The following is a 72,089-nucleotide window of genomic DNA, read 5'->3' as shown; positions in this document are numbered from 1 at the left end:
GACGCTGGGGAGTGTGTGTGACGCTTGGGAGTGTGTGTGTGTGAGGCTTGGGAGTGTGTGTGTGACGCTGGGGAGTGTGTGTGTGAGGCTTGGGAGTGTGTGTGAGGCTTGGGAGTGTGTGTGTGAGGCTTGGGAGTGTGTGTGTGAGGCTTGGGAGTGTGTGTGAGGCTTGGGAGTGTGTGTGAGGCTTGGGAGTGTGTGTGAGGCTTGGGAGTGTGTGAGACGCTTGGGAGTGTGTGTGAGGCTTGGGAGTGTGTGTGTGAGGCTTGGGAGTGTGTGATGCTTGGGAGTGTGTGTGATGCTTGGGAGTGTGTGATGCTTGGGAGTGTGTGTGTGAGGCTTGGGAGTGTGTGAGGCTTGGGAGTGTGTGTGTGAGGCTTGGGAGTGTGTGTGTGAGGCTTGGGAGTGTGTGTGTGAGGCTTGGGAGTGTGTGTGTGAGGCTTGGGAGCGTGTGTGAGGCTTGGGAGCGTGTGTGAGGCTTGGGAGCGTGTGTGAGGCTTGGGAGCGTGTGTGAGGCTTGGGAGTGTGTGTGTGAGGCTTGGGAGTGTGTGTGTGAGGCTTGGGAGTGTGTGTGTGAGGCGTGGGAGTGTGTGTGTGAGGCGTGGGAGTGTGTGTGTGAGGCGTGGGAGTGTGTGTGTGAAGCTTGGGAGTGTGTGTGAGGCTTGGGAGTGTGTGTGAGGCTTGGGAGTGTGTGTGAGGCTTGGGAGTGTGTGTGAGAGGCTTGGGAGTGTGTGTGTGAGGCTTGGGAGCGTGTGTGAGGCTTGGGAGCGTGTGTGAGGCTTGGGAGCGTGTGTGAGGCTTGGGAGTGTGTGAGGCTGAGGTTCCTGGATTGAGGTGCCTGGGTTGAGGTTCCTGATTGGGGTTCCAGGGTTGAGGTGCCTGGTTGAGTGTGTTGTGTAAATGCCGATTTCAGATCGGGGTATGTTTAGTACAGGGTCAGAATAGGGTAAAGTTGTCCATATACATGGTGACCAGAAGGGGGAGCACATTGCCATGGAAGCCGTGTTACATGGAGAAGCCCGTTACCATAGGTGCTGCATGGGGAAGCCTGTTACATTGGGAAACTTGTCACTACCATAGAGGCTATGCTCCAAAGAGAGGCTTGCTACTACCATAGAGGATATGCTCCAAGGAGAAGTTTGTTACTACCTGGAGGCTATGCTCCAAGGAGAAGCTTGTTACTGCCATAGAGGCTATCCTCCAAGGAGAAGCTTGTTACTACCTGGAGGCTATGCTCCAAGGAGAAGTTTGTTACTACCTGGAGGCTATGCTCCAAGGAGAAGTTTGTTACTACCTGGAGGCTATGCTCCAAGGAGAAGCTTGTTACTGCCATAGTTGGCTATGCTCCAAGGAGAAGTTTGTTACTACCTGGAGGCTATGCTCCAAGGAGAAGCTTGTTACTGCCTAGAGGCTATGCTCCAAGGAGAAGCTTGTTACTGCCATAGAGGCTATCCTCCAAGGAGAAGATGGTCTTTAATTTGTAGTTTTCAGTTGTATTTGTAGTTCAGATCCCCAGCATGTGGCCCCGCCGGGGTTCCGTCTGAGGAGACGCGTTATAAATGAATTGTAAACGCACAGCACAGGGTGAAGAGCTTCTCTGGCCGATTCTGTGAGAAATTCGATTGCACAAGAGCGAGTGGAGCGCAGGGTGAGAGCCGCGTCCGGTCCTACTAACGCCGGACGTTTTATTTAAATGTTCTATTTATATTTCTATGTATCTATTTTTATAAGATCCGTATTCTGTACATCGTTCTCTATTGTATGTAAACCAATCGCAGAGCCAGCGGGGTGACGTCTTACCCGAGATCTCGGCTTCCTGCCCAATCTTTTTTTATACGTTTTTATGTTTTATATGACAGAATATATTAATTTATACTTTGTCTGGAGTCTTTCTTTTTTCCTTCAGATGTAGAATTTGTGAAGCCTTGCATTATATATATATATATTTTTTCTAACACCCTAGAGAATAAAATGGCGGTCATTGCAATACTTTTTGTCACACCGTATTTGCGCAGCGGTCTTACAAGCGCACTTTTTTTTGGAAAAAAATCACTTTTTTGAATTAAAAAATAACACAACAATAAATTTTGCCCAATTTTTTTACATATTGTGAAAGATAATGTTACGCCGAGTAAAATGATACCCAACATGTCACGCTTAAAAATTGCGCCCGCTCGTGGCATGGCGTCAAACTTTTACCCTTAAAAATCTCCATAGGCGACGTTTAAAAAATTCTACAGGTTGCATTTTTTGAGTTGCAGAGGAGGTTAGAGGCTAGAATTATTGCTCTCGCTCTAACGATCGCGGCGATACCTCACTTGTGTTGTTTGAACACCGTTTTCATATACGGGTGCTACTCGCGTATGCGTTCGCTTCTGTGCGCGAGCTCGTCGGGACGGGGCGCTTTAAAAAAATGTTTTTTGTTTTCTTATTTATTTTTATTTAGTTTTATAATTTTTTACACTGAAATAAAAAAAAAATGTATCACTTTTATTCCTATTACAAGGAATGTAAACATCCCTTGTAATAGAAAAAAGCATGACAGGTCCTCTTAAATATGAGATCTGGGGTCAAAAAGACCTCACGTCTCATAATTAGACTAGAATGCAAAAAAAAAAAAAAAATTTGAAACTGTCATTTTTTCAAATGACAAAAAAAAATTGTCTCTTTAAGAGGCTGGGCGGGACTGACGTTTTGACGTCACTTCCGCCCAGCAGAGCTATGGGGACGGGTGAAGGAGATTTTTCCTTCAGTCTCGTCCCCGCTCAGCTAGCGAACGGTCCCGATCGCCTCCGCCGCTACCGACAGCTCCGGTAAGCGGCGGAGAGCGTCGGGAGGGGGGGGCCCCTCTCCCGCCACCGATAACGGCGATCTCACGGCGAATCCGCCGAGGAGACCGCCGTTATCATGTACACCACCGCCCACTGAAGAGATGGATATCTCGGTTGTGGCAGCTGCTGCTGCCGTTACCGAGATATTCATCTTTAAAAACAGGATGTCTTTTAGACAAGGGGCGGTGGTCAAGAGGTTAAGAAGCCAGGAAAGTACAAATACCCCCCAAATGACCCCTTTTTGGAAAGAAAACATTCCAAGGTGTTTAGTAAGAGGCATGTGAGTTTTTTCAAGTTTAAATTTTTTCCCACAATTCTTTGGAAGATAAAAAAAAAAAATTGTCACGTTAAGGGCTCTTTCACACGGGAAGCCCGTTCAGTTTTTCGGGCGGACCTGAACGGGCGCTCTGTGCTTCTCTATGGAGCCGCGGATGTCGGCGGTGACATGCCCGCTGACATCCAACCCGCTCTGATCCGCCAAAGTGTGACGGAGGAAAAACCTACTTTTCCATCCGTCTGGCGGATCGGATCGGGTGAACACGGACAGACGGTCCGTGTTCATCCGATCCCCCCATAGGGGGAGAGCGGAGTTCTGACAGGGCGGTCCCTGCACAGTGTGCGGGGACCGCCCTGTCATCCGCCGGCTCAGCGGGGATCAACGGAGCGATCCCCGCTGAGCAAGCGGAAGTGCGCGGGGCGCATCATTACTGATCATTACTGATCCGCCCCATGTGAAAGGGGCCTTGCAGGTTATTTCTCATGCATGGCATAGGCAGGGCCGCCATCAGGAATTATGAGGCCCCTTACACAATTTCAGGCATGGGCCCCCTGGTGCAGAGAACCAGGGGGGGGGGGGGGGGTTCTCTGAAGAAGCAGGGGGTGCCGCCGCTAATTGAGAGGTGGGGGGGGCATGAATTGAGAAGGGGGGGGGACTTTGAGTGCTGACGATGAAAAGAAAAGACAGAAAAAAGGGGGGAGTAGCCATCCCACCCTTTTTAATAAAATATATATATATATAATAAAAAAAAGGGGGGTAGCCATCCGGGGGCCCTTTAATAAAAAAAAAAAAAAAAAGGGGGGGTTGCCATCCTGAGCTTTGGGGACCTCTGGACCCTTTTAATAAAATATATATAAATACAAATGTTATAAAAAAAAAAGGGGGGTTGCCATCCGGGGCCCTGGGGACCTCTGAGCCCTTTTAATAAAAAAAAATGTTTTAATTTAAAAGAAAATTTAAAAAAGGGGGGTTGCCATCCTGGGCCCTGGGGACCTCTGGACCCTTTTAATAAAAAACAAAATATATATATAAATATATATATATATATAAAAGGGGGGGCTGCCATCCGGGGCCATGGGGACCTCTGAGCCCTTTAATAAATTTTTTTTTAAAGAAAATTAAAAAGGGGGGGGGGGTTGCCATCCGGGCCCCTTACAGGTGTACTGTCTGTAACCCCCCCTGATGGCAGCCCTGGGCACAGGCACACATTCTGCGCCTCCTCCTCCTGAGTATGGTGATACCACATGTGTAAGACTTTTACACAGCCTGGCCACATACAGAGGACCAACATGCAGGGAGCACCTTCTAGATACAGAGGCCCAACATGCAGGGAGCACCTTCTAGATACAGAGGCCCAACATGCAGGGAGCACCTTCTAGATACAGAGGCCCAACATGCAGGGAGCACCTTCTAGATACAGAGGCCCAACATGCAGGGAGCACCTTCTAGATACAGAGGCCCAACATGCAGGGAGCACCTTCTAGGGACATAAATGACACATCCAATTTCCTAACGACCTATCACACTTTTTGAAGGCCCTGAAGCACCGGGACAATGGAAACGCCCACAAAATGACCCCATTTTGGAAAGCAAACGCCCCAACATACATTCTATAAGGCATAATGGTCCTTTTGAGCATGTCCTTTTTTCCCCACAAGTTTTCGGAAAAAGTGGAAAGAAAATGAAAATGTTTTTTTTTTTTTACAAGTGGATGAGCGAGTTTGGTGTGGAGGAACTTGACTGGCCTGCACAGAGTCCTGACCTCAACCTGATAGAACCTTTGGTATGAATAAGAGCGGAGACTATGAGTCTGACCTCACAAACGCTCTTCTGGAAGAACGGTCAAACATTCCCATAGACACCCTCCTAAACCTTGTGGACGGCCTTCCCAGAAGAGTTGAAGCCGTTATAGCTGCAAAAAGGGCGGAGCCAACTCAATATTGAACCCTACAGACTAAGACTGGGATGACATTATAGTTCATGTGTGTGTAAAGGCCGGTGATCTGACGTGCTGGTTCCAGGTATCATGGAAGTTCCAGCGCATGCACGAACTGATGCGCTGAGATGGTTCCAGCCATCGGGAAAGTTCCTTCAAGCACTGCGCAGGTGCAAACTTGCTGACGGAAATCCCCGAACGGCGGCCGGCATCCAGGGCGACGTGGATTTTGAGGTAAGTGGCCAGTCGGCCTCACGTCCTCGCTGCGCTCGGACGGCTCGCTCGGCCTCATGGCTCTTTTTTTTAACATCCTCCAATCCACGGGGATGTTAAAGAATGAGCCTGGATGCCGGGCGAGGTTCGGGGATTTCCGTCGGGAAGTTTGCGCCTGCGCAGTCAGTGGAGGAACTTCCCCCATAGGGGAACATTGAGGACAAGTCACCGGCGTCCCAATACTTTTGGTAATATAGTGTATGTATACACATACACTCCACACTCGCCAGGACACTGCAGCCAACAAAGTGACCATTAGGCCAAGATCTTCTCCTATGATTCTCCTAAGCCAGTGATGTTTTGGAACTACATTTCCCATGAGGCTCTTGCACTCTGTAGTGGAGCATCATGGGAAATGTAGTTCCTAAACATCTGGGGTGGCAATGTTCACCATCACTGTCCTAAGCGCTCTCAGTTTCCAGGATGGAGCGATCCAAAAAAATCAGCAGGAGGGGGGGTGAACTAGTGTAGTATATTTTATTTAGAGTTGAAATAAAATATACTACACTATATTCCCCCCCCCCTCCTGCTGCTTTTTTTGGGGGTGAAAGGGAATGCCAATACAGGTAACCAGCTTTTGTTTATATGCGATGATTGGCTGTGATTGGACACAGCTGATCACATGGTAAAGAGCCGCGTCATCAGCTCTTTACCCTGATTGGTGATGAGGTGTGTCCACCAATCACTGTGATGTGAAGGACGTCCCATCAGAACCGTGGAGGCCCCGCCCGTCCGTCATTCTGCTATTGGCCGGACAGGAAGGTGGTAACTGTTAGGACAGACGGGGTTCATATCAAGTTACAATAATGAAAATCTTCCGGCACGGTACAGAAACACCACAAAGAGAACTACCTGGGATTTTTCCTTGCTGGAGGGTCCAGAGTAGAACGTCCAAAAAAAGGTGAGCTGCAAATGTATTTATTTTTCTTCTTTCTTTTTCTAAGTTATGTGAAGGGATTAGGAACCTGCGGGAAATATCAAGGAGATGTCATCCCAGTTTGGCTGCAAAAATTTAAATGCAGAACTGATGGGCAAGTAATAGGCGGCACTGATGAGCACTGATAAGTGGTACTGATAGATGACATTGATGGGCAGCACTGATGGGTGACACTGGTAGGTGGCACTGATGGTTGACACTCATGGACACTGATAGGCAGCACTTATGGACACTGATAGGTGGACCTGATAGATGACACTCATGGACACTGATAGGCGGCACTGATGGACACTGATATGTGGACCTGATGGATGACACTGGAAAGTGGCACTGATGGGTGACACTCATGGACACTGATAGGTGGACCTGATAGATGACACTCATGGGCACTGGTAAGTGGTACTGATGGGTGACACTGATAGGCAGCACTGATAGGTGGCAATGATGGATGACACTCATGGACACTGATAGGCAGCACTGATGGACACTGATAGGTGGACCTGATAGATGACACTCATGGGCACTGGAAAGTGGCACTGATGGGTGACACTCATGGACACTGATAGGTGGACCGATAGATGACACTCATGGGCAATGGTAAGTGGTACTGATGGGTGACACTGATGGGCAGCACTGATAGGCGACACTGATAGATGACACTCATGGACACTGATAGGTGGCAATGATGGATGACACTCATGGACACTGATAGGTGGCACTGATGGACACTGATAGGTGGCACTGGTAAGTGGTACTGATGGATGACACTCATGAACACTGGCAGGTGGCACTGATGGATACTGATAGGTGGCACTGATGGATGACACTCATGGACACTGATAGGTGGCACTGATGGACACTGATAGGTGGCACTGGTAAGTGGTACTGATGGATGACACTCATGAACACTGATGGGCAGCACTGGTAGGTGGCACTGATGGGTGACACTCATGGACACTGATAGGCGGCACTGATGGATGACACCCATGGACACTGGTAGGTGGTGATACCCAACTGATCCCCCCGCCCCGGGCGGGTGGGGTGTGTTTAATAGTCCAAGGGGAGGTTCTGCATGGGCACAAGTCGTCTGATAAATCGTACCAAGAGCTTGATAAGAAACGGCAGCAAATCCGCCGCACAACCTGCGGCCCTCCAGCTGTTGCAGAACTACAAGTCCCATCATTCCTCTGCCTGTGGGAGTCATGCTTGTAATTGTCAGCCTAGAAATGCCTCATGGGACTTGTAGTTCTGCAACAGCTGGAGGGCCGTAGGCTGTGCGGCGGCCGCCAGGGGCCAACATGTTTCAGCAATAATGGCCTTATATATATATATATTGGGTATGAAGAAGGCCATTGGAGGGATTGCTGCACCTTTTATGGAGCTTTCTGATTTATTTATTATACATTTTTCAGACTTGTACTATACTATACTTGTATTATATTGTACCGGAGTTTGGAGCCCGGCACATGATCATTTTTATATCATAATGACAAGAGAAAATACCCGAATGACCCTGATCAAAACATCAGCAACCCACCTCCGTGTTTCACAGTAGGGATGGTGGACCTTTCATCAGCAATCCACCTCCGTGTTTCACAGTAGGGATGTGGACCTTTCATCGGTGACCCACCTCCGTGTTTCACAGTAGGGATGTGGACCTTTCATCGGTGACCCACCTCCGTGTTTCACAGTAGGGATGGTGGACCTTTCATCAGCAATCCACCTCCGTGTTTCACGGTAGGGATGTGGACCTTTCATCGGTGACCCACCTCCGTGTTTCGCAGTAGGGATGGTGGACATTTCATCAGCAATCCACCTCCGTGTTTCACAGTAGGGATGTGGACCTTTCATCGGTGACCCACCTCCGTGTTTCACAGTAGGGATGGTGGACCTTTCATCAGCAATCCACCTCCATGTTTCACAGTAGGGATGTGGACCTTTAATCGGTGACCCACCTCCGTGTTTCACAGTAGGGATGGTGGACCTTTCATCAGCGATCCACCGGCGTGTTTCACAGTAGGGATGGTGGACCTTTCATCATAGGCCTTGCTGTCTCCTCTCCGAATGTAGTGTTTATGGTTGTGACCACACACCTAAATTTTGGTCTCATCGCTCCAAATGACTTTGTGGCAGAAGGTTTGAGTCTTGTCTCTGTGCTGTTTGGTGTAATGTAAGCGGATACTTTATGACATTTGTGTAGTAATGACTTTTCTCTTCCGTTCATGGACGGACACAGCAGTAATTGACCTTGGGGTATTATCCTTCCTTCTAGGAGATTGACTAGGCAGAAATCAGCACTTTACGTCTTAAAACACTCCACACAGCACAGTACCTCCCATGGGGCGGATCCCCCGGGTACATCCCTCTCTTTGCCTCATGCAGCCCCAGTTTTTTCTGCCTAGTGTCAGGAGATGACATGGCTCTTCTGGGCCCATGTGCTCTAGAGGATTTTTTTGCGATTTTCTTTTCGCTTTTATTTTATTTTTTCCTGCATTTTTGGATCCTGGGATCTACAATCAACTGCCAACTGGGTGACAGGCTGGATCCTCGATCCTTGTAGTCCCCCCATGTTCGGCCATCGCGTGCCGGCCTTTAGCTACGCGCTGGGCCGTCCACGACATTCCCCGTTGCTCCATGGGTGGCCGATGAGCTATACGCTCCAGGGCACACATATGACCGGTCTCTATGGCCGTGTCACAGTGTGCCGGGCCGACAGCCATGCCGTAACTGCGCAGACAATGGTTCTGTCTGGAATGCCTCCCGCCCGTGGTCGCAGGACGGGTAAGTAGCATTCCCCTTGCCGTGGCATGGTGGTTTGGCTGGTGCATTCCTGGGGAGGTCGATCGGGAATCCGCCCTACTTTCCTCTCTCCCTTCCTCTCCCTCCTTCCCCACATTTTGGGTGGTCGGCCGTGTGGTGGGGGGTCCGCCTGGGGGGCTCTGTCCGGCGGCTGGGGGCTGCGGCTGCTGCTCGGGGGTGCTGTGTGCTTCTTTATTGCTGCCGTGTGTGCAGGGGGGGGGACCTACAGGGTGCTGCATGTTGGCTGTTTTTTACTGTGTTTGGCGCCGTTTGTGTTTTACAATGTGCTCGGCCGCCATTTTGCCGGTGACGGCTGCTTTTAAAAACGATCGGCGGACATTTTCTTGTAGCCTGCATGCTAATTTTTGCCTGTCGGTGGCCATTTTAGATGAGTTTTGCCTCTAGCGGCCAGAATAAGGGCACGAACGGCTGCAGCACACTTCCTTAGGGACGGCACAGCACGGACAGCGCTCTGGGCAGTCACAGCAGCATACAGGCCTGGTCGGGTGGTGAGTCCTCTGGGGGGTTCCCTGCTCTCTGTTGCGGTTCGGGAGGGTGACCTGTGGGTCTTGCCTTGCAGTACAAGGGCGGCAGTGGGTCAGCATGGCGTCCGAACCGGAGGCTTCTCCCCCAGACATGCCGGATTTAACCCTTAGTGCCCCTGTTCCTGCGGCCTCCATGGATGCTATGACGGCAGTCCTTGAGGCGTTGGTTGCCAGGATTGAAGCGGCGAGTGGCTAGAAGGGGGGTAAAAAGCGCCCCCTCCCTCCGCCTTCTTCTGGGGATGTCTCTGACACGGAATCGGGCCATGCTACTACGTCCGGCCCTGGTTCCGTTATGTTCCTCCGGAACACCGGGAGGCCCTGTCAGGGGCTGTGCAGCATCTGCTGGTCAGGGGAGTGAATGTGTCGGTTCCCTCAATGGAACGGTTTCAGGGGTTTTACTCCAATCTGTTTGTAGTCCCCAAGAAGGAAGGGGTCCGTCCAATCCTGGATCTCAAGGCCCTCAACTGTTTTGTCATGGTGCAAAAGTTCAAGATGGAGTCGGTTCGTTCTGTAGTGGTGGCGCTCCATCAGGGGGATTTTCTGGCGTCCTTGGATATCAAGGATGCGTACCTGCATATCCCCATATGCGCAAGACACCAAAGGTTTCTGCGCTTTGCGATCGGAGAGGACCACTTTCAATTTGTGGCCCTCCCTTTCCGCCTGGCCTCGGCACCACAGGTTTTCACCAAGGTGCTCGCCCCGATTCTAGCCCTGCTGAGGCAGCGCGGAATCGCTATTGTAGGATACCTGGACGACCTTCTTCTGAGAGCTTCCTCAAGCTCAGAATTAGAAGAGGATGTGTCCATCACCTGCCAGACCCTCCGGGAATTCGGTTGGCTACTGAATGTCCAGAAGTCGGTGTTTGTACCGTCTCAACGGCTGGAGTATCTGGGGTTGGTCCTGAATTCCTCGGAGGCGAGAGTTTTCCTCCCAATGGAAAAACTACAGACACTGCAATCTGCGGTGCAGCGGTTGGCCACCCAGAAGTGGTCGTCGCTTCCCTTTTGCATGAGGGTTCTGGGTCTGATGGTGGCCTCTTTCGAGGCGGTTCCGTATGCTTCAGGTCCTCCCTAGTGTGGTGGCTGACATCTCCGGTACTTCGGACCGGAAAATCGTTTCTGCCGTACCATTGGACTGTGGTCACGACGGATGCCTCTCCGGCTGGGGGGGGGGGGTGTCTGGGGTGTCCAGTCAGCCCAGGGGCGCTGGACTCAGGAGGAGTTCCGCCTATCAATCAATGTCCTGGAGCTCCGGGCGATCAAGCTGTGCCTCTCCAAGTGGTCTCTGGGTCTGCAGGACCGTCCGGTCAGGATCCAGTCCGACAACGCCACGGCCATGGCGTATGTCAATCATCATGGGGGCACACGGAGCTCGGCTGCAGCGACGGAAGTCGCGTACATCCTCCGGTGGGCCGAAAGGTACTTCCGGCTCTGTCGGCCATGTACATTCCGGGGGTGCAGAACTGGCAGGCCGACTACCTAAGTTGCCAAACGCTAGACCAAGGAGAATGGTCGCTACACCGGAAGTGTTTCAGAGTCTGTGCCAAAAATGGGGCACTCCGGACGTGGATCTTCTGGCGTCCCGTCTCAATCGGAAGGTGTCACGGTTCGTGACCAGGTCAAGAGACACGTGGGCGGACGCGTCAGACGCGCCATGGGGGTCACTATTGTCTAATCTATGCCTTCCCTCCTCTGAATCTTCTTCCCCGCCTGCTGCGCAGAGTGGAAGCCGTGGGGATACCAACAATCCTGATCTCCCCGGATTGACCGCGCCGTCCCTGGTACGCGGACCTGGTGCGTCTGGTGGCAGACGTCCCTTGGCGTCTACCCCTGAGAGAAGATCTTCTGTCCCGGTGTCCTATCTTTCACCCTGCTTTACAGTCGCTGGCTTTAACGGCGTGGCTGTTGAGAGCCAGGTGCTGAAGGACCGGGGCCTGTCGGACTCTCTGATTTCTACCATGCTGCGCGCACGGAAGTCTACTTCACGGAGGATTTACCATCGTATGTGGAAGGCTTACATCTCTATGTGTGAGGAGATGAATTGGCACCCCCGTACATACGTGATGTCCCGGATTCTGCTGTTCTTACAGCGTGGAGTGGATCAGGCTCTCGCCTTAAGTACAGTTAAGGGGCAGATTTCGGCCTTGGCTGTTTACTTTCAGTGACCATTGGCGGTACACTCCCTGGTGCGTACGTTTGTGCAGGGGGTTCGGCATGTGGCCCCTCCTGTGCGTCCTCCACTGCCTCCATGGGACTTGAACTTAGTCCTCTCGGTGCTTCAAGAGTCTCCGTTTGAGGACATTCGAAAGATTCCCTTGTTGACTCATGGTTTTTCTGGTGGCAATTTCTTCGGCCAGACGGGTTTCTGAACTGGCGGCCTTGTCTTGCAAGGCTCCTTTCTTGGTCATCCATGAGGATAAGGTGGTGCTGCGACCGCAACCGTCATTCCTTCCAAAGGTTGTTTCGGCTTTTCACATTAATGAGGACATTGTTTTGCCATCCTTATGTCCTCGGCCGAAGAACCCGAAAGAGGCCACGTTGCCTTCCTTGGACGTGGTTTGAGCCCTACGGGTGTACTTGTCTGCTACGTCTCAGTTTCGGAGGTCGGATTCACTGTTCGTGTCGGTGACTGGTCCTAAAAAAGGTCTGGCGGTCTCGTTGGTCACCATTTCTAGGTGGATCAGACAGGTCGTGCTCCAGGCCTATGCCCTAAAGGGTTGGGCTCCCCCCTTCCCGGTTACGGCGCATTCGACCAGGGCGATTGGTGCCTCTTGGGCTTTCCGCCATCAAGCGTCTGTTTTACAAGTGTGTAGGGCAGCGACCTGGTCGTCAATCCACACCTTCTCAAAGTTTTACAAGGTGGATGTGAGTGCATCTTCTGATGCCTCCTTAGGTTTTACAGGCGGCAGTTTAAGGTTGAAGTTCCTCCATTGAGGCACTCTGGTTTGTTTGGGGTGTAGCTTGGTTTGCTGTGTTTTTCCCACCCCTCGAAATTTTTTGACACTGCTTGGGGATGTCCCTAAGGTCAATGCTGCTGTGTCCATCCATGAATGGAAGAGAAAATAGGATTTTTGTACTCACCGTAAAATCCATTTCTCTGAGTTCATGGACGGACACAGCACCCTCCCCTCCTTTGTTTGTACTGCTTGTTACGAACTGGGGCTGCATGAGGCAGAGAGAGGGATGTACCCGGGGGATCCACCCCCTGGGAGGTACTGTACTGTGCGAAGTGTTTTAAGACTTAAAGTGCTGATTTCTGCCTAGTCCATCTCCTAGAAGGAAGGATATATAACCCTAAGGTCAATTGCTGCTGTGTCCGTCCATGAACTCAGAGAAATGGATTTTACGGTGAGTACAAAAATCCTATTTTTTCTGGAGACTCGACCATGCAGCCCGTCTTTCTTCAAGTGTCCCCTTATTGTGCATCTTGTACATCCACACCCCATGTTTTTAGAGAGTCCTGTATTTCACCTCAAGTTATTTGTGGGATTTTCTTTGCATCCCAAACAATTTTCCTGGCAGTTGTGGCTGAAATTTTAGTCGGTCTCCCTGACCGTTGTTTGGTTTCACCAGAACCCCTCATTTTCCACTTCTTGATTAGAGTTTGAACACTGCTGATTGGCTTCCCAATTCCTTGGATATCTTTTTATATCCCTTTCCTGTTTTATACACTTCAACTTCCTTTTCCCGCAGATCCTTTGACAATTATTTTTGCTTTCCCCCCCATGACTCAGAATCCAGAAACCTCAGCGCAGCACTGGATGAAAGATGCAAGGGTCTGTCAGGAGTCCAGAAACGTATTGACCTTTTATACACACAGATCACAGGTGAGGATGGTTACCTTTAATGGCCATTAAAACCCCTTTGTGTCACCTTGTATGCGTGTTATCAGGCCAAAGTCACCGGGGTATGTAAACTTTTGATTAGGGTCTTTTGGGTAGTTTCTGTTGTGATTATGATATAGAAAGAGTAAAAAGCAGGTGATTGATAATAAATGGCTTCAGCCAAACACTAACCATGAGTGAGAAAAAAGTTTTTGTGTTATCATTTATATTCTATGAAAAATGGCCAAGAAATCAAAAATTCAGCCCCAGGGTATGTAAACTTATGAGCACAACTGTACGTGTAAAAAAATCTAAATTTCTTTGATAGAATATTACTCAAAACCCTGGAAATAAATAATTAAATTATTTATTTATGTATTTATTTTTAAATAAAAAAAATATATTTTATTATATATATAAATACATTTTTATATATATATATATATATATATATATATATATATACATTTATATTTATATATATATATATATATATATATATATATATATATATATATATATATATATATATATAAATAAATTTTATATATATATATATATATATATATATATATATATATATATATATATATATATATATATATATATATATATATATATAACATTTATGTGTGTGTGTGTATATGTATATTTTTATATATATATTATATCATATTTTTTTTATATATATATATTTATTGTTTTGCCAGAGATCATAGAGAAAAAAAAATGGTGTGTGTTTTACGTCACACTGTATTTTTCCCGCCGTTTTTTCAAACGCAATTTTTATGTGAAAAAAAGCAAACAAAAAACAATATAATGCCCAATTTTTTGGTAATATATAAAAGATGATGCTACACCGAGTAAATAGATACCTAACACGTCATACTTTTAAAACTGCGCACGCTGGTGGAATGGCGACAAACTAAGGTAATTAAAAATCTCCATAGGCAAGGCTTTAAAAATATCTACAGGTTAACAGTTTCAAGTTCCAGAGGAGATCTGGCGCTAGAATTATTTCTCTCGCTCTGACGGTCGCAGCGATACCTCACGTGTGGTGTGATCACTGGGCCGGATTCAGGTAGAATTGCCCATTATTTAGGGAGGCGCAGGGCAACATTTTTGCCCTGCGCCCCCGCAAATTTGCTCTGCTGCCCTTGATTCACGGAGCAGAAGCTCCGTGAATTGCGCGGGCGCGCCGGCAAAATGCCCGGCGCTAGAGCACGCAATTTAAATGATCCCGTAGGGGGCGGGAATCATTTAAATTAGGCGCGTTCCCGCGCCGATTGTAGCGCGCATGTTCCGTCGGGAAACTTTCCCGACATGCATTGCGGCAAATGACGTCGCAAGGACGTCATTTGCTTCAAAGTGAACGTGAATGGCGTCCAGCGCCATTCACAATTCACTTACGCAAAGTACGTAAAATTCGAATTTCGCGACGCGGGAACAACGGGTATACGTAACATGGGCTGCCCCTGCTAATAGCAGGGGCAGCCTTGCGCGAAAACCGCCATACGTAAGCGACGTAAATTGCGTACGCAGGGCTCGCGCAACGTTGTGAATCGGTGTTAGTATGCAATTTGCATCCTATACACTGAGCACAACGTGAACGCCACCTATCGGCCATCGCAAGAATGCAGCCTAAGATATGCGGGCATAAGAGCCTTATGCCGCGCAGATCTTAGGCTGCAGTCGGCGTAACGAGGTTCCTGAATCAGGAGCACTCGTTACGCCGGGGCAAGTAAGCAACCTATGGTTACACAGCGCAATTGCGCTCTCTCTCTCACACACACACACTCTCTCTCTCTCACACACTCTCTCTCTCGCTCACTCTCTCTCTCTCACACACACACTCTCACATTTTCTCTCTCTCTCTCTCTCACACACTCTCTCTCTCGCTCACACTCTCTCTCTCGCTCACACTCTCTCTCGCTCACACTCTCTCTCTCGCTCACACTCTCTCTCTCGCTCACACTCTCTCCCTCGCTCACACTCTCTCTCGCACACTCTCTCTCTCTCTCGCTCACACTCTCTCTCGCTCACACTCTCTCTCTCTCTCTCTCTCACACACACACACACTCTCTCTCTCTCTCTCTCTCTCTCACACACACACACACATACTCTCTTGCTCGCTCACACTCTCGCGCTCTCTCATATTTTGATCACTTTTATTGCTGTCACCTGGAATATAAACATCCCATGACAGGTCCTCTTTTTATGGAGAGATCTGGGGTTTATAAGATCAAATACTTGGGGCTGGATTCACGTAGATCGGCGCATCCTTCCGGCGGCGTAGCGTATCTACGCTATGCCGCCGTAAGTGAGGCAAGTGCTGTATTCACCAAGCACTTGCCTCCTAAGATACGGCGGCGTAGCGTAAATCGGGCTGGCGTAAGCACGCCTAATTCAAATGAGGATGAAGGGGCGTGTTTTATGTAAATGGGTGGTGACCGGACGTGATTGACGTTTTTTACGAATGGCGCATGCGCCTTCCGTGGACATATCCCAGTGTGCATTGCTCCAATATACACCGCAAGGACGTATTGGTTTCGACGTGAACGTAAATTACGTCCAGCCCCATTCACGGACGACTTACGCAAACGACTTAAAATCTTAAAATTTCGACGCGGGAACGACGGCCATACTTAACATTGGCTACCGATACGCCGACGTAACTCTTTGTGAATCCAGCCCTTGATTTTCCTGCGCAATGTTTTAAGGTGATGACAGGGGCTCTTTAACCCCCTCAATACCGGGCACTTTTACTTCTTTCTTTTCAGCGCTGTCACACTTTGAATGACAATTGCGCGGTCATGCAACACTGTACCCATGTCACATTTTTTATCAATTTTTCCCACACATAGATTTCTTTTGGTGGTATTTCATCGCCACTGGGGGGTTTTTGCTAAACAGATGAGAAATGACCGAAATTTAAAAAAAATATATATATATATTTTCTGTTCTAAAATTGTGTAATTAAGTGCATTTTCTCCTATACTGACGGGCACTGATGAGGCTGTACGGACGGGCAATGAGGCTGCTCTGATGAGACTGCACCCGATGGGCACTAACAAGGTGGCACCAAATACATTTTTCATCAAAATTTGGCATATTCGTTCATTCGGAAGCATCTGAATTTTTTTTCAACTTTTTGTTTTCTAAAAGAACAAAAATCCGAAAGCACGAAAAACATTCAGATAATTTCGTAATTTAATATTATAATTTAATTAACGTTTTTTTAAAATTATTCATTAATAATAATAAAACACTATAATAATAGTTAAACTATTAAATTATAGGTATTGGAATTTCCTATCAAATTTGGCTGTTGGTGAACGTAACAAATAAATACGAATTCATCCGAAGTTACGCATTACTGTATATACGCGAGTATAAGCCGAGGCACCTAATTTTACCACAAAAAACTGGGAAAACATAGTGGCCCAGATTCAGGTACCACTTGCGCATTATTTGCGGAGGCACAGGGCAACGATTTTGCCCTACGCCCCCGCAAATAATTTGCGCTGCCCTCGATTCACGGAGCAGTAGCTCCGTAAATTGCGAGGGCGCGCCGGCAAAATTGCCCGGCGTAAGCGCGCGTAATGTAAATTATCCCGCCGGGGGCAGGAATCGTTTAAATTAGGCGCGCTCCCGCGCCGAGCGTACAGCGCATGCTCCGTCGGGAAACTTTCCCGACATGCATTGGGGCAAATGATGTCGTAAGGACGTCATTTGCTTCAAAGTGAACGTGAATGGCGTCCAGCTCCATTCACTTACGCAAACGACGTAAAATTCGAACGTCGCGACGCGGGAACGCCGGGTATCCTTTAGCATTGGCTGCCCCTGCTTTTAGCATGGGCAGCCTTACGCTAAAGATGCCGTACGCAACCGACGTAACTTGCGTACGCAGGGGGCGCGGAACATTGTGAATCGGCGTAAGTATGCAATTTGCATACTATACGCTGACCACAATGGGAGCGCCCCCTAGCGGTCAACGCAAGAATGCAGCCTAAAATCTGTGTGGCATAAGAGCCTTATGCCACGCAGATTTTAGGCTGCAGTCGGCGTAACAAGTTCTCTGAATCAGGAGAACTCGTTACGCCGGCGCAAGTCAGCAATTGCGCTGCGTAACTATGGTTACGCAGGCGCAATTGCTACCTGAAACTGGGCCAGTGACTCGAGTATAAGCCTAGGGTGTCCATGTGCATGCCTCACTGTGCCTCCCGCCTCCATGTGCCCATGCCTAGACTGACGTTTAACTTGGCGGTCTATGGAAGGGGTGCCTGGCTTTGAAAAATCAGTGCTTCCCGGCCGTAGGTCCCCCTAGGCAACAAACGTTGCACACTTATAGAGGAGAAATGGGGCTACATGTGTGCCAACTTCCGGGTCCAGAGGGCCTACGACCGGCCGGTACCGGGTCCGGAAAATCACTGGAGAAATTACCATTTAACATGGGAGTCTACGGAAGGGGTGCCCGGCTTTGAAAAATCGGTGCTCCCCGGCCGTAAGTCTCCCGGACAACAAACTTTGCACACTTGTAGAGGAAGAGAGTGGCTACATGTGTGCCAAGTTTGGGGCCCAGGGGATCTACAGCCGGCTGGTACCGGGTCCCCAAATTCCAAGAGATCAGGCGCAAAAAGGTGACTCGAGTATAAGCCGAGGGGGGCATTTTCACCACCAAAAAATCAGCTTATACTCGAGTATATACGGTACATTGAAATAATAAATACCACATCTATACAAATAAAATGTAACTAATTTGAAAGCATCCCATGTTACGAATTATCTGATGGAGCGTACAGACGGTCGGATTTTTCGCCAACAGCCTGTCATCACGCAATTTTCTTCGGAAATTCCGATCGTGTGTACGAGACTTAAAGGGGTTGTAAAGCCTCATGTTTTTTCACCTTAATGCACCTTGCAGTGTCTGCCCCCCCCCCCGTTTTACTTACCTGAGCCCCGAACTTCTGTGGGCGCAATCCCACGTCGTTCTCCCCACAGCTTCTCGGCTCTTCGATAGATAGAAGTGCAGCCATTGGCTCTCGCTGCTGTCAATCAAATCCAATGATGCGGCCGCCGGGGGCGGGGCCAAATTATATTCTCGGCGGCTATGGATGCCGAGTGTATGACACGGGAGCGCGCATGCAAGGTAACCCCCTCGGGAGAGAGCTTCCCAGAGGGGATTAACTATTGCGGGGAGGAGCCACAAGAGCCGCCGTAGGACCCCAGAAGTCGAGGATCGGGGGCCACTCTGTGCAAAACGAACTGCACAGTGGAGGTAAGTATGACATGTATGTTTTATTTAAACATGAAACTTTACTATCAATTACTTTTTAACTGTGAGGTAAAGGGGACTGACTAGGAGAGGAGACATATCGTTGTTCCTACTTAGTAGGAACAAACGATATGTCTCCTCTGCCCTGACAGAACAAGTCAGGGCAAATCCCCATGCTGGCGATCGTGCCCGCTGGCCACCCCCCCCCATTGGGTCCCCCCCGCCGTGCAGCAGGCGCGAGCCCTCTGGTGGCCATTAAAGGCAAGGACGTACCCGTAAGGGATTTCACCCAGGAGAGCCGTTCTGCCGCAGTTCATCTGCGTGAGCCGTTTGGGAACTGTTCTTTGCACAAATTCTATGGACTGGATGTATCCTTGAGTTTTTTATATATATTTAACCACTTAAGCCCCGGACCAATATGCTGCCTAAAGACCCAAGGGGTTTTTACAGTTCGGGACTGCGTCGCTTTAACAGACAATTGCGCGGTCGTGCGACGTGGCTCCAAAACAAAATTGGCGTCCTTTTTTCCCCACAAATAGAGCTTTCTTTTGGTGGTATTTGATCACCTCTGCGGTTTTAATTTTTTGCGCTATAAACAAAAATAGAGCGACAATTTTGAAAAAAATGCAATATTTTTTACTTTTTGCTATAATAAATATCCCCCAAAAATATATATACAATTTTTTTTTTCCCTCAGTTTAGGCCGATACGTATTCTTCTACCTATTTTTGGTAAAAAAAATCGCAATAATCGTTTATCGGTTGGTTTGCGCAAAATTTATAGCGTTTACAAAATAGGGGATAGTTTTATTGCATTTTTTTTTTTTTTTACTACTAATGGCGGCGATCAGCGATTTTTTCGTGACTGCGACATTATGGCGGACACATCGGACAATTTTGACACATTTTTGGGACCATTGTCATTTTCACAGCAAAAAATGCATTTAAATTGCATTGTTTATTGTGAAAATGACAGTTGCAGTTTGGGAGTTAACCACAGGGGGCGCTGTAGGGGTTAGTGTTCACTTAGTGTGTGTTTACAACTGTAGGGGGGTGTGGCTGTAGGACTGACGTCATCAATCGAGTCTCCCTATAAAAGGGATCACTCGATCGATGCACCGCCACAGTGAAGCACGGGGAAGCCGTGTTTACATACGGCTCTCCCCGTTCTTCAGCTCCGGGGAGCGATCGCGAGGGGGCGGCTAGAAACGAATAGCCGCGCCGTCGTCCCGGATCGCTCCCTGAGGCTTACAGACCGCCGCATGTACCGGGGGGGGGGGTCCCGATCGGACCCCCGACTAGCAGAGGACGTATAGGTACGTGCATGTGCCTGTCCGTGCCATTCTGCTGACGTATATCTACATGAGGCGGTCCTTAAGTGGATATATATATATATATAACCAGTCCTGAAGAAGGGCAATACCCTCGAAACGCGTTGTCACTACTTTTTTACACAATTCACCCAGTGAGACTTTTTTTTTGAACATGGGGCGCTCCTCACCCATTGCTATATAGCAGGGCACGTCTGCCATCATTATTGGCCGGGGGTCTAATTGACACCCCCCAGTGACATAGTTCCACTTGAGCGCCTGGTCCAAAAAAAAAAAAGCGCTAGATTTGTAAATAACCATAAAAAAAAAAAAAATAAACACACTGACTTCTCACCACAACTTTACACCATCAAGTTTGTTGGAGTTTATGGGATATAACAAGAGAGCATTTATGTAATAGCTTTGCCAATACAAGTGCCAGATAGTAACAATAATGTATTATTTCACAACAAGATCGGTAACGGCCGATCGGATCGGTACGCCAAAGAGACATCCAACGGTGAAACCCAACAACAACAAAAAAAAAAAACGAAAAAAAAAAAAAAAAAGGGTGAAAAGACGACGGACAATCCAGCTGGTCTGGTTAAGTGCTGTTCCTGGGATCTGCAGGTCCATTCAGAAGCTGGTGGGGGAGCCGCTGAGCGATCTCCAACCAAGGTGGCTGTTCTCATCCAATAACACTTTGTGCTGTGCAATAAGGTGTATGCTTTATAAATAATTTGTCCAGACCTTCCTCACCCTCCCCCCGGGAGCACCTCGCCCACCGTAAACGCCACAGTTCTTGGCACTGAGGGGGAGGCCCCGTTTTTCTTGTGGCACAGAGATCGCTGTCCACACGGACATCACAGTGGGAGAGGTTGAAATGACTGTGCATGGGAGGGGGGGAAGGGGGGTAGGGGGGTGCTTCTCTTCATTCATTCTTCCCTCCTCGACCATAGAGAGGGGCATTTTGTCCCTGATTGTCGGGCAAAGATATATAATCATATATATTTATTTATAGAATTATATATATATGTCTATACAGGTGGAGGGCTTGCAGTACCCCTCCTGGGTAAGCGGGGGCGGGGCGGAGGTTCTAAGCGATAGAGTCCCAGTCAAAGGTATCTTCGATTTCGTCAGTGTGCGGATGGCGCATTGTCGGACGGGGTGGCGGGTACAGAGTTCGCTGGGGGTGGCGACCTGCGAAGACAAAAAAACGCATTAACAAAGTTTTCACCTCGTCTCCTAAAAGTTACAGCGGGACAGATCGACACAGAAGAGAATAAAGTGTAACGGAGGCGACCGAGCGCTCCGATCCTTTCATATAGAACAGGGGCCTCCAAACTGCGGCCCTTTATCTGGCCCTTGGAGACTCCTCCCACAGATCTAAAACATTATTTCTCGCACTGATGCCCAATGACGGGGCACCCTTCCTTACAGATGCCCAATGACGAGGCACCCTTCCTCACAGACTCCCCATATGACGGGGCACACTTCCTCACAGACGCCCAATGACGGGGCACCCTTCCTCACAGACGCCCAATGACGAGGCACCCTTCCTCACAGACTCCCCATATGACGGGGCACACTTCCTCACAGACGCCCAATGACGAGGCACCCTTCCTCACAGACTCCCCATATGACGGGGCACACTTCCTCACAGACGCCCAATGACGGGGCACCCTTCCTTACAGATGCCCAATGACGGGGCACCCATCCTTACAGACGCCCAATGACGGGGCACCCATCCTCACAGACGCCCAATGACGGGGCACCCATCCTCACACACACCCAATGACGGGGCACCCTTCCTCACAGACTCCCCATATGACGGGGCACACTTCCTCACAGACGCCCAATGACGGGGCACCCTTCCTTACAGATGCCCAATGACGGGGCACCCATCCTTACAGACGCCCAATGACGGGGCACCCATCCTCACAGACGCCCAATGACGGGGCACCCATCCTCACACACACCCAATGACGGGGCACCCTTCCTCACAGACGCCCAATGACGGGGCACCCTTCCTTACAGATGCCCAATGACGGGGCACCCATCCTTACAGACGCCCAATGACGGGGCACCCATCCTCACAGACGCCCAATGACAGGGCACCCATCCTCACAGACACCCAATGACGGGGCACCCTTCCTCACAGACGCCCAATGATGGGGCACCCTTCCTCACAGACGCCCAATGACGGGGCACCCTTCCTCACAGACGCCCAATAACGGGGCACCCTTCCTCACAGACGCCCAATGACGGGGCACCCATCCTCACAGACGCCCAATGACGGGGCACCCATCCTCACAGACGCCCAATGACGGGGCACCCATCCTCACAGACGCCCAATGACGGGGCACCCATCCTCACAGACGCCCAATGACGGGGCACCCATCCTCACAGACGCCCAATGACGGGGCACCCATCCTCGCACTGACGCCTTTGGATTCCTCCCACAGGTCTAAAAAATGCCATTATTCCCACTTACACCCTTCCTTGCACTGATGCCAGACGACGGGGCTCCCTGTCTCCCGACGACGGGGCTCCCTGTCTCCCACTGTCGCCAGACAATGGGGCTCCCTGTCTCCCGCTGACGCCAAACGACGAGGCTCCCTGTCTCCCGACAACGGGGCTCCCTGTCTTTCGAACAACGGGGCTCCCTTTCTCCGGCTGACGCCAAACGACGGGGCTCCCTGTCTCCCATTGTTGCCCGATGACAGGGCTCCCTATCTTCCGACAACGGGGCCCCCTTTCTCCCGCTGACGCCCGGCGACGGGGGGCTCCCTTTCTCCCGCTGACCCCTGGCGACGGGGCTCCCTTTCTCCCGCTGACGCCCGGCGACGGGGCTCCCTTTCTCCCGCTGACGCCCCGCGACGGGGCTCCCTTTCTCCCGCTGACGCCCGGCGACGGGGCTCCTTTTCTCCCGCTGACGCCCCGCGACGGGGCTCCCTTTCTCCCGCTGACGCCCGGCGACGGGGCTCCCTTTCTCCCGCTGATGCCCGACGACTGGGCTCCCGCTGACGCCCAACGAAGGGGTTCCCTTTCTCCCGCTGATGCCTGGCGACGGGGCTCCCTTTCTCCCGCTGACGCCCGGCGACGAGGCTCCCTTCCTCTTGCTGATGCCCGATGACCGGGTACTATTCCTCCCACTGACACCGCCAGGACACTATTCCTATCACCAATAACCATTATGGTGCAGAATTCCTCCTCCTGACTGACCACACTCCGCCCCACTTTAAAGCGGAGGTCCACTCGATTATTTGATTTTATTTTTTTAAGTCAGCAGCTACAAATACGGCAGCTGCTGACTTTTAAAAAATGGACACTTATCTGTCCAGCAATCGCTCGGTCCCTGCTTCCGCCGCCATCCTCGGTGAGGGAATCAGGAAGTGAAGCCTTGCGGCTTCACTGCCCGATTCCCTACTGCGCATGCGCAAGTATCGCGGCGCGCCGTCACTGGTCCCCGCTCTCTCCTGGGAACAGTGTTTCCCAAAAGACGGGGGGGGGGCGGGCGGTTGACGTGAAGGGGCTGGACCCCCGTGGGAGTCAGAACCCGGAAGTGGCGCAAATACCTGTCTTAGTTTTATGCATTAGGAAAAAATGTGTCTGGTCCAGAAATGGTGCGTGTCAAGGTTAAAGAAGTTTCATCCATACACCAATCTTTAGGGTGAAAAATTAAGCATGGTTGCATTGCACAACCCGCCCCCAGGGCCATCTTTTCCATTGGGCACGCTGGGCAGTTGCCCGGGGGCCCCGCTTGCCTGGGGGGCCCCACCGGCTGCCCAGCAACCCCAGTAAAAAATTATGGAGAGTGACGGGTTAGAACTGCCCATGCTCAGTTTGTGGAAATCACAGAGAAGATCCGGTCCTCCACGAGTGCGGGGGGTTGCTGATGTAAGGGGGGAGTGAATGCAAAAATGTAAGGGGGCACTGATATAAAGGTTCCCCCTCCTATATTAGTGACCCCCCTTACCTTAGTGTATTTACTCTATGGAAGGTGGTCTCTGGTCACCAGAGTACCCCCCACATCAGAGTCTGCAAGATTCCCCCTTACAATGCAAGGGGGAACTCAGTCTGCGGACCCTGATGTAAGTGGGAAAAAGAAGTGGACTCTGATATAAGGTGGTCTCTGGTCACCAGAGCCCCCCTCCACATCAGAGTTCCCCCCTTAGATCATGATCTGCAGCGTTCCCCTTTACATAAGAGTTCCCTTTCACTGTAAGGGGGAATCCTGCAGACTCTGATGTAAGAGGAAACTCTGTGCTGGCTGAATTATAGTAACCTGACCTTCATGTCAATGAAGACATTTTTTTTTTTACTTTTGTTTAACTTAAACACATTTCTAATAGCACTAGCTATATGTTTATAGTTTAAATACTGACATTTGCATTGTTGGGCACTGAAAAATGTAATTTAGGCACTTTTTTTGCAGTGGCAGTAAAAAATGTGGTTCTGCCAGTAAATGTCATGATTTTTGTCAGTAAATTCTCGTGCGTGATTGTGTAGACAGGGCCCCAGTGCACTGTATTGCCCGGGGGCCTATAATGCTCTTAAGATGACACTGCCCGCCCGCCCCCCCCCCCCTCCGAATCCTAGGTTGTTCCTACACTCCACTCCCACGGCCGACATCTTTCCCGGAGTTACTTCCGGGTTCGCAGGCTCTGGCGCTGTGATTGGCCGGAGTCACGATGATGTAATTCCTGTGCAGGCGCGCGGGTGCCGCCGGTCACGGCACAGGTCCTGAAGAAACGGCACGAGCAGGAGGCGTCGATGATGTCACCGGCAAGCCTATATAGTAAATATCTCCTAAACGGTGCAAGTTTTATTACGTTACCTACAGGTGAGTCTCGTTATAGGATCACCTGTAGGTACAATTTACTTCCTCTTTAACCACTTCAGCTCTGTAAAGTAGTCACACCGGCTTCCCCTTTAGCAAGTGAACATAATAAGTATGGGCTCTCACCTTGCTGGCTGTATGTTGGCGGTGGTGCTTGGGTGTGAATAGGATATCCAGGGGGTGCGGTGAAATTATGACCGCAAGACACTGGCGTTGGCTGGTTTTGCCCGTAGGTGGCCACTGGAGAGAGAGAGAAAAACATTTTCAGTGGATTAATAATTGCTCATATACATTGCCGATTTCCAACAAAACCCATAGGTACAATGGTAAGAGCGGCGCAGCCCATCCCTACGCGTTTCGTCCTGCCCACGGGGATCAGTCATGGCTGCTCTTACCATCGTTACCTATGGGTTTTGTTGGATGTGCGGCACCTTTTCTTGCATACATTGAGCTGTGACCCAGTAGGGGTGCAACGAATCGAAAAACTCACTGTTCGGATCGGTCCTCGGATCAGAGTCACAGATCGGATCATTTTTTGGATCAGCAAAAAAAAAAAAAACCATCTCGCCCACTGTAATGTCCACATCTCCCCCCCACTGTATACCTAGGCCGCCACTGGGTGTACCAAGATGGCCGCCGCTCCGGAGCTAGGCCGAAGCCACGGCCTTTCCTGTGGCCGAGGCAGCGGAGCTCAATCCGCGGATCGTCTGGTGTGCCGATCCGAACACGTTGACCCGTTCAGATCACGGATCAATGACGATCTGTTGCACCGCTACTCCCCAGCGGTTGGTCACCAAGGACAGGGACCAACAGGAGCCTGGAGCGGCACCCCATCTCTCTTTTGTGTGGACTACGCGTTTCGTCCACAGGGATTAGTCATGGCTGCTCTTACCATCATTTCCTATGGGTTTTGTTGGATGAGCGGCACCTTTTCTTTTCTTGCATACATTGAGCTGAGACAAGCTCCTTCCCAGCCTGCACTCCCCAGCGGTTGGTCACCAGACAGGGACTAACAGGAGCCTGAAGCGGCATCCCATCTCTTTTGTGTAGACCACGCTCCCTACGCATTTCATCCTGTCCACGGGGATTGGTCACGGCTGCTCTTACCATCATTTCCTATGGGTTTTGTTGGATGTGCGGCACCTTTTCTTTGCATACAATGAGCTGAGACAAGCTCCTTCCCAGCCTGCACTCCCCAGCGGTTGGTCACCAGACAGGGACCAACAGGAGCGGCACCCTATCTCTTTTTGGTGTGGACCAAGCCCCCCTACGTGTTTCGTCCTGCCCATGGGGATTAGTCACGGCTGCTCTTACCATCATTAACTATGGGTTTTGTTGGATGTGCGGCACCTTTTCTTTGCTTTGCATACATTGAGCTGAGACAAGCTCCTTCCCAGCCTGCACTCCCCAGCGGTTGGTCACCAGACAGGGACCAACAGGAGCCTGGAGCGGCACCCTATCTCTCTTTTGTGTAGACCATGCTCCCTACGCATTTCGTCCTGCCCATGGGGATTAGTCATGGCTGCTCTTACCATCATTTCCTATGGGTTTTGTTGGATGAGCGGCACCTTTTCTTTTCTTGCATACATTGAGCTGAGACAAGCTCCTTCCCAGCCTGCACTCCCCAGCGGTTGGTCACCAGACAGGGACCAACAGGAGCGGCACCCTATCTCTTTTTGGTGTGGACCAAGCCCCCTACGTGTTTCGTCCTGCCCATGGGGATTGGTCACGGCTGCTCTTACCATCATTTCCTATGGGTTTTGTTGGCTGTGCGGCACCTTTTCTTTGCATACATTGAGCCAAGACAAGCTCCTTCCCAGCCTGCACTCCCCAACGGTTGGTCACCAGGGACAGGGACCAACAGGAGGGGCACCCTATCTCTTTTTGGTGTGGACCACGCTCCCTACGCATTTCGTCCTGCCCACGGGGATTGGTCACGGCTGCTCTTACCATAATTTCCTATGGGTTTTGTTGGATGAGCGGCACCTTTTCTTTGCATACATTGAGCCAAGACAAGCTCCTTCCCAGCCTGTACTCCCCAGCGGTTGGTCACCAGACAGGGACTAACAGGAGCCTGAAGCGGCATCCCATCTCTCTTTTGTGTAGACCACGCACCCTACGCATTTCGTCCTGCCCACGGGGATTGGTCACGGCTGCTCTTACCATCGTTACCTATGGGTTTTGTTGCATACAATGAGCCGAGACGAGCTCCTTCCCAGCCTGTACTCCCCAGCGGTTGGTCACCAGGGACAGGGACCAACAGGAGCGGCACCCCATCTCTCTTTTGTGTGGATTTGCCATAATTCAGTACTAGAAATGAAGGTCAGTGCCGGACAAAGCTCACCCAGCATAATGTGAAAATCTGCCCATAGAAAAGGCAACCATCAAGCAAACATTATACCGGTAGGTATGTGACTGGGGTGGGAAGCCCATTGTTCTCAATGAAAGACTGACGGCCAACCAACCGACGTCTAAAACCGGCCACGCCAAACCATGCAGTACCAATCAGCGCACCCCTCCTTCTTCCTCTTACCTGCCATGGTGTGCCCGGGCTTGGCTCCCTGAAGTGCACAGGAACTGCTGGTGGTGGGGGGCATGCAGGGAGATTGGCAGGATGAGGTCTGGCCATGTGCGGGCGGCAGGAGACCGGTGTGGCTTAGCAGATGGGATAAGGAGTCGCACAGGCTGGCGATGTGGTGCTGGTCTAAGCTCCAGTTCTTTAGCTCGGCCTGGCGCAGGCTCTCCATGAGGTCTGGGGGATCAAAGACACACAAAAAAAAAAAAATAGGTTTACTTTTCTTCAAATATTTTCATTTCCTGCCCAGAGATGTTCGATGATCGTCATCGGGAAGGATTGGGTGACAACTAGAATACCACAAGGCTAAATCTGAGACGCCCTCAACCAAGGGATCATGGGGGACAGTCCATTGGCTGGGTCAGAACCTCCCGCATGATAGACTGAGCAGATGCACCAAATACATACATGGTGACTATGTGGTGCTTCATTTACCATTAGTAACTATCTACCCGCCAGTGGTGGCCCGTATTGCAGGGCACAGGGGCGCCGCCCCCCTATAAATGCATTCGGCCCCCTAATCTACATACGGGGCACAGGGGTGCCACCCCCTTTTCAATGCATCCGGCCCCCTAATCTACATGCGGGGCGCCACCCCCCTGTCCATGCATCCGGCCCTCTAATCTATGTATGGGGCGCCACCCCCCTATACATGCATCCGGGCCCCCTAATCTACAATACATACAGGGCGCCACCCCCCTATCCATGCATCCGGCCCCCTAATCTACATGCGGGGCACCACCCCCCTGTCCAATGTGTCCATGCATCCGGCCCTCTGATCTATATATGGGGCGCAGGGGCACCACCCCCCCATCCATGCACCCGGGCCCCCTGATCTACAGTGCATATGGGGCGCCACCCCCCTATACATACATGCGGGGCGCCACCCCCCTATCCATGCATCCGGCCCCCTAATCTACAATACATACAGGGCGCCTGTCTTAGTATTGGGAATCTCTACGTCCTTCAGGAGGGTGTGATGTCTCGTGTAGTATGGGGGAATCTCTACGTCCTTCTAGAGGATGTGATGTCTCGTGTAGTATGGGGGAATCTCTACGTCCTTCTGGGGGGTGTGATGTCTTGTGTGGTATGGGGGAATCTCTACGTCTTTCTAGAGGATGTGATGTCTCGTGTAGTATGGGAGAATCTCTACGTCCTTCTGGAGGGAGTGATGTCTCAGTATTGGGAATCTTTACGTCCTACTGGGGGGTGTGATGTCTCGTGTAGTATGGGGGAATCTCTACGTCCTTCTGGGGGATGTCTCGTGTGGTATGGGGGAAGCTCTACGTCTTTCTGGGGGGTGTCTCGTGTGGTATGGTGGAATCTCTATGTCCTTCTGGGGGGTGTGATGTCTTAGTATGGGGGAATCTCTACGTCCTTCGGGAGGGTGTGATGTCTCGTGTAGTATGGGGGAATCTCTACGTCCTTCTGGGGGGTGTCTTGTGTAGTACGGGGGAATCTCTACGTCCTCCTGGGGGGTGTGATTTCTTAGTATGGGGGAATCTCTACATGGACTGACCTGAGAATTGGGACAGGTCTACGGTGGACCAGTCCAGGTTGCTGACGATCTTGAAGCTCTCCTTTAGAGAGTCGATGTTGGAAGGCCAGTCGCTGGGGAGACCTGGATGGAGAAAAGCGGGGGAAGGTGAGGACTTTTTCCAGCCAGTAGAAGAACACGATTCCTTCCACGGCTCTGATTGGACGGACTCACCCAGAGGCATGCCGGGGGCAGCTGGCCGGGACATCTGCTGGGGGGGAAGGTAAGAAGGCGGCGGCTGCTGCTGCTGTTGGGCTTGATGGTGAGAAGACGAGGGGTTGCTGATGCTGGGGACATTGTGGGGGTGCAGCGAGGTGGACGACTCCCCCGAATTCTGCTGGTACATGCAGCAGCTGGAGGAAGGTGGGGGAGGTGGTTGTTGTACATCGGTGGGGAGAGGAGAGAGTCCTGAGGATAAAGAGAAGGAGAGTCACCGGAGAGAAAACACCCCGCCCTGCAGCTCACTGGGTCCTGATCTATGGGGGGAACCCGGCCCTAGCTGACCCTGTGTGACCTCCTACCGGCGCCGGCCGCTTCTGTTAAGGGGATCCCCAAATTTGAGGAATGCGCAGAACAGAAATTCTAAACCTATATGGAAACAATCTGTGGGGGGCTTTTTTTTTTGTGTTGGACAATATTGGGACGGTCAGTGAATCGGCTCCTTTTCTGGTGGACCGATCGGCAACACCGGGACCGATCATCAAATCAACGTTTGTTGAAGGAGCCGGGTGGAAAAATTCCAGCCAGTCGTTCAGATACAGCAACTCGGGACTGAGACAAAGGGATGGGCAGGAAGAGAAGCTGCCTTGGGGACTGGGGTATAATGTGAGGTGGGAGGGGATTTGTGTTGGAAGGGGGGGGGCAGTACTAGGAGTGGTGATTTATGGGGGTCTGTGTTATGAGGTGGGATAGGGGAAGAGGATTTGTGCTAGGAGAGGAGATATGGTGGGGGAGGTGTAATTGTACTAGGAGGGGACTTTTTTTGGGGGGGGGGGGGGGGGGGGATTTGTGCTAGGAGGGAGGATTGGGAGAGGACAATGATGGGACACTATTCCTCCCACTGACACCAACGATGGGACACTATTCCTCCCACTGATACCAACGATGGGACACTATTCCTCCCACTGATACCAACGATGGGACACTATTCCTCCCACTGACACCAACGATGGGACACTATTCCTCCCACTGACACCAATGATGGGACACTATTCCTCCCACTGATACCAATGATGGGACACTATTCCTTCCACTGATACCAATGATGGGACACTATTCCTCCCACTGACACCAATGATGGGACACTATTCCTTCCACTGACACCAATGATAGGACACTATTCCTCCCACTGACACCAATGATAGGACACTATTCCTCCCACTGATACCAACGATGGGACACTATTCCTTCCACTGACAACAATGATGGGACACTATTCCTCCCACTGATACCAATGATGGGACACTATTCCTCCCACTGACACCAATGATGGGACACTATTCCTCCCACTGACACCAATGATGGGACACTATTCCTTCCACTGATACCAATGATGGGACACTATTCCTCCCACTGACACCAATGATGGGACACTATTCCTTCCACTGACACCAATGATAGGACACTATTCCTCCCACTGACACCAATGATAGGACACTATTCCTCCCACTGATACCAACGATGGGACACTATTCCTTCCACTGACAACAATGATGGGACACTATTCCTCCCACTGATACCAATGATGGGACACTATTCCTCCCACTGACACCAATGATGGGACACTATTCCTCCCACTGACACCAATGATGGGACACTATTCCTCCCACTGATACCAATGATGGGACACTATTCCTCCCACTGATACCAATGATAGGACACTATTCCCCCCACTGACACCAATGATGGGACACTATTCCCCCCACTGACACCAATGATGGGACACTATTCCTCCCACTGACACCAATGATAGGACACTATTCCTCCCACTGATGGGACACTATTCCTCCCACTGATACCAATGATGGGACACTATTCCTCCCACTGACACCAATGATGGGACACTATTCCTCCCACTGACACCAATGATGGGACACTATTCCTCCCACTGATACCAATGATGGGACACTATTCCTCCCACTGACACCAATGATCAATGATGGGACACTATTCCTCCCACTAATTTCAATGCCGGAGTGTGAAATGAAGCTGAAATGTTCTGTGGGGCGGCTCGGCTCCCGGGTAGATTCCATGGGGCTCTGCTGCACTACCTGGCCGGTCACCTTCCTGCACTACCCTCCTCCATCCTGACCCCGTTTACCCTGCAATGTACGGTACAGGCTGCGGAAGGAGCAGCTGAGGTCGGGGATTTCCGAGAAGGAGAATTTGTAGCAGTCGTTGTTGTTGTAGGACGGGGCCCTGGAGTCGGGGGGCATGTGAGCCGGGGCAGCCTGCGGGGGGAGAAGAGAGAAACGGGGTCAGTCAGTAATAGCAAACATGGGTTAGGAAAATACATTGTATCTTCAGTGATGTACTCAATGATCCTGCAGGGCTTACCTGAACACCTTGGGGGGGTATTGGGGGGTAATACAAGTGGCTTTTCTGTCTATGGTGGCCTAATCCCATCTCCTCCAGGCATGGTTCCTTGTAAGGCAGTCACATTGGGCCCCGCCAGGTGGATGGTCAGACTGGCCCAACAGAAGTCTTGGATAATCTTTTTATAAATCTCTGGTTCCAAACACTGTCTCCCATCAATTGGAGGCAATACAGTCCCCCTGAAGAAGACTACGACTTGGTTGGTCGAAACACGTTGGGGCAGGATCATTACTGTAAGATTTGTCTTGACTATACCATGCCTACAATTTATGTAACCAGAGCTCATATTTTAAAACCTTTTTTGATTTTAATATTTGTATAATAAAAAAATGTATATATACTGAAATTTGCTTGACAGTCCGTTTGCTGCAACAAAAAACTCCCCGGGGGGGATTTTCAAATTTCTTCCACAATTGAACAAATGCAAAAAGTGTCCTCTGAATGGTGTTTGTGCCCAACCTGTGAATGGCATCAAGCAAGTGCCACCGCCCCACCCCCCCCCTCACCGTGTTCCTTATGCAAGGAACAGGACACAGGACCTGGAAGACGGTGAGGATCGGGGGTAGTAGCTCAGCACAGGAGCTGGAGGATGGTGAGGATCGGGGTAGTAGCTCGGCACAGGACATTGAAGATGGTGAGAATCGGGGTAGTAGCTCAGCACAGGACCCAGAAGACTGTGAGGATCGGGGTAGTAGCTCAGCACAGGACCCAAAAGACGGTGAGGATCGGGGGTAGTAGCCCAACACAGGAGCTGGAGGATGGTGAGGATCGGGGTAGTAGCTTGGTACAGGAGCTGGAGGATGGTGAGGACCGGGGTAGTAGCTTGGTACAGGAGCTGGAGGATGGTGAGGATCGGGGTAGTAGCTTGGTACAGGACCTGGAAGACGGTGAGGATCGGGGTAGTAGCTCGGCCCAGGACATGGAAGATGGTGAGGATCGGGGTAGTAGCTCAACACAGGACCTGGAAGACAGTGAGGATCGGGGTAGAAGCCCAGCACAGGAGCTGGAGGATGGTGAGGATCGGGGTAGTAGCTTGGCACAGGACATGGAAGACGGTGAGGATCGGGGTAGTAGCTCGGGACAGAACCTGGAAGAAGGTGAGTATCGGGGTAGTAGCAGCACAGAACCCGGAAGATGGTGAGGATCAGGGGTAGTAGCTCAGCACATAACCCGAAAGACGGTGAGGATTCGGGGGAGTAGCTCGGCACAGGACCTGGAAGACGGTGAGGATTGGGGTAGTAGCTCAGCACAGGACCCAGAAGACGGTGAGGATCGGGGGTAGTAGCTCGGCACAGGACCTGGAAGACTGAGGATCGGGGTAGAAGCCCAGCACAGGAGCTGGAGGATGGTGAGGATCGGGGTAGTAGCTTGGTACAGGACCTGGAAGACGGTGAGGATTGGGGTAGTAGCTCGGCACAGAACCCAAAAGACGGTGAGGATCAGGGTAGTAGTAGTAGCTCGGCACAGAACCCGGAAGACGGTGAGGATTTGTGGTAGTAGCTTGACACAGAACCCAAAAGACGGTGAGGATCGGGGTAGTAGCTCGGCACAGGCCATAGAAGACGGTGAGGATCGGGGAAGTAGCTCGGCACAAGGCCATAGAAGACGGTGAGGATCAGGGTAGTAGCTCGGCACAGGACCTGGAAGAGGGTAAAGATTGGGGGTAGTAGCTCGGCACAGGACCCGGAAGATGGTGAGGATCGGGGAAGTAGCTGGGCACAGGACCTGGAAGAGGGTAAATATCGGGGGGTAGTAGCTCGGCACAGGACCCGGAAGACGGTGAGGATCGGGGGTAGTAGCTCGGCACAGAACCCGGAAGATGGTGAGGATCGGGGGTAGTAGCTCGGCACAGGATCCGGAAGATGGTGAGGATCGCTGGTAGTAGCTTGGCACAGAACCCGGAAGATGGTGAGGATCGGGGGTAGTAGCTCGGCACAGGACCCGGAAGATGGTGAGGATCGGGGGTAGTAGCTCGACACAGAAACCGGAAGATGGTGAGGATCGGGGGTAGTAGCTTGGCACAGGACCCGGAAGATGGTGAGGATCGGCGTAGTAGCTTGGCACAGAACCCGGAAGACGGTGAGGATCGGGGTAGTAGCTTGGCACAGGACCTGGAAGACGGTGAAGATCGGGGGTAGTAGCTCGGCACAGGACCCGGAAGACGGTGAAGATCGGGGGTAGTAGCTTGGCACAGGACCCGGAAGACGGTGAGGATCGGGGTAGTAGCTTGGCACAGAACCCGGAAGACGGTGAGGATCGGGGTAGTAGCTTGGCACAGGACCTGGAAGACGGTGAAGATCGGGGGTAGTAGCTCGGCACAGGACCTAGAAGACGGTGAGGATCGGGGTAGTAGCTCGGCACAGGACCTGGAAGACAGTGAGGATTGGGGGTAGTAGCTCGGCACAGGACCTGGAAGATGGTGAGGATCGGGGTAGTAGCTCAGCACAGGACCCAGAAGACGGTGAGGATCGGGGGTAGTAGCTCAGCACAGGACTCCGGGAGACGGTGAGGATCGGGGGTAGTAGCTTGGCACAGGACCTGGAAGACGGTGAGGATCGGGGTAGTAGCTTGGCACAGGACCTGGAAGACGGTGAAGATCGGGGGTAGTAGCTCGGCACAGGACCTAGAAGACGGTGAGGATCGGGGTAGTAGCTCGGCACAGGACCTGGAAGACAGTGAGGATTGGGGGTAGTAGCTCGGCACAGGACCTGGAAGATGGTGAGGATCGGGGTAGTAGCTCAGCACAGGACCCAGAAGACGGTGAGGATCGGGGGTAGTAGCTCAGCACAGGACTCCGGGAGACGGTGAGGATCGGGGGTAGTAGCTTGGCACAGGACCTGGAAGACGGTGAGGATCGGGGTAGAAGCCCAGCACAGGAGCTGGAGGATGGTGAGGATCAGGGTAGTAGCTTGGTACAGGACCTGGAAGACGGTGAGGATCGGGGTAGTAGCTCTGGAAAGAACCTGGAAGACGGTGAGGATCGGGGTAGTAGCAGCACAGGACCCGGAGGACAGTGAGGATCGGGGTAGTAGCTCGGCACAGGACCTGGAAGACGGTGAAGATCGGGGGTAGTAGCTTGACACAGAACCCGAAAGACGGTGAGGATCAGGGTAGTAGTAGCTCGGCACAGAACCCGGAAGACGGTGAGGATTTGGGGTAGTAGCTTGACACAGAACCCGGAAGACGGTGAAGATCGGGGGTAGTAGCTCGGCACAGAACCCGGAAGATGGTGAGGATCGGGGGTAGTAGCTGGGCACAGAACCCGGAAGACGGTGAGGATTTGGGGTAGTAGCTTGACACAGAACCCGGAAGACGGTGAAGATCGGGGGTAGTAGCTCGGCACAGAACCCGGAAGATGGTGAGGATCGGGGGTAGTAGCTCGGCACAGGACCCGGAAGACGGTGAGGATCAGGGTAGTAGCTCGACACAGGACCTGGTGAGGATTGGGGTAGTAGCTCGACACAGGACCTGGTGAGGATCGGGGTAGTAGCTCGGCACAGGACCTGGAAGACGGTGAGGATCGGGGGTAGTAGCTCGGCACAGGACCCGGAAGACGGCGAGGATCGGGGTAGTAGCTCGGCACAGGACCCGGAAGACGGTGAGGATCGGGGTAGTAGCTCGGCACAGGACCTGGAAGACGGTGAGGATCGGGGTAGTAGCTCGGCACAGGACCTGGAAGACGGTGAAGATCGGGGGTAGTAGCTCGGCACAGGACCTGGAAGATGGTGAGGATCGGGGGTAGTAGCTGGGCACAGGACCTGGAAGACGGTGAAGATCGGGGGTAGTAGCTCGGCACAGGACCCGGAAGATGGTGAGGATCAGGGGTAGTAGCTCGGCACAGAACCTGGAAGATGGTGAGGATCGGGGATAGTAGCTCGGCACAGGACCTGGAAGACGGTGAGGATCGGGGGTAGTAGCTCGGCACAGGACCTGGAAGACGGTGAGGATCGGGGGTAGTAGCTCGGCACAGGACCTGGAAGACGGTGAGGATCGGGGTAGTAGCTCGGCACAGGACCTGGAAGACGGTGAGGATCGGGGAAATAGCTGGGCACAGGACCTGGAAGACGGTGAAGATCGGGGGTAGTAGCTCGGCACAGGACCTAGAAGACGGTGAGGATCGGGGGTAGTAGTTCGACACAGGACCTGGAAGATGGTGAGGATCAGGGGTAGTAGCTCGGCACAGGACCTGGAAGATGGTGAGGATCGGGGATAGTAGCTCGGCACAGGACCTAGAAGACGGTGAGGATCGGGGTAGTAGCTCGGCACAGGACCCGGAAGACGGTGAGGATCGGGGAAATAGCTGGGCACAGGACCTGGAAGACGGTGAGGATCGGGGAAATAGCTGGGCACAGGACCTGGAAGACGGTGAAGATCGGGGGTAGTAGCTCGGCACAGGACCTGGAAGACGGTGAGGATTGGGGTAGTAGCTCGGCACAGGACCTGGAAGACGGTGAGGATTGGGGTAGTAGCTCGGCACAGGACCTGGAAGACAGTGAGGATTGGGGGTAGTAGCTCGGCACAGGACCTGGAAGACGGTGAGGATTGGGGTAGTAGCTCGGCACAGGACCCGGAAGACGGTGAGGATTGGGGTAGTAGCTCGGCACAGGACCTGGAAGACAGTGAGGATTGGGGGTAGTAGCTCGGCACAGGACCTGGAAGACGGTGAGGATTGGGGTAGTAGCTCGACACAGGACCTGATGAAGATCGGGGTAGTAGCTCGACACAGGACCTGGTGAGGATTGGGGTAGTAGCTCGACACAGGACCTGGTGAGGATCGGGGTAGTAGCTCGGCACAGGACCTGGAAGACGGTGAGGATTGGGGTAGTAGCTCGGCACAGGACCCGGAAGACGGCGAGGATCGGGGTAGTAGCTCGGCACAGGACCCGGAAGACGGCGAGGATCGGGGTAGTAGCTCGGCACAGGACCCGGAAGACGGTGAGGATCGGGGTAGTAGCTCGGCACAGGACCTGGAAGACGGTGAGGATCGGGGTAGTAGCTCGGCACAGGACCCGGAAGACGGTGAGGATCGGGGGAATTAGCTCGGCACAGGACCTGGAAGACTGTGAAGATCGGGGAAATAGCTGGGCACAGGACCTGGAAGACGGTGAAGATCGGGGGTAGTAGCTCGGCACAGGACCTGGAAGATGGTGAGGATTGGGGTAGTAGCTCGGCACAGGACCTGGAAGATGGTGAAGATCGGGGGTAGTAGCTCGGCACAGGACCTAGAAGACGGTGAGGATCAGGGGTAGTAGCTCGGCACAGAACCTGGAAGATGGTGAGGATCGGGGGTAGTAGCTCGGCACAGGACCTGGAAGACGGTGAGGATCAGGGGTAGTAGCTCGGCACAGAACCTGGAAGATGGTGAGGATCGGGGATAGTAGCTCGGCACAGAACCTGGAGGATGGTGAGGATCGGGGTAGTAGCTCGGCACAGGACCCGGAAGATGGTGAGGATCGGGGGAATTAGCTCGGCACAGGACCTGGAAGACGGTGAGGATCGGGGAAATAGCTGGGCACAGGACCTGGAAGACGGTGAAGATCGGGGGTAGTAGCTCGGCACAGGACCTAGAAGACGGTGAGGATCGGGGGTAGTAGTTCGACACAGGACCTAGAAGACGGTGAAGATCGGGGGTAGTAGCTCGGCACAGGACCTGGAAGACGGTGAGGATCGGGGGAATTAGCTCGGCACAGGACCTGGAAGACGGTGAGGATCGAGGGTAGTAGCTCGGCACAGGACCTAGAAGACGGTGAGGATCGGGGGTAGTAGCTCGACACAGGACCTGGAAGACAGTGAGGATTGGGGGTAGTAGCTCGGCACAGGACCTGATGAAGATCGGGGTAGTAGCTCGACACAGGACCTGGTGAGGATCGGGGGTAGTAGCTTGACACAGGACCTGGTGAGGATCGGGGGTAGTAGCTTGGCACAGGACCTGGTGAGGATCGGGGTAGTAGCTTGGTACAGGACCTGGAAGGCGGTGAGGATCGGGGGTAGTAGCTCGGCACAGGACCTGGTGAGGATCGGGGTAGTAGCTCGGCACAGGACCTGATGAAGATCGGGGTAGTAGCTCGGCACAGGACCTGGTGAGGATCGGGGTAGTAGCTTGGTACAGGACCTGGAAGGCGGTGAGGATCGGGGGTAGTAGCTCGGCACAGGACCTGGTGAGGATCGGGGTAGTAGCTCGGCACAGGACCTGGTGAGGATCGGGGTAGTAGCCAGGGCCATCTTTAGCACAGGGCAAAAGGGGAAGCTTCCCCGGGCCCAGTCCCTGTTGTGGGCCCAAAGAGCAATTTACATCCAGAAATGTAACAAACGTTGGTTTTGATCTCCTCGGAAGGAAGACGATCACTCACCTGGCTGTAGCTGGGGAGGGGGGAATTGTTCTCCATGTGGTGCCCCCCCTGTGCGGTCTCCGTGGTGACGGACACATCGCTGGTGGTACTCAGGGGGCTCTTATTCACTTCCTGTTCGGTGGAATCCTGGGAGAGCTGCAAGTGACACCCGAAGATCGACATTACAACCCAACAACACAGATTCCTATGAGCGTCCATTCTACACAATGAAGGAGAGCGATTGGGGGGCCCCTTCCATCCGATCGTCCACTTGCCACTGGATCCCTTTAAGAAGCGGCGGGAGGGGAAGTTTCCACCCCCCCCAAACCCCTCCCCCTTTAACGTTTTTACTGGAGCACCCTCAAGAAACGATCTGCCGGCTCGCACAGCTGACCATAGAGGTTACCAGAGAATCTCTGATCGTCTCTATGGCATTGGAGGACCATACAAATGCCCCTCCCCCACACTTTTCACAGATTTATTTGTATCATTTTCCTTCCACTTCACAATTATGTGACACTTTGTGTTGATCTATCACAGAAAATCCCAATAAAATACAGTTTTTTGGTTGTAACATGACAAAATGTGGAGAATTTCCAGGGGTATGAATACTTTTTCCCGGCTATCTGTATATAGAGGGGTATGAATACTTTTTCCCGGCACTGTATATAGAGGGGTATGAATACTTTTTCCCAGCTATCTGTATATAGAGGGGTATGAATACTTTTTCCTGGCTATCTGTATATAGAGGGGTATGAATACTTTTTCCCGGCACTGTATATAGAGGGGTATGAATACTTTTTCCCGGCTATCTGTATATATAGGGGGTATGAATACTTTTTCCCGGCACTGGATGTGAAGTCCCACTATTATGCCCTCTATAGGATTTTCTGAATAGAATATAAACCCCAATATACTTATTTCTTTTGGTAAAGTTCTGCATGGGTGGAGCTGAAGTGATGGGGGTGTGACACAGCTGCTGTTACCTCATCATCGGGGTGTGGCCTCTTCCTCCGGGGCAGGGCTACGTCTTCTTTCGGGCAGCTGTCAATCATCCAATAGGATCCCTGGGGGGGGGACAGAGAAAAAATTTGCATCAGTTAGACTTTCACGATTCTTTCTCCCCTCAGCAAATTCGTTAATTCAGAAATATCCACATTTTTTCATTTCCGAATTTTTAAGTTTCCAAATATCTGAGTCTCACTCCCCCCCCCATGAGCCTTACACTCCCATGAGTCACACACCCCCCCTAATAAGACTCACCCCCCCCCCCCTGTGAGATTCTTACACTCCCATGAGTCTCACACCCCCCCCCTATGATTCTTACACCCCCATGAGTCTCACCCCCCCTAATGAGACCCCCCCCTATGATTCTTACACTCCCATGAGTCTCACACCCCCCCCCCTAATGAGACTCACCCCCCCTATGATTCTTACACCCCCATGAGTCTCACCCCCCCCTAATGAGACCCCCCCCCTATGATTCTTACACTCCCATGAGTCTCACACCCCCCCCCTAATGAGACTCACCCCCCCCTATGATTCTTACACCCCCATGAGTCTCACCCCCCCCTAATGAGACCCCCCCCTATGATTCTTACACTCCCATGAGTCTCACCCCCCCCCCCCCCCTAATGAGACTCACCCCCCCCATGAGCCTTACACTCCCATGAGTCTCACACCCCCCCTAATGAGACTCACCCCCCCTATGATTCTTACACCCCCCCTAATGAGACTCACCCCCCCTATGATTCTTACAATCCCATGAGTCTCACACCCCCCCTAATGAGACTCACCCCCCCTATGATTCTTACACTCCCATGAGTCTCACACCCCCCCCCTAAATGAGACTCACCCCCCCTGTGATTCTTACACTCCCATGAGTCTCACCCCCCCCCCCCAATGAGACTCACCCCCCCCCCCCCTATGATTCTTACACTCCCATGAGTCTCACACCCCCCCCCTAAATGAGACTCACCCCCCCTATGATTCTTACACTCCCATGAGTCTCACACCCCCCCTAATGAGACTCACCCCCCCCTATGATTCTTACACTCCCATGAGTCTCACACACCCCCCTAATGAGACTCACCCCCCCTATGATTCTTACACTCCCATGAGTCTCACACCCCCCCAATGAGACTCACCCCCCCTATGATTCTTACACCCCCCCTAATGAGACTCACCCCCCCCATGATTCTTGAACCCCCCATTAGTCTCACCCCCTTATGAGCCTTACACTCCCTCACGAGTCTTTCCCCCCCCCCCCATGAGTCTTACACCCCCCCCATGAGTTTCACCCCCCCATGAGTCTTACACCCCCTATTAGTCTCACCCCCCCCCATGAGTCTCACCCCCCCATGAGTCTTACACCCCCTATTAGTCTCACCCCCTCATGAGTCTCACCCCCCCATGAGTCTCACCCCCCCATGATTCTTAAACCCCCCCCTACGGAGTATAATTCAGTGGAGTGGAGTGTGTATGGTGATCTCCCCTGCTATGACTACAATGTAGACGCCGGGTGTGAAGAGTGAAGGATACTCATCTATGGTCAGGTAAGTGGCCCTGTACCAGGGGCCCCTCATTGTACAGAGATAATGCTGACCTTTCCCGGGTCATCCCGGGGCCGCGGCACTTTCCGGAAACACTTGTTCAGAGACAGGTTGTGGCGGATCGAGTTCTGGAAGACACAAAGGATTGACAATCAGAATATCGCTCTTCACAGTGACCCACCGTGGTCCTTCCATCCCCACCCCCAATTCCCAGACTGACCCCCCAACCTCAGAGCTCCAGGTGGAACTACAAGTCCCAGAAAGTATTGCAAGAATGACAGCCACAGGCATGACCAGGGCTGCTGTTCGAAACCACAGGGCCCCATATAGCCATCGCAGCCCCCCCCCCCCAAATCTGACTATGAATGAACACAGTGAGTAATCAGTATCAATCACTTATTGTGTTAGGAAAGGAAGTGGCTGGTAAATGTGACATATTTACCAGACCCTTCCTCCACTCTCCATCCTAATCAGCACAGTTTTCTATGCTTCAGTTATGAATGAACACAGCGTGTGATCAGCGCCGATCGCTCACTGTGTTCATTCGGGGAAGGAAGTGGCCAGTGAATGTGACATATTTACCAGATCTTTCCCCCGCTCTCCATCCTGAGGCATCCTATTGTGAGCTTGCAGCTGCTGAAAGGAGAGGGAGGGAAGCCGATAGCACTGCGGGGGGGGGGGGGGCCTGGGCAGCAAGGGGAAACGTAAGGTGCACAAGGAGGGGGGGCGATACTGGGACTGACCCCCCAACTCCTTTCGCCGCCCTCCCTATCCAGCCCCTTTCTGAATTCCTATGGGGGGGGGGGGGGGGGTGTTTTTAACCACTTCCCGCCCGCTCCATAGGGGATTGACGTCCGGGAAGTGGTTGTGAAATCCTGACTGGACGTCCTGCAGGATTTCATGGGGCGCGCAGCGCGGCGATCGGTGGTGCGGTGTGTCAGTCTGACACCCTGCATCTCCGATCTCGGTAAAGAGCCTCCGGCGGAGACTCTGTACCACGTGATCAGCCGTGTCCAATCACGGCTGATCACGATGTAAACAGGAAGAGCCACTGATCGGCTCTTCCTCACTTGCGTCTGACAGACCTGAGTAGAGGAGAGCCGATCGGCGGCTCTCCTGACAGGGGGGGTTCGCGCTGATTGTTTATTGGTGCAGCCCCCCCTCGGATTGCCACACTGGACCACCAGGGAAGGGCAAACAAAAAAAAAAGTGCCACAAATGGGCACTGACTGGCAACATGGGTAGATCAGTGCTGCCCCACAATGTCCATCAGTGCCACCCCAAGTGTCCATCAGTGCCACCCCACAGTGTCTATCAGTGCCAGCCCACAGTGCCCATCCATGCCCAGTGCCCATCTGTGCCACCCATAAGTATCCATCAGTGCCGCCCATGAGTGCCCATCTGTGCCGCCTATGAGTGCCCAGTGCCGCCCATGAGTGCCCATCAGTGCCGCCCATGAGTGCCCATCAGTGCCGCCCATGAGTGCCCATCAGTGCCGCCCATGAGTGCCCATCTGTGCCGCCCATGAGTGCCCATCAGTGCCGCCCATGAGTGCCCATCAGTGCCGCCCATGAGTGCCCATCAGTGCCACCTATGTGTGCCCATCAGTGCCGCTTATGTGTGCCCATCAGTGCCGCATACCAGCGCCGCCAATCAGTGCCACCTCACCTGTGCCCGTCAGTACTACCTCATCGATGTCCATCAGTGCCATCTCATCGGTGCCCATCAGTGCCGCCATATCAGTGCCCGTGATTGAAAGAGAAAACTTACTTATTTACAAAAAAATTAACAGAAAAAAATAAAAACGTAATTTTTTTTTCAAAATTTTCAGTCTTTTTTTAGTTGTTGCGCAAAAAAAAAAAAAAAAGCGCAGAGGCGATCAAATACCACCAAAAGAAAGCTCTATTTGTGGGGAAAAAGGACGCTGATTTTGTTTGGGAGCCACGTCGCACGACCGCGCAATTGTCATTCAAAGTGCGACAGTGCTGAAAGCTGAAGATTGGCTTGGGCGGGAAGGTGCGTAAGTGCCCCCCGGTATGGAAGGGGTTAAAGCACCTGATTAGAGCCAGAGGCTCCAATAGGCCTTAAATTAGGGTGGGCTCGGGGCGCAGAGAGTGCGCCCCGATGGTGTGACCATAGCGAATGAATTTTTGCTATTTTCACACTACAGTGACCCCCCCGCCAATCAGGAGGCAGGTCAGCGAGACTCGTTTCCAGATCCTGTTGGATGCCAAGCGCTGTGGAAGAGGAGACACGCTGGAGCCGGACCCGCCGCTGCCCGGGAGGACACAGCCCGCCGCAGAGTAAGTGCCGGACCTCCCGGGGGGGGGGGGGGGGGGGGGTGCTATAGGATAGTGCTGCTCCCCTGGTGCGGAGGAAAGGGGGGGTGCATCAGTGCCGCACCGCCCAGAGGGGGGGCGGGGGTAGTGCTGGTTGATTGCCACACCGCGCCCAGAAGAAAAGCCCACCAGCCGCCACTGGGACCGATCCCTTGTATGGCTCTCTCTGCGGCAGCTGAAAGCCGGCGGGAGGGAGAGGAGAAGAAGCCAGATTTCAGCTGCTGCAAAGAGAGCCATACAGGGATCGGTTGCATTATTGCCCACCCCCCCACCACGTCACAACCACCCTCCCTGCCCCCAATCGAATTTCCCCTGATTACCTGGCCCCCCCCTGCTTGCCTGGCCCCCCCCCCCCCTGCTGGCCTGGGCCCCCCCCCTGCTTGCCTGCCCCCCCCCCTGCTGGCCTGCCCCCCCCCCTGCTGGCCTGGCCCCCCCCCCCTGCTGGCCTGGGCCCTCTACAGGAGGACTGGTGGTCCCCCTTATCCACAGCCCTGGGCATGACTCCCAGAGGAATGATGGGATTAGTAGTTTCACCTTCAACTGGAGTGCCAAGGTTGCCTATCCCTGCGCTGAGGGATCATGTGGTGGGCGGCACAAAGAAGCAAACGAATAGCCGGAGGCGCTCATACATGGCGAGATTTTCATCAGCGCATTGGACGAGCCCATTACCGAGTCAACTGACGCCAATCCGGACCGTCTACCTCAGGGGTCCTCAAACTACGGCCCGAGGGCCGCATACGGCCCGCCAAGGTCATTTACCCGGCCCACGGCACGGACTGTCCCTGTCATAAGATCGCAGCACTTCCCCTCCCCCTCTGCTACATTATTCACACAAGACGCCAAGCATGACAGGTCCGGACAAAGGGGCGGGACTTTGATTTAGGAAGCGGGTAATTGGTTACTAGGCAGCGGGGCGATCCCAGCAATCAATTATCTGCCTTTCACTTGAAAAGTCCCGCGCTTTTTTTCGGACCTGTCATGCTTCGCGTCTTGTGTGAATAAGGCAGGGGAGGGGGGAGTGCTGCGATCTTATGGGAAGGACAGCAATATCACTGGAGGAGTCTGTGATGGAGGGGAGTCTGTGATATGGGGGGGGAGTCTGTGATATGGAGGGGAGTCTGTGACGGAGGGGAGTCTGTGACTGTGACGGAGGGGAGTCTGTGATGGAGGGGAGTCTGTGATATGGGGGGGGAGTCTGTGATATGGAGGGGAGTCTGTGACGGAGGGGAGTCTGTGACTGTGACGGAGGGGAGTCTGTGACGGAGGGGAGTCTGTGACGGAGGGTAGTCTGTGACGGAGGGGAGTCTGTGACGGAGGGGAGTCTGTGACGGAGTGGAGTCTGTGATATGGAGGGGAGTCTGTGATGGAGGGGAGTCTGTGATATGGGGGGGGAATCGGGATCTGTGATGGAGGGGAGCCTGTGATGGAGGGGAGTCTGTGATATGGGGGGGGAAATCGGGATCTGTGATGGAGGGGAGCCTGTGATGGAGGGGAGTCTGTGATATGGGGGGGGAATCGGGATCTGTGATGGAGAGGAGTCTGTGATATGGGGGGGGAATCGGGATCTGTGATGGAGGGGAGTCTGTGATATGGGGGGGAAATCGGGATCTGTGATGGAGGGGAGTCTGTGATATGGGGGGGGAAATCGGGATCTGTGATGGAGGGGAGTCTGTGATATGGAGGGGAGTCTGTGATATGGGGGGGGGATCGGGATCTGTGATGGAAGGGAGTCTGTGATGGAGGGGAGTCTGTGATATGGGGGTGGAAATCGGGATCTGTGATGGAGGGGAGTCTGTGATATGGGGGGGATCGGGATCTGTGATGGAGGGGAGTCTGTGATGGAGGGGAGTCTGTGATGGAGGGGAGTCTGTGATGGGTGACTTTGTGATGGAGGGGAGTCTGTGATGGAGGGGAGTCTGTGATATGGGGGTGGAAATCGGGATCTGTGATGGAGGGGAGAGTCTGTGATGGGGGGGGGGGTCTGTGATGGAGGGGAAAATATGTGATGGAGGGGAGTCTGTGATATGGGGGGGATCGGGATCTGTGACGGAGGGGAGTCTGTGATATGGGGGGGATCGGGATCTGTGATGGAGGGGAGTCTGTGATGGAGGGGAGTCTGTGATGGAGGGGAGTCTGTGATGGGTGACTTTGTGATGGAGGGGAGTCTGTGATGGAGGGGAGTCTGTGATATGGGGGTGGAAATCGGGATCTGTGATGGAGGGGAGAGTCTGTGATGGAGGGGAAAATATGTGATGGAGGGGAGTCTGTGATATGGGGGGGATCGGGATCTGTGATGGAGGGGAGTCTGTGATGGAGGGGAGTCTGTGATGGAGGGGAGTCTGTGATGGGTGACTTTGTGATGGAGGGGAGTCTGTGATGGAGGGGAGTCTGTGATATGGGGGTGGAAATCGGGATCTGTGATGGAGGGGAGTCTGTGATGGAGGGGAGTCTGTGATGGGTGACTTTGTGATGGAGGGGAGTCTGTGATGGAGGGGAGTCTGTGATATGGGGGGGATCGGGATCTGTGACGGAGGGGGGTCTGTGATGGAGAGGAGTCTGTGATGGAGGGGGGGGGGCACTTATACACCTTCCCGCCCAGGCCAATTTTTAGCTTTCAGCGCTGTCGCACTTTGAATGACAATTGCGCGGTCGTGCTTCACTGCACCCAAACTACATTTTTATAATTTTGTTCCACAAACAGAGATTTCTTTTGGTGGTATTTGATCACCTCTGGGATATTTATTTTCTGCAAAAAAAAATAAAAAAATTACCGAAAATTTAGAAAAAACATTTTTTTTTGTTTCTGTTATAAAACATTGGGGTAGATTTGCGCACTCTTACGGAGGCGCAGCGTTCCGTTTTTACGCTACGCCTCCGTAAATTACCTGCGCTACGCTTCATTCATGAAGCAGTAGCTCCGTAATTTGCATGGGCGCTCCGTAAAACTGGCCGGCGTAAGCGCGCGTAATTTAAATGATCCCGTAGGGGGCGTGGATCATTTAAATTAGGCGCGTTCCCGCGCCGAACGTAGTGCGCATGCTCCGTCGGGAAACTTTCCCAACGTGCATTGCGGCAAATGACGTCGCAAGGACGTCATTTGCTTTAACGTGAACGTAAATGGCGTCCAGCGCCATTCACGATTCATTTACGCAAACGGCGTAATTTTCAAACATCGCGACGCGGGAACGACGGGTATACTTAGCCTTGGCTGCCCCTGCTAATAGCAGGAGCAGCCTTACGCAGAACCCGACGAACGCAAACGACGTAAAATTCGAACGCAGGGCGTGCGTAGGGTTGTGAATCGGCGTGAGTAGGCAATTTGCATACTATACGCTGACCACTACGGGAACGCCACCTAGCGGCCATCGTAAGAATGCAGCCTAAGATATGCGGGCATAAGAGCCTTATGCCAGTCATATCTTAGGCTACAGTCGGCGTATCGAGGTTCCTGAATACAGAAAAGTCGTTACGCCGGCGCAACTAAGCAATTACGCTGCATATCTATGGTTACGCAGACGCAATTGCTTACTGAATCTACCCCACTGTAAATAAGTACGTTTTCTCCATCACTGATGGGCACTGATGGTACGGCACTGACAAGGCGGCACTGATGTGGTGGCATTGATGGGCACTAATATGCGGCACGGATGGGCACTGATAGGCGGCACTGATAGGCGGCATGGATGGGCTTGGATAGGCGGCACGGATAGGTGGCATGGATGGGCACGGATAGGCGGCATGGATGGGCTTGGATAGGCGGCACGAATGGGCACAGATAGGCGGCACGGATAGGTGGCATGGATGGGCACGGATAGGCGGCATGGATGGGCTTGGATAGGCGGCACGGATAGGCGGCACAAATGGGCACAGATAGGCGGCACGGATAGGCGGCATGGATGGGCTTGGATAGGCGGCATGGATGGGCACGGATAGGCGGCACGGATGTGCACTGATAGGTGGTACGGATGGGCATAGATGGGCACTATCGTATGCGTTGTACTAATGGATGCCAATCAGTGCCAAACAATGCCTGCCAATCAGTGATGCCCATTGTGGGCACTGAATGGCATCCATTGCGGCACTGATTGGCATTCATTTTTTGTGTCATTGTCATCCCTGGTGGCATACCTTTTTTTGCATCCCTGGTGGTCTAGTGTGGGCATCCTCGGGGGGCTGCACTGATAATCGATCAGCACAAACCCCCCCTCTGTCAGAGGAGCAGCCGATCTGCTCTCCTCTACTCGGGTCTGTCAGACGCGAGTGAGGAAAAGCCGATTACCGGCTTTTGCTGTTTACATTGTGATCAGCCTGTGATTGGACACGGCTGATCACGTGGTAAAGTGTCTCCGTGAGAGACTCTTTACCTAGATCGGTGTTGCGGGGTGTCAGACTGGCATCCTGCAACAACGATCGCCGCGATGCGCCCCCGGGGGCGCGCAGCGGCTCTGAATCCTGAGGACGTCATATAACGTCCACTCAGGATTCTACAACCACTTTGCCGCCGTCAATTTGTCATTGGCGGGCGGCAAGGGGTTAAAAGGTGTAAAAATATTATTAAAGAACAAGGCAAAAAAAATAAAAAGTTTTCATTATTAATATTTTAAAAAATAGAAGTGAAAGAAAAAAAAAAATCATCATCAGGAAAATAATAATTAAATGAAGGAGGAGAAAAGGGAGTTAATTACGGCTGATTGGAGTAAATTGAGGGTTAATAAGGCGTTTAACAATCGCTTTAAACGGACTTCATCTGCAGATGGCAGTTCATCCCTTTGATCTGTAGATGAATAAACAGAAAGATAAAGAAAAAAAAAAAAACAATGGGCTGGATTCAGGTAGATTTGCGCATTTTTTACGGAGGCGCAGGGCAACGTTTTTGCCCTGCGCCCCTGCAAAATTACTGCGCTGCCCTTGATTCACGGAGCAGTAGCTCCATAAATTGCGTGGGCACGCCGGCAAAATGCCCGGCGCAAGCGCGCGCAATTTAACCACTTCCCGACCTCCTCATGTACATATACGTCAGCAGAATGGCACGGACAGGCACATGTACGTACCTGTACGTCCTCTGCTAGACGTGGGTGGGGGGTCCGATCGGGACCCCCCCGGTACATGCGGAGGTCGGGTCCGCTCGGGGAGCGATCCGGGACGACGGCGCGGCTATTTGTTTTTAGCCGCTCCGTCACGATCGCTCCCCGGAGCTGAAGAACGGGGAGAGCCGTATGTAAACACGGCTTCCCCGTGCTTCACTGTGGCGGCGCATCGATCGAGTGATCCCTTTTATTAGGGAGACTCTATCGAGGACGTCAGTCCTACAGCCACACCCCCCTACAGTTGTAAACACACACTAGGTGAACCCTAACTCCTACAGCGCCCCCTGTGGTTAACTCCCAAACTGCAACTGTCATTTTCACAATAAACAATGCAATTTAAATGCATTTTTTGCTGTGAAAATGACAATGGTCCCAAAAATGTGTCAAAATTGTCCGAAGTGTCCGCCGTAATGTCGCAGTCACGAAAAAAATCGCTGATTGCCGCCATTAGTAGTAAAAAAAATTTTTTTTATAAAAATGCAATAAAACTATCCCCTATTTTGTAAACGCTATAAATTTTGCGCAAACCAACCGATAAACGATTATTGCGTTTTTTTTTACCAAAAATAAGTAGAAGAATACGTATCGGCCTAAACTGAGGAAAAAAAAAATTTATATATGTTTTTGGGGGATATTTATTATAGCAAAAAGTAAAAAATATTGCATTTTTTTCAAAATTGTCGCTCTATTTTTGTTTATAGCGCAAAAAATTAAAAACGCAGAGGTGATCAAATACCACCAAAAGAAAGCTCTGTTTGTGGGGAAAAAAGGACGCCAATTTTGTTTGGGAGCCACGTCGCACGACCGCGCAATCCCGAACTGTAAAAACCCCTTGGGTCTTTAGGCAGCAATATGGTCCGGGGCTTAAGTTGTTAAATGATCCCGTAGGGGGCGGGAATCATTTAAATTAGGCGCGTTCCCGCGACGATCGTAGAGCGCATGATCCGTCGGGAAACTTTCCCGACGTGCATTGCGGCAAATGACGTCGCAAGGACGTCATTTGCTTCAAAGTGAACGTGAATGGCGTCCAGCGCCATTCACGATTCACTTACGCAAACTACGTAAATTTCGCAACGCGGAACGACGGGTATACGTAACATTGGCTGCCCCTGCTAATAGCAGGGCAGCCTTACGCGAAAACCGCCGTACGGAAACGACGTAAATTGCGTACGCAGAGCCTCGCGCAACGTTGTGAATCGGCGTTAGTATGCAATTTGCATACTATACGCTGAGCACAACGGGAACGCCACCTAGCGGCCATCGCAAGAATGCAGCCGAAGATATGCGGGCATAAGAGCCTTATGCCGCGCAGATCTTAGGCTGCAGTCGGCGTTACGAGGTTCCTGAATCAGGAGCATTCGTTACGCCGGGGCAAGTAGGCAATTGCGCTGCGTAACTATGGTTATACAGGCGCAATTGCTTCTTGAATCCAGCCCATTGTTTCTTTTTATCTTTCTGTTTCAGCTGCTGAGCAATGTTGTTGATAAACATTTCCCAACTGCTTTTTTTTATGACAGCTCCAATTGCTTAGAAGGGTTGAAGTGTAGCCACCTTTACACTTCAACAGGGGAATCCCGCTGACAGCTGAACGAATCATTGGTTGCTAACCGCTTAAGGACCGCCGCACGACTACGTCGGCAGAATGGCACGGCTGGGCATACAGACGTACAGGTACGTCCCCATTAAGAAGCCCAGCCGTGGGTCGCAAGCGCGCCGCCAATGCGACCCGGTCCTGTGCTCCGTGACCGCGCCCGCGGATCCGATCGCCGTCAGTGTCCCGCTATCGGGGTCACAGGAGCTGAAGAATGGGGAGAGGCGAGTGCAAACAAACATATCCCCGTGCTTCCCAGTGAGCCCGACACTGATCGTCTGTTCCCTGTCATAGGGAACAGGCGATCAGCGACGTCACACGCCAAGCCACACCCCCCTACAGTAAGAAACACACATTAGGGAACACTTAACCCCTTTAGCACCCCTTACAGGTTAACCCCTTCACTGTCAGTGTCATTTTTACAGTAATCGCAGTAAGCACTGATTGCTGTGAAAATGACAATGGTCCCAAAATGGTGTCAAAAGTGTCCGATGTGTCCGCCGTAATGTCGCAGTCACGATAAAAACCGATGATCGCCGCCATTAGTAGTAAAAAAAAAAAATTATTAATAAAAATGCCATAAAACTATCTCCCTATTTTGTAGACGCTATAACTTTTGCGAAAACCAATCGATAAACGCTTATTGCGATTTTTGCCGACGTAGCCGCACCGGAAGTGACGCAGTCGGGGGAATTTCATAGGTCGGGATTTTTTTTTTTTATATTACAGGGGTACAGACAGCAATAAAAACTGACAGGGGGTCCAATCCCTCTCCCCTCCATCCAACACGAAAAGAAAAAGTTTTGCCTTTAATTATACTTTAAGTACCGAAGGGCGCGGGGGGGGGGGGGGTTGTTGCCGGCTTCTGCTAGAAATGACAAACGGTGGAGTAGCGCTAAAGAGTGAAAAGGCCTTCATATGCCATCTAAATCAATATGGAGGCCGAGTATAAGTCCAATAAGTATCAAAAAATGTGAACAAATTACTAAGTTGAAATAAAAAGTTAATAGTCCAACAATGTGTCGAATTTGAGTGTTGGCACACTGCTGCAAACGTGAAGAAAGACTCTGGGTCCAATGATAACTAAAGCTTGCTGACCCTTACCAGAATAGAAGATCCTAACGGATCTAGTCAAGCTGAAATCACTGGATCGCATATGCTGGAGTGGAGCTTGTCTCTTGAAGCGATCCTCCAAGGGGTCACCGATCCACCAGTAAAGCAACCAGAGAAAATAAACTGATCTGGTGTAAATCCGTGCGATAAATCAATACATAAAGAGCATCCCCCGGTGACTGGCAACAGACAGTGTGAACAAAAGAAACCACCACCAGTACACACACTGACCCTTACCAGAACCTGTGATCCGTCAGGATCAATCAAAGCAGAGGGGATGAGAGCAATGTGGAGTTGTGAGACGTCCCAACCAATAGCATCAAAATCGCCAGGAAAGGTCCAAATATGTGTGAGAAAGGAAAACTCGCATAGCGTGATACCGTAGAGCAGTGGTTCTCAACCTGGGGGTCGGGACCCCCTCGGGGGTCGAATGATGATTTGCCAGGGGTCACCAAATCCTGGCCTGTTCCTGAAGCCCACGCTTCTCTCCCAGCCTTTTCTCAGCTGTTCAGCAGGGTGTCCCTGGAGCCTGTGGCCCCCCAGGTGGTGCTGTTCCTGGAGCCTGCAGACAGTCGGAGACACAGTGAGTAATAGTACCTGTGATTAGAGTTGCCATTAAAAGTCCCCACTATAGTTCTCAGATCAGCAGATGACCTTGATCAAGGGTACCTAAGTTGGTTGATCAGAACTCCCCGCCAGCACTGCCACTCATCCCAACTCCCCACCAGCACTGCCACTCATCCCAACTCCCCACCAGCACTGCCACTCATCCCAACTCCCCACCAGCACTGCCACTCATTCCAACTCCCTGCCAGCACTGCCACTCATTCCAACTCCCTGCCAGCACTGCCACTCATCCCAACTCCCCACCAGCACTGCCACTCATTCCAACTCCCTGCCAGCACTGCCACTCATCCCAACTCCCCACCAGCACTGCCACTCATTCCAACTCCCTGCCAGCACTGCCACTCATTCCAACTCCCTGCCAGCACTGCCACTCATTCCAACTCCCTGCCAGCACTGCCACTCATCCCAACTCCCCCCCAGCACTGCCACTCATCCCAACTCTCCCACCAGCACTGCCACTCATCCCAACTCTCCCACCAGCACTGCCACTCATCCCAACTCTCCCACCAGCACTGCCACTCATTCCAACTCCCTGCCAGCACTGCCACTGATCCCAACTCTCCCACCAGCACTGCCACTCATCCCAACTCTCCCACCAGCACTGCCACTCATTCCAACTCCCCACCAGCACTGCCACTCATCCCAACTCCCCACCAGCACTGCCACTCATCCCAACTCTCCCACCAGCACTGCCACTCATTCCAACTCCCCACCAGCACTGCCACTCATCCCAACTCTCCCACCAGCACTGCCACTCATCCCAACTCTCCCGCCAGCACTGCCACTCATCCCAACTCCCCACCAGCACTGCCACTCATTCCAACTCCCTGCCAGCACTGCCACTCATCCCAACTCCCCACCAGCACTGCCACTCATTCCAACTCCCCACCAGCACTGCCACTCATTCCAACTCCCTGCCAGCACTGCCACTCATCCCAACTCCACGCCAGGACTGCCACTCATCCCAACTCCACGCCAGGACTGCCACTCATCCCAACTCCCCACCAGCACTGCCACTCATTCCAACTCCCTGCCAGCACTGCCACTCATCCCAACTCCACGCCAGGACTGCCACTCATCCCAACTCCACGCCAGGACTGCCACTCATCCCAACTCCACGCCAGGACTGCCACTCATCCCATTCCCCTCACCCCCCCATTAAGGAGTAAGAGAAGGAATAAAAATAGAGAATACATGGAAGGGAGAGTAAAAGAGGGGTAGGAACAAAGAAAAACGGAGAGAAAGAATAAGAGACAGAACAAGAAAATGGCTAGAGAGAGGGATGGGGAAAAAATGATCATAGAGAGAGATAAAAGGGAAAGAAAGGAGAACAAAAAGAAAGAGTGGTACATCCCAAAATGTACCATAAGGGGTTTAAATACTGTACGAGTGGAATGGACTCAGGGAGCGCTAAATGTCCATGGGTTTGGGGGCGCAAATTACTTGTCTTGCCTTGGGTGCTGACAACCAATGCTACAACAATAATTTTACTTTAGGGGTCCCCACAACTTGGGAAATTTTATCAAGGGGTCACGGCACTTGATAGGTTGAGAACCACTGCCATAGAGGTTTTAATAAAAAACGAGCAGCACACTTACAGTTAAAATTGTATATAACAGCAAGGATAAAAAGAGCCGGCCGGCCGGCGTGTCAGAACGAAAGTCCTCAGATCGCGGTGACGTCAGCCTTAAGACGGCCTTGGGAGGTGACGTGCTGACGTCACCGCGATCTGAGGACTTTCGTTCTGACACGCCGGCCAGCCGGCTCTTTTTATCCTTGCTGTTATATACAATTTTAACTGTAAGTGTGCTGCTCGTTTTTTATTAACCACTTCATTACTAAGCCTGTTTTTCAGATTCAGTGTTTACGAGACTAAAACATTTTTTTTTGCTAGAATATTACTTAAAACCCCCAAACATTATATATATATTTTTTTCTAACACCCTAGAGAATAAAATGGCAGTCATTGCAATACTTTTTGTCACACCGTATTTGCGCAGCGGTCTTACAAGCGCACTTTTTGTTTGGAAAAAATTCACTTTTTTAAATTAAAAAATAACACAACAATAAATTTGGCCCAATTTTTTTATATATTGTGAAAGATAATGTTACGCCGAGTAAAATGATACCCAACATGTCACGCTTAAAAATTGCGCCCGCTCGTGGCATGGCGTCAAACTTTTACCCTTAAAAATCTTGATAGGCGACGTTTAAAAAATTCTACAGGTTGCATTTTTTGAGTTACGGAGTAGGCCTAAGGCTAAAATTATTGCTCTCGCTCTAACGATCGCGGCGATACCTCACTTGTGTGGTTTGAATACCGTTTTCATATGTCGGCGCTACTCGCGTATACGTTCGCTTCTACGCGCGAGCTCGTCGGGACGGGGCGCTTTAAAAAAATTTTTTTTTGCTTTTCGCATTTATTTTTACTTATTTTAAAATTTTTAACAGTGAAATAAAAAAAAAAAAAAAATTATCACTTTTATTCCTATTACAAGGAATGTAAACATCCCTTGTAATAGAAAAAAGCATGACAGGTCCTCTTTTATATATGAGATCTGGGGGTCAAAAAGACGTCACATCTCATATTTGGGCTTAAAGCGGGGGTTCACCCTTAGAGGGCACTTTTCCCCCTTCGCTTCCTGCTCGTTATTAGTAGGGGAATCGGCTATTTATTTTAAAATATGTGCAGTACTTACCCGTTTACGAGATGCATCCTCTCCGTCGCTTCCGGGTATGGGTCTTCGGGAGCGGGCGTTCCTTCTTGATTGACAGGTTTCCGAGAGGCTTCCGACGGTCGCATCCATCGCGTCACGATTTTCCGAAAGAAGCCGAACGTCGGTGCGCAGGCGCAGTATAGAGCCGCACCGACGTTCGGCTTCTTTCGGCTATGAGTGACGCGATGGATGCGACCGTCGGAAGCCTCTCGGAAGACTGTCAATCAAGAAGGAACGCCCGCTCCCGAAGACCCATACCCGGAAGCGACGGAAGAAGATGCATCTCGAAAACGGTAAGTACGGCTCATATTTTAATACAAATAGCCGATTCCCCTAGACACAACGAGCAGGAAGCTAAGGGGAGAAAATTTTTTTTTTTACAAATGGGTGAACTCCCGCTTTAAATGCAAAAAAAAAAAAAAAAAAAAAAAATTTGGAAATGTCATTTTTTCAAATGACAAAAAAAAAAAAAGTCTCTTTAAGAGGCTGGGCGGGACTGACGTTTTGACGTCACTTCCGCCCAGCAGAGCTATGGGGACGGGCGAAGGAGATTTTTCCTTCAGTCTCGTCCCCGCTCAGCTGCCGAACGGTCCCGATCTCCTCCGCCGCTACCGACGGCTCCGGTAAGCGGCGGAGGGCGCGGGACAGCGGCGGGAGGGGGGGGGGGCCCTCTCCCGCCACCGATAACGGCGATCTCGCGGCGAATCCGCCGCGGAGACCGCCGTTATCGTGTACAGGACCGTCTTGCACTAAAGATGGATACCTCAGTTGTGACAGCAGCTGCTGCCGTTACCGAGATATCCATCTTTAAAAACAGGACGTCTTTTGACAATGGGCTGGAAAGCAAGTGGTTAAAACCTCTACGGTATCACGCTATGCGAGTTTTCCTTTCTCACACATATTTGGACCTTTCCTGGCGATTTTGATGCTATTGGTTGGGACGTCTCACAACTCCACATTGCTCTCATCCCCTCTGCTTTGATTGATCCTGACGGATCACAGGTTCTGGTAAGGGTCAGTGTGTGTACTGGTGGTGGTTTCCGTTTTGCTCACACTGTCTGTTGCCAGTCACCGGGGGATGCTCTTTATGTATTGATTTATCGCACGGATTTACACCAGATCAGTTCATTTTCTCTGGTTGCTTTACTGGTGGATCGGTGACCCCTTGGAGGATCGCTTCAAGAGACAAGCTCCACTCCAGCATATGCGATCCAGTGATTTCAGCTTGACTAGATCCGTTAGGATCTTCCATTCTGGTAAGGGTCAGCACGCTATAGTTATCATTGGACCCAGAGTCTTTCTTCACGTTTGCAGCAGTGTGCCAACACTCAAATTCGACACATTGTTGGACTATTAACTTTTTATTTCAACTTAGTAATTTGTTCACATTTTTTGATATTTATTGGACTTATACTCGGCCTCCATATTGATTTAGATGGCATATGAAGGCCTTTTCACTCTTTAGCGCTACTCCACCGTTTGTTTATGATTTGTATGTTTGTATAACATTTTTGAGTTAGCTGCTTTATTTTTATTTTGTTATTGGTAAGCACACTTTTTCACTTCTTTTAGAAATGACAGCTGCCTGCCTAGTAAATGACAGCTGCCAGCCTAGTAAATGACAGCTGCCTGCCTAGTAAATGACAGCTGCCTGCCTAGTAAATGACAGCTGCCAGACTAGTAAATGACAGCTGCCAGCCTTGTAAATGACAGCTGCCAGACTAGTAAATGACAGCTGCCAGCCTTGTAAATGACAGCTGCCAGACTAGTAAATGACAGCTGCCTGCCTAGTAAATGACAGCTGCCAGCCTAGTAAATGACAGCTGCCAGCCTAGTAAATGACAGCTACCAGACTAGTAAATGACAGCTGCCTGCCTAGTAAATGACAGCTGCCTGCCTAGTAAATGACAGCTGCCTGCCTAGTAAATGACAGCTACCAGACTAGTAAATGACAGCTGCCAGCCTAGTAAATGACAGCTACCAGACTAGTAAATGACAGCTACCAGACTAGTAAATGACAGCTGCCAGCCTAGTAAATGACAGCTACCAGACTAGTAAATGACAGCTACCAGACTAGTAAATGACAGCTGCCAGCCTAGTAAATGACAGCTACCAGACTAGTAAATGACAGCTGCCTGCCTAGTAAATGACAGTCGCCAGCCTAGTAAATGACAGCTGCCAGCCTTGTAAATGACAGCTGCCTGCCTAGTAAATGACAGCTGCCAGCCTTGTAAATGACAGCTGCCTGCCTAGTAAATGACAGCTGCCAGCCTTGTAAATGACAGCTGCCTGCCTTGTAAATGACAGCTGCCAGCCTAGTAAATGACAGCTGCCTGCCTTGTAAATGACAGCTGCCAGCCTAGTAAATGACAGCTGCCTGCCTTGTAAATGACAGCTGCCTGCCTTGTAAATGACAGCTGCCAGCCTAGTAAATGACAGCTGCCTGCCTTGTAAATGACAGCTGCCAGCCTAGTAAATGACAGCTGCCTGCCTTGTAAATGACAGCTGCCAGCCTAGTAAATGACAGCTGCCTGCCTTGTAAATGACAGCTGCCAGCCTAGTAAATGACAGCTGCCAGCCTTGTAAATGACAGCTGCCTGCCTTGTAAATGACAGCTGCCTGCCTTGTAAATGACAGCTGCCAGCCTTGTAAATGACAGCTCCCTGCTTTGTAAATGACAGCTGCCTGCCTTGTAAATGACAGCTCCCTGCTTTGTAAATGACAGCTGCCAGCCTTGTAAATGACAGCTGCCAGCCTAGTAAATGACAGCTGCCAGCCTTGTAAATGACAGCTCCCTGCTTTGTAAATGACAGCTGCCTGCCTTGTAAATGACAGCTGCCTGCCTAGTAAATGACAGCTGCCAGCCTAGTAAATGACAGTCGCCAGCCTAGTAAATGACAGTAGCCAGCCTTGTAAATGACAGCTGCCAGCCTAGTAAATGACAGCTGCCAGCCTAGTAAATGACAGCTGCCAGCCTAGTAAATGACAGCTGCCTGCCTAGTAAATGACAGCTGCCAGCCTAGTAAATGACAGCTGCCAGCCTAGTAAATGACAGCTGCCTGCCTAGTAAATGACAGCTGCCAGCCTAGTAAATGACAGCTGCCAGCCTTGTAAATGACAGCTGCCAGCCTAGTAAATGACAGCTGCCAGCCTAGTAAATGACAGCTGCCAGCCTAGTAAATGACAGCTCCCTGCTTTGTAAATGACAGCTGCCTGCCTTGTAAATGACAGCTGCCTGCCTTGTAAATGACAGCTGCCTGCCTTGTAAATGACAGCTGCCAGCCTAGTAAATGACAGCTGCCAGCCTAGTAAATGACAGCTGCCTGCCTGCTACGCTGACTGTTCACTGAACTACAAGTCAGCGACCTAAAAAAGTCAGAGAGAAGTGCGCGACTCAAAGAACTGAAGCAAAGGGATCCACATGACAACCAGGAAATGTGGCGGCGGCGGCAGTGACGGCCCCGCCTCAATTCTCGGTTTTCCTTTTCGGCGCTCCGGATTTCGCACGTTATCGGAGATACCTCCACGTTGGCCTTACCTTCCATCCCACCCCGGCGTTGCGGTAATACGGGAAGTTATCACAGATCCAGCGGTAGATCTCGCTGAGGGTCATGCGCCTGGCGGGGGCGGAGTTTATGGCGTACTGGATAAGATTGGCGTAGCTATAAGGCGGTTTTCCATCGCGGTGGGCGGCTGCCTCCTCCTTGGTCAGCATGGCGTTGGAGTCGGTGGGGGAGCCGGGTCCTTTGCGCCCCCCGGTGCCTTGCTGGGAGCCCTTCATGGCGGCCTGGATGGTCAGCTGCGGGAGCCAGTCTATGGAGGTCAGGCTACTGCCCAGGTCTGACGCCATCTTGCGGCTGCGGGGAGAAAACACAGGCTTAGTGGTGTCCCTGCAACCCATTTATTTCATCGTATTCCTTCTATTATTATAATACCGGCGCGTCACGTGCAGTCACCCATAGCAACCGATTGCTGAATTCTGATTGGTTGCTTGTGAGAAATACACTTTTATGGTCAAGAAATACAGAGTTGGCAGGACCATATATATATATATACACACACACAGGGGTGCCTGCAGTCTCTGATCATCTACTGTATCATGTCTGCAGTCTCTGACCATCTCTTGTATCAAGTCTGCAGTCTCTGATCATCTCCTGTACTATGTCTGCAGTCTCTGATCATCTCCTGTATCATGTCTGCAGTCTCTGATCATCTCCTGTATTATGTCTGCAGTCTCTGATCATCTCCTGTACTATGTCTGCAGTCTCTGATCATCTCCTGTACTATGTCTGCAGTCTCTGATCATCTCCTGTATTATGTCTGCAGTCTCTGACCATCTCTTGTATTATGTCTGCAGTCTCTGATCATCTCCTGTACTATGTCTGCAGTCTCTGATCATCTCCTGTACTATGTCTGCAATCTCTGATCATCTCCTGTACTATGTCTGCAATCTCTGATCATCTCCTGTATTATGTCTGCAGTCTCTGACCATCTCCTGTATCATGTCTGCAGTCTCTGATCATCTCCTGTACTATGTCTGCAGTCTCTGATCATCTCCTGTACTATGTCTGCAGTCTCTGACCATCTCCTGTATCATGTCTGCAGTCTCTGACCATCTCCTGTATCATGTCTGCAGTCTCTGATCATCTCCTGTACCATGTCTGCAGTCTCTGACCATCTCCTGTATCATGTCTGCAGTCTCTGATCATCTCCTGTATCATGTCTGCAGTCTCTGACCATCTCCTGTATTATGTCTGCAGTCTCTGATCATCTCCTGTACCATGTCTGCAGTCTCTGATCATCTCCTGTACCATGTCTGCAGTCTCTGATCATCTCCTGTACTATGTCTGCAGTCTCTGATCATCTCCTGTATTATGTCTGCAGTCTCTGACCATCTCCTGTACTATGTCTGCAGTCTCTGATCATCTCCTGTACCATGTCTGCAGTCTCTGACCATCTCCTGTACCATGTCTGCAGTCTCTGATCATCTCCTGTACTATGTCTGCAGTCTCTGACCATCTCCTGTACTATGTCTGCAGTCTCTGATCATCTCCTGTACCATGTCTGCAGTCTCTGACCATCTCCTGTACTATGTCTGCAGTCTCTGATCATCTCCTGTACTATGTCTGCAGTCTCTGACCATCTCTTGTACTATGTCTGCAGTCTCTGACCATCTCCTGTACTGTGTCTGCAGTCTCTGATCATCTCCTGTACTATGTCTGCAGTCTCTGATCATCTCCTGTATTATGTCTGCAGTCTCTGATCATCTCCTGTATCATGTCTGCAGTCTCTGACCATCTCCTGTATTATGTCTGCAGTCTCTGATCATCTCCTGTACCATGTCTGCAGTCTCTGATCATCTCCTGTACTATGTCTGCAGTCTCTGACCATCTCCTGTATTATGTCTGCAGTCTCTGACCATCTCCTGTACTATGTCTGCAGTCTCTGATCATCTCCTGTATTATGTCTGCAGTCTCTGATCATCTCCTGTATCATGTCTGCAGTCTCTGACCATCTCCTGTATTATGTCTGCAGTCTCTGATCATCTCCTGTACCATGTCTGCAGTCTCTGATCATCTCCTGTATCATGTCTGCAGTCTCTGATCATCTCCTGTATCATGTCTGCAGTCTCTGACCATCTCCTGTATTATGTCTGCAGTCTCTGATCATCTCCTGTATTATGTCTGCAGTCTCTGACCATCTCCTGTACTATGTCTGCAGTCTCTGATCATCTCCTGTACTATGTCTGCAGTCTCTGATCATCTCCTGTACTATGTCTGCAGTCTCTGACCATCTCCTGTACTATGTCTGCAGTCTCTGACCATCTCCTGTACTATGTCTGCAGTCTCTGATCATCTCCTGTATTATGTCTGCAGTCTCTGATCATCTCCTGTATCATGTCTGCAGTCTCTGACCATCTCCTGTATTATGTCTGCAGTCTCTGACCATCTCCTGTATTATGTCTGCAGTCTCTGACCATCTCCTGTATTATGTCTGCAGTCTCTGATCATCTCCTGTACCATGTCTGCAGTCTCTGATCATCTCCTGTATTATGTCTGCAGTCTCTGATCATCTCCTGTACTATGTCTGCAGTCTCTGACCATCTCCTGTACTATGTCTGCAGTCTCTGATCATCTCCTGTACTATGTCTGCAGTCTCTGACTGTCTCCTGTACTATGTCTGCAGTCTCTGACCATCTCCTGTACTATGTCTGCAGTCTCTGACCATCTCCTGTACTATGTCTGCAGTCTCTGATCATCTCCTGTATTATGTCTGCAGTCTCTGATCATCTCCTGTATCATGTCTGCAGTCTCTGACCATCTCCTGTATTATGTCTGCAGTCTCTGACCATCTCCTGTATTATGTCTGCAGTCTCTGACCATCTCCTGTATTATGTCTGCAGTCTCTGATCATCTCCTGTACCATGTCTGCAGTCTCTGATCATCTCCTGTATTATGTCTGCAGTCTCTGACCATCTCCTGTACTATGTCTGCAGTCTCTGACCATCTCCTGTACTATGTCTGCAGTCTCTGATCATCTCCTGTACTATGTCTGCAGTCTCTGACTGTCTCCTGTACTATGTCTGCAGTCTCTGACCATCTCCTGTACTATGTCTGCAGTCTCTGACCATCTCCTGTACCATGTCTGCAGTCTCTGATCATCTCCTGTACTATGTCTGCAGTCTCTGACCATCTCCTGTACTATGTCTGCAGTCTCTGATCATCTCCTGTACCATGTCTGCAGTCTCTGACCATCTCCTGTACTATGTCTGCAGTCTCTGATCATCTCCTGTACTATGTCTGCAGTCTCTGACCATCTCTTGTACTATGTCTGCAGTCTCTGACCATCTCCTGTACTGTGTCTGCAGTCTCTGATCATCTCCTGTACTATGTCTGCAGTCTCTGATCATCTCCTGTATTATGTCTGCAGTCTCTGATCATCTCCTGTATCATGTCTGCAGTCTCTGACCATCTCCTGTATTATGTCTGCAGTCTCTGATCATCTCCTGTACCATGTCTGCAGTCTCTGATCATCTCCTGTACTATGTCTGCAGTCTCTGACCATCTCCTGTATTATGTCTGCAGTCTCTGACCATCTCCTGTACTATGTCTGCAGTCTCTGATCATCTCCTGTATTATGTCTGCAGTCTCTGATCATCTCCTGTATCATGTCTGCAGTCTCTGACCATCTCCTGTATTATGTCTGCAGTCTCTGATCATCTCCTGTACCATGTCTGCAGTCTCTGATCATCTCCTGTATCATGTCTGCAGTCTCTGATCATCTCCTGTATCATGTCTGCAGTCTCTGACCATCTCCTGTATTATGTCTGCAGTCTCTGATCATCTCCTGTATTATGTCTGCAGTCTCTGACCATCTCCTGTACTATGTCTGCAGTCTCTGATCATCTCCTGTACTATGTCTGCAGTCTCTGATCATCTCCTGTACTATGTCTGCAGTCTCTGACCATCTCCTGTACTATGTCTGCAGTCTCTGACCATCTCCTGTACTATGTCTGCAGTCTCTGATCATCTCCTGTATTATGTCTGCAGTCTCTGATCATCTCCTGTATCATGTCTGCAGTCTCTGACCATCTCCTGTATTATGTCTGCAGTCTCTGACCGTCTCCTGTATTATGTCTGCAGTCTCTGACCATCTCCTGTATTATGTCTGCAGTCTCTGATCATCTCCTGTACCATGTCTGCAGTCTCTGATCATCTCCTGTATTATGTCTGCAGTCTCTGATCATCTCCTGTACTATGTCTGCAGTCTCTGACCATCTCCTGTACTATGTCTGCAGTCTCTGATCATCTCCTGTACTATGTCTGCAGTCTCTGACTGTCTCCTGTACTATGTCTGCAGTCTCTGACCATCTCCTGTACTATGTCTGCAGTCTCTGACCATCTCCTGTACTATGTCTGCAGTCTCTGATCATCTCCTGTATTATGTCTGCAGTCTCTGATCATCTCCTGTATCATGTCTGCAGTCTCTGACCATCTCCTGTATTATGTCTGCAGTCTCTGACCATCTCCTGTATTATGTCTGCAGTCTCTGACCATCTCCTGTATTATGTCTGCAGTCTCTGATCATCTCCTGTACCATGTCTGCAGTCTCTGATCATCTCCTGTATTATGTCTGCAGTCTCTGACCATCTCCTGTACTATGTCTGCAGTCTCTGACCATCTCCTGTACTATGTCTGCAGTCTCTGATCATCTCCTGTACTATGTCTGCAGTCTCTGACTGTCTCCTGTACTATGTCTGCAGTCTCTGACCATCTCCTGTACTATGTCTGCAGTCTCTGACCATCTCCTGTACCATGTCTGCAGTCTCTGATCATCTCAGGATACACCGGAGGAGTTTTGCATCTCACACTCATCTTATAAAGTGAAATGCGGAATTTAGAAATCCGAGGGACCGTTTTGTTGTTTTGATCTTCGATGATAAAAGCAGAAGATAATCTGCTGATCTCTCAGGTTTGCTAATCTGACAGAACATGTAAACAGACTGATTTCTAAATTCCGTATTTCACTATATAAGGAGGAGGAGCTTACCGAGGACAAGAAGTGTGACATGCAAAACTCTGATGGGTGTAGCAAGATGGCCGCCCCCTCCCCCTTCGCATTGTATCCTTACTGAGGAGAAGTGCGGGGTGTAGCAAGATGGCCGCCCCCTCCCCCTTCTCATTGTATCCTTACTGAGAAGTGCGGGGTGTAGCAAGATGGCCGCCCCCTCCCCCTTCTCATTGTATCCTTACTGAGGAGAAGTGCGGGGTGTAGCAAGATGGCCGCCCCCCTCCCCCTTCTCATTGTATCCTTACTGAGGAGGAGTGCGGGGTGTAGCAAGATGGCCGCCCCCCCTTCTCATTGTATCCTTACTGAGGAGAAGTGCGGGGTGTAGCAAGATGGCCGCGATGGAACGTCACTGACAGCAAGAGGAGAGCTGGTAAGGCCGACATCTACACTGATAATAATCAGTGCTCATCTGTGGCCCAGATTCAAGAAGCAATTGCGCCTGTGTAACCATAAGTTACACAGCGCAATTCCTTACTTGCCCCGGCGTAAAGAATGCTCCTGATTCAGGAACCTCGTTACGCCGACTGCAGCCTAAGATATGCGCAGCATAAGGCTCTTATGCCCGCATATCTTCGGCTGCATTCTTGCGATGGCCGCTAGGTGGCGTTCCCGTTGTGCTCAGCGTATAGTATGCAAATTGCATACTTACGCCGATTCACAACATTGCGCGAGCCCTGCGTACGCAATTTACGTTGTTTCCGTACTGCGTTTTTTGCGTAAGGCTGCCCCTGCTATTAGCTGGGGCAGCCAATGCTACGTATACCCGTCGTTCCCGCGTCGCGAAATTTCAAATTTAAGTAGTTTGCGTAAGTGAATCGTGAATGGCGCTGGACGCCATTCACGTTCACTTTGAAGCAAATGACGTCCTTGCGAGGTCATTTGCCGCAATGCACGTAGGGAAAGTTTCCCGACAGGGGAAATGCGCTCTACGATCGGGGCGGGAACGCGCCTAATTTAAATGATTCCCGCCCCCTACGGGATCATTTAAATTGCGCGCGCTTACGCCGGGCATTTTGCCGGCGCGCCCACGCAATTTACGGAGCTACTGCTCCGTGAATCGAGGGCAGCGCAGTAAATTTGTGGGGGCGCAGGGCAAAAACGTTGCCCTGCGCCTCCGTAAAAAATGCGCAAATCTACCTGAATCCGGGCAAGTGTCACCATATCAGTTCCCTGTCAGTGCAACCATATCAGTGCCCGTCAAAGAAGAACAATTATCTGAAAATTATTTATATAACAAACTATGAAAAACTAATTTTTTTTGTTTGTTTAGCCAAAAATAACCCCCCCCCCCCTCCCCCCAAGAGGTGATTAAATATCATCATAAGAAATCTCTATTTGTGAGAATACAATGTATAACAATCTCATCCGTGTGCCGTGTTACCGAGTAATTGTCATTCAAAGTGGGACAGCGCTGGGAAACAGCATTGGAAAGGGCCCAGTGTTGGAGGATCGGGGGGAAAGGGGGGGAATTGGGGAGAGGGGTATTGGGGGGTTGTACATTTTTTCGGGGGGTTCTCAGTCATTTCTGACACAAAATGCGGATTATTTGAGCAAAAATGAAAAAAACGGTCCTGGGAGATAATCCGGGGATTGGAGGGGGAGGGGGGATACATTGTATCATTGAAGGATACATTTCTCCGGTGATAATGATACATTCTCCGGTGATAATGATACATTCTCCGGTGATAATGATACATTCTCCGGTGATAATGATTCTCCGGTGATAATGATACATTCTCCGGTGATAATGATTCTTCGGTGATAATGATACATTCTCCGGTGATAATGATACATTCTCCGGTGATAATGATACATTCTCCGGTGATAATGATTCTCCGGTGATAATGATTCTCCGGTGATAATGATTCTCCGGTGATAATGATACATTCTCCGGTGATAATGATACATTCTCCGGTGATAATGATACATTCCCCGGTGATAATGATACATTTCTCCGGTGATAATGATTCTCCGGTGATAATGATACATTCTCCGGTGATAATGATTCTCCGGTGATAATGATACATTCTCCGGTGATAATGATTCTCCGGTGATAATGATACATTCTCCGGTGATAATGATACATTCCCCGGTGATAATGATACATTTCTCCGGTGATAATGATTCTCCGGTGATAATGATACATTCTCCGGTGATAATGATTCTCCGGTGATAATGATACATTCTCCGGTGATAATGATACATTCTCCGGTGATAATGATACATTCTCCGGTGATAATGATTCTCCGGTGATAATGATACATTCTCCGGTGATAATGATTCTCCGGTGATAATGATACATTCTCCGGTGATAATGATTCTCCGGTGATAATGATACATTCTCCGGTGATAATGATTCTCCGGTGATAATGATACATTCTCCGGTGATAATGATTCTCCGGTGATAATGATACATTCTCCGGTGATAATGATTCTCCGGTGATAATGATACATTCCCCGGTGATAATGATACATTCTCCGGTGATAATGATTCTCCGGTGATAATGATACATTCTCCGGTGATAATGATTCTCCGGTGATAATGATTCTCCGGTGATAATGATACATTCTCCGGTGATAATGATTCTCCGGTGATAATGATACATTCTCCGGTGATAATGATTCTCCGGTGATAATGATACATTCTCCGGTGATAATGATTCTCCGGTGATAATGATACATTCTCCGGTGATAATGATACATTCTCTGGTGATAATGATTCTCCGGTGATAATGATACATTCTCCGGTGATAATGATACATTCTCCGGTGATAATGATACATTCTCCGGTGATAATGTTTCTCCGGTGATAATGATTCTCCGGTGATAGCGATACATTTCTCCGGTGATAATGATACATTCTCCGGTGATAATGATACATTCTCCGGTGATAATGATACATTCTCCGGTGATAATGACACATTCTCCGGTGATAATGATACATTCTCCGGTGATAATGATTCTCCGGTGATAATGACACATTCTCCGGTGATAATGATACATTCTCCGGTGATAATGATTCTCCGGTGATAATGATAAATTCTCCGGTGATAATGATTCTCCGGTGATAATGATTCTCCGGTGATAATGACACATTCTCCGGTGATAATGATACATTCTCCGGTGATAATGATTCTCCGGTGATAATGATACATTCTCCGGTGATAATGATTCTCCGGTGATAATGATACATTCTCCGGTGATAATGACACATTCTCCGGTGATAATGACACATTCTCCGGTGATAATGACACATTCTCCGGTGATAATGATACATTCTCCGGTGATAATGATACATTCTCCGGTGATAATGATACATTCTCCGGTGATAATGATTCTCCGGTGATAATGATTCTCCGGTGATAATGATACATTCTCCGGTGATAATGATTCTCCGGTGATAATGATTCTCCGGTGATAATGATTCTCCGGTGATAATGATACATTCTCCGGTGATAATGATTCTCCGGTGATAATGATTCTCCGGTGATAATGATACATTCTCCGGTGATAATGATTCTCCGGTGATAATGATTCTCCGGTGATATTGATACATTCTCCGGTGATAATGATTCTCCGGTGATAATGATACATTCTCCGGTGATAATGATACATTCTCTGGTGATAATGATTCTCCGGTGATAATGATACATTCTCCGGTGATAATGATACATTCTCCGGTGATAATGTTTCTCCGGTGATAATGATACATTCTCCGGTGATAATGATTCTCCGGTGATAATGATTCTCCGGTGATAATGATTCTCCGGTGATAATGATTCTCCGGTGATAATGATTCTCCGGTGATAATGATTCTCCGGTGATAATGATACATTCTCCGGTGATAATGATACATTCTCCGGTGATAATGATTCTCCGGTGATAACGATAAATTCTCCGGTGATAATGATTCTCCGGTGATAGCGATACATTTCTCCGGTGATAATGATACATTCTCCGGTGATAATGATACATTCTCCGGTGATAATGATACATTCTCCGGTGATAATGACACATTCTCCGGTGATAATGATACATTCTCCGGTGATAATGATTCTCCGGTGATAATGATAAATTCTCCGGTGATAATGATTCTCCGGTGATAATGATTCTCCGGTGATAATGACACATTCTCCGGTGATAATGATTCTCCGGTGATAATGATACATTCTCCGGTGATAATGATTCTCCGGTGATAATGATACATTCTCCGGTGATAATGATACATTCTCCGGTGATAATGATACATTCTCCGGTGATAATGATACATTCTCCGGTGATAATGACACATTCTCCGGTGATAATGACACATTCTCCGGTGATAATGACACATTCTCCGGTGATAATGATACATTCTCCGGTGATAATGATACATTCTCCGGTGATAATGATACATTCTCCGGTGATAATGATTCTCCGGTGATAATGATTCTCCGGTGATAATGATACATTCTCCGGTGATAATGATTCTCCGGTGATAATGATTCTCCGGTGATAATGATTCTCCGGTGATAATGATACATTCTCCGGTGATAATGATACATTCTCCGGTGATAATGATTCTCCGGTGATAATGATACATTCTCCGGTGATAATGATTCTCCGGTGATAATGATTCTCCGGTGATAATGATTCTCCGGTGATAATGATTCTCCGGTGATAATGATACATTCTCCGGTGATAATGATACATTCTCCGGTGATAATGATTCTCCGGTGATAACGATAAATTCTCCGGTGATAATGATTCTCCGGTGATAATGATTCCCCGGTGATAATGATTCTCCGGTGATAATGATTCTCCGGTGATAATGATTCTCCGGTGATAATGATACATTCTCCGGTGATAATGATTCTCCGGTGATAATGATTCCCCGGTGATAATGATTCTCCGGTGATAATGATTCTCCGGTGATAATTATACATTCTCCGGTGATAATGATTCTCCGGTGATAACGATACATTCTCCGGTGATAATGATACATTCTCCGGTGATAATGATTCTCCGGTGATAATGATTCTCCGGTGATAATGATACATTCTCCGGTGATAATGATTCTCCGGTGATAATGACACATTCTCCGGTGATAATGATTCTCCGGTGATAATGATACATTCTCCGGTGATAATGATTCTCCGGTGATAATGATTCTCCGGTGATAATGATACATTCTCCGGTGATGATTCTCCGGTGATAATGATTCTCCGGTGATAATGATACATTCTCCGGTGATAATGATTCTCCGGTGATAATGATACATTCTCCGGTGATAATGATTCTCCGGTGATAATGATACATTCTCCGGTGATAATGATACATTCTCCGGTGATAATGATACATTCTCCGGTGATAATGATACATTCTCCGGTGATAATGATACATTCTCCGGTGATAATGATACATTTCTCCGGTGATAATGATTCATTCTCCGGTGATAATGACACATTCTCCGGTGATAATGATACATTCTCCGGTGATAATGATACATTCTCCGGTGATTTCTCTGATCTCTTATTGACGGAAGGGGGAGGGGGATTTGGGGGGGGGGGGGTTGGTGAATTGTCGGGCAGATCGCAGGGTGTGTGTCCGGATCTGTCACGTGATGAGGGGCCCGGATGTGTGGCCCCCGGGGGCCCCCGATCTCCGGCACCGCTGTGATGTTTACATGTCAGTGCGGACATGTGATCCCCTCCCCCCCCCCATGTCTGTCCGGAGCTGTCACTTCCCCTCCCCCCTCCTCCGGTGTCCCCGGTCACTCACCCCGCACTGGCCGCTCCGCCCGGGATCTACAGCACCGACTGTCCCCGGTCACCCCCGACCACCGATCAGGAGGGGGAGGGGGAGGAAGATTTCTGGAGAAGGGGGGGGTGGGGGAGCCAGACAGACAGAGAGGAGAGGAGACTACTTCCTGCTGGGTTGGGTTTACTTCCGGGTCCTGAGGAGGAGAGAGACAGGGGGAGGGGGAGAGGAGAGAGAGAGAGAGACAGGGGGAGGGGGAGAGGAGAGAAACAGGGGGAGAGGAAAGAGAGACAGGGAGAGAGGAAAGAGACAGACAGGGGGAGAAGAGAGAGAGACAGGGGGAGGGGGAGAGGAGAGAGAGAGAGAGACAGGGGGAGGGGGAGAGGAGAGAAACAGGGGGAGAGGAAAGAGAGACAGGGAGAGAGGAAAGAGACAGACAGGGGGAGAAGAGAGAGAGACAGGGGGAGGGGGAGAAGAGAGACAGACAGGGGGAGAGGAAAGAGAGAGAGGAAGGGACAGGGGGAGAGGAAAGAGAGACAGGGGGAGAGGAAAGAGAGAGAGGAAGGGACAGGGGGAGAGGAAAGAGAGACAGGGGGAGAGGAAAGAGAGACAGGGGGAGAGGAAAGAGAGACAGGGGGAGAGAGAGAGGGGCAGAAGGAGGGATAGAGAAAAGGAGAGAGAGACAGGGGGAGAGGAAAGAGAGACAGGGGGAGAGGAAAGAGAGACAGGGGGAGAGGAAAGAGAGACAGGGGGAGAGAGAGAGGGGCAGAAGGAGGGATAGAGAAAAGGAGAGAGAGACAGGGGGAGAGAGAGTGGGAAATAGGGTGGGGGGAGAGAGAGAAAAGGAGAGAGAGACAGGGGGAGGGGAGAGAGAGCGGGAAATACGGTGGGGGGAGAGAGAGAGAGAAAAGGAGAGGGAGAGAGACAGGGGAAGAGGAGAGAGAGACAGGGGGAGGGAGAGAGGAGAGAGAGACATAGGGGGAAAGAGAGGGAGGAGAAAGAGACGTGGGAGGGGAGAGTGACAGAGGGAGGGGGGAGAGGCAGAGTGACTCCAATGAGGGCTCTGATGTAAGGGGGACTCTGATTAGGACACCTGATATAAGGGGGAGAGAGATAAAGGGAGGGGGTAAAGAGAGGGAAACAGGGGGAGAGGAGAGAGAAACAGACAGAGGAAGGGAGAGAGGGAGGAGGAGAGAAAAAGAGAGAGACAGAGGTAGGGCGAGAAGAGAGAGAGAGAGACAGTGGGAGAGGAGAGAGAGACGGGGGAGAGGAGAGAGGGAGAGAAAAGGTGAAGAGAGAACGGGCGAGACAGAGGGAGGGGGAAAGGAGAGAGAGAGAGAGACAGAGGGAGAGAAGGGGAGAGAGAGGCAGGAGGAGGGATAGAAAAAAGGAGAGAAAAACGGGGAGGGAGAGAGAGAGAGACAGAGGGTGGGGGAGAGAGACGAGGAAGGGGGAGAACAGAGAGAGACAGTGGGAAGGGGAGAGGTAAGGAGACAGAGGGAGAGAGAGAGACAGAGGAAGGGGAGAGAAAAGAAGACAGAGAGAGGGAAGAGGAGAGGGAGGGAGAGAGAAAAGGAGAGAGACGGATTGGGGGGAGAGAGAGACAGTTGGAGAGAGGAGAGAGATTGGGAAGGGGAGGGGGAGAGAGAAAAAGAGAAAGACAGAGGGAGGGGGAGAGAGAAAAAGAGAAAGACAGAGGGAGGGGAGAGAGAGACAGACAGAGGCTGGGGGGAGAGAGAAAAAGAGAGAGAGAGACAGAGGGAGGGGGAGAAGACAGAGAGGGAGGGGGAGAGAGAGACAGGGGAGGGGAGATGAAAGAAGAAAGAGGGAGGAGGAGAAGACAGAGAGGCAGTGGGAGGGGGAGAGAAAGACTGTGAGGGTGAGAGAGAAAAGGAGAAAGACAGAGGGTGGGGAGAGAGAGAGAGAGACAGAGGAAGGGGGAAAAGACAGAGAGGCAGTGGGAGGGGGAGAGAGAAAAGGAGAGAGAAAGAGACAGAGGAAGGGGGAAAAGACAGAGAGGCAGTGGGAGGGGGAGAGAGAAAAGGAGAGAGAGAGAGAGAGACAGAGGAAGGGGGAAAAGACAGAGAGGCAGTGGGAGGGGGAGAGAGAGAGACAGGGGAGGGGAGATGAAAGAAGACAGAGAGAGGTAGAGGAGACACAGAGGGAGGGGGAGAAAAAAGGAGAGAGACGGATTGAGGGGAGAGAGAGAGAGACGGAGGGGGAGAGAATGAGGGAGATGGGGGAGGGGGAGATAAAAAAGAGAGAGAGAGAGAGACAGAGTGACTCCAATGAGGGCTCTGATGTAAGGGGGACTCTGATTAGGACACCTGATATAAGGGGGACACTGGTGTAAGGGGAGACTCAAATTTAAGGGAAAATTCTGATAGAGACTCTCTTGTAAGGGGGACTCTAATAGGGATTTTGATGTAACGGGGCACTTTAATGTAAGGGCCGGACTCTGATATTAGAGGGGACTATGATGTGGTGTGGTGGGGGGGGGTCTGATGTAAGGAAGCACTCTGATTTGTTGGACTCTGATGTAATGGGGAACATTAATGTGATCGGGCTCTGATGTGGACTCTCGTGTGAGGGGTTGACTCTGATGTAAGGGAAATTCCGATGTAAGAGGGAGGACTCTGATGTAAAGGTGGTGGAATCTGATGGGGACTCTTTTGATACGGAGGACTCTTATGTGGACTTTGATATTAGGGGAGGTAAATCTGATGTAAGGATGACTTTGATGTGGACCCTGATGTAAGAGGGGACTCTGATGTCACCTCTGATTTAAGAGGGAGGAATCTGATGGGGACTGTGATGTAAGGGGATGTAAATCTGATGTAAGGGGGACTCTGATGTAAGGGATGACTCTGATGGGGACACTGATGTAAGGGGGGGCTCTGATGGGGACACTGATGTAAGGGGGGACTCTGATGGGGACACTGATGTAAGGGGGGACTCTAATGGGGACACTGATGTAAGGGGGGACTCTGATGGGGACACTGATGTAAAGGGAGACTCTGATGGGGACACTGATGTAAGGGGGGGACTCTGATGGGGACACTGATGTAAGGGGGACTCTAATGGGGACACTGATATAAGTGGGGACACTGATGTAAGGGGGGACTCTGATGGGGACACTGATGTAAGGGGAGACTCTGATGGGGACACTGATGTAAGGGGGGACTCTGATGGGGACACTGATGTAAGGGGGACTCTAATGGGGACACTGATGTAAGGGGGGACTCTGATGGGGACACTGATGTAAGGGGGGACTCTGATGGGGACACTAATGTAAGGGGGGACTCTGATGGGGACACTGATGTAAGGGGGACTCTAATGGGGACACTGATGTAAGGGGGGACTCTGATGGGGACACTGATGTAAGGGGGACACATGTAAGTGGGACTCTGATTATGACACTGATGTAATGAGGGGACTCTGATGGGGACACTCATGTAAGGGGGGACTCTGATGGGGACACTGATGTAAAGGGGGATTCTGATGGGGACACTGATGTAAGTGGGACTCTGATTAGGACACTGATGTAATGAGGGGACTCTCATGGGGACACTGATGTAAGGGGGGACTCTGATGGGGACACTGATGTAAGGGGGGATTCTGATGGGGACATTGATGTAAGGGGGGATTCCGATGGGGACACTGATGTAAGGGGGGACACATGTAAGTGGGACTCTGATTAAGACACTGATGTAATGAGGGGACTCTGATGGGGACACTGATGTAAGGGGAGACTCTGATGGGGACACTGATGTAAGGGGAGACTCTGATGGGGACACTGATGTAAGGGGAGACTCTGATGGGGACTCTGGTGGGGACACTGATGTAAGGGGGACACATGTAAGTGGGAC

The 72,089-nt window shown here is 50.8% G+C and overlaps 1 protein-coding gene across 1 annotated transcript; it reads right to left on the bottom strand.

Moving 5' to 3' along the window:
- Positions 1–20,363: 20,363 nt before the first annotated feature.
- Positions 20,364–68,394, bottom strand: FOXJ2 (forkhead box J2). Its single transcript, XM_040361214.1, has 11 exons — positions 68,242–68,394; positions 57,449–57,767; positions 40,490–40,564; positions 38,871–38,951; positions 37,906–38,040; positions 31,281–31,410; positions 29,135–29,368; positions 28,943–29,044; positions 27,382–27,600; positions 24,975–25,088; positions 20,364–21,205 (listed from the first exon to the last, which is right to left on the bottom strand). Exons 2-11 carry the CDS (start codon positions 57,758–57,760, stop codon positions 21,102–21,104), a joined length of 1,506 nt encoding a protein of 501 aa, XP_040217148.1. The 5' UTR covers positions 57,761–57,767; positions 68,242–68,394; the 3' UTR covers positions 20,364–21,101.
- Between the last annotated feature and the right edge of the window lie 3,695 nt (positions 68,395–72,089).

Source organism: Rana temporaria, chromosome 8 (genome assembly GCF_905171775.1).
Source record: "Rana temporaria chromosome 8, aRanTem1.1, whole genome shotgun sequence".
NCBI classification, from domain to species: Eukaryota; Metazoa; Chordata; class Amphibia; order Anura; family Ranidae; genus Rana; species Rana temporaria.
The sequence above is the reverse complement of the archived record's forward strand: the minus strand, read 5'-3'. Positions and strand labels throughout refer to the sequence as shown.

What these genes read in the sequence shown, in the direction of transcription:
- FOXJ2 (XM_040361214.1), bottom strand. Translation starts at nt 57,760, where the DNA reads ATGGCGTCAGACCTGGGCAGTAGCCTGACCTCCATAGACTGGCTCCCG. An exon ending in ACGCCGGGGTGGGATGGAAG is followed by an intron (nt 40,565 to 57,448) that starts GTAAGGCCAACG and finishes TGTGTCTTCCAG; the next exon opens with AACTCGATCCGCCACAACCT. An exon ending in AGACCTGTCCCAATTCTCAG is followed by an intron (nt 27,601 to 28,942) that starts GTCAGTCCATGT and finishes TTGATCCCCCAG; the next exon opens with ACCTCATGGAGAGCCTGCGC.